Here is a 72,089-nt window from a genome sequence, read left to right as displayed (position 1 = left end):
TACCGAGTTGCAGTTCGTTGGTCTCCTTCAGATGCTACAAAATGCAAAAATTAGTAAAATTCCAGACCATTATGAATTTAATGCAGTTTCTGATATCAAAAAATTATCAAAGTTTATTAAAAAGGAAAAAAATAATGATAATTCCAAATTCAGCAGAACTGATTGAATTATGTTATTTTAATTTCTGTAGGCTGATAGAATAATAATGGATTTTTAATTCATTCATACTTTAAAAACTCATCCGTTAAATATATTCCATATTTACGTTATTTCATGTACCAAACTAATCGCGACGAAATCTAATACTTGAAAAATTCCCTAGAATAATATCTAATGCAATACATATTAGGGAAAACAAACAATGTTCTGAACGATGTTTGGAACTTGCTATGTAGAGGTAAGGTATTATACACATTTCTATGTTGCTACAGGATATCAATTTATAGAAATAACACTATTTTTTTTCAAAAGTGTAGCATTGCTGAATAAAGTTATCATGAAAAAGGTAATTATTTTAAAAGCTACACCATTGATATTGAAATCAACGAAGAAATGTTGTTCAGTGTTTTTTTAACTGTAATTCTTTTGACATTGAACTAATTACTTTGAACAAATGCAACTTAATAACCCTTTTCTGAACTATGCGAGCTAGCCTGATTAAAATTCCTTGCAATAGTGACATATTTTTGGCAATTACATTGCTTCTATTGAGTATTATTACTCAAAAGGAATCAATGTAAATGAATTTTACTTTCACAAATGATAACGACAAATGCTGCAAACTATAGTTATTTCCTTAAATATTGATCCTAAACGTCTACGTTTTGCTATAATGTTTGACAAAATAAATTTGAAGTCTTTGGTCAATTGTTTCAACACTGTGTTTGAACAGTTACATGAAACATTTCTCGGCCAATAATTGATGTGATCTAAGACAGTAATTGATGGTATAATTTCAGATGCATTTTAAGTCAATTGGCGCTTGAATAGCTCACCGAATTTTGCAAGTGATGAAGATACAGAATATTTTACATTTAATTTATTAAAGCAAGCAGACCATATAAAATGTTAGATTTTGTGTTTGCAGAATCCAAAACAGCATATAGTTGAGGCTTTCTGGGGGAGTTAATTTCTTCAGGTTATGCTTGGTCTAGTACTGAAATTTTAGTATTTAGTCCTATATCCTAAGGGATATGTAGTGGGGATCACTCAATGTCTGAGACAGCACGTCGAAGTCTTACGAAAGTTTTAAAACTCTTTTTATTTAAACAGAATTTGAAGTATAAGGGCACGACTTTGTACTACATAAATCCATAGCTTGTGGAAATGTAAATTAAAATAAGAACAGTAAGTTCAAATTAAACGTTGATCCGTAGTCCAACACTAGACAGTTATATACTAAGCTAGCTCAATAAATTTAACGGCACATTAGTTTAAAGCGCGGCGAGAGAATGCAAAATGAGATAGTTACATTTGCTAGAGCCAGCAGAAACTAACCGAGCAGCACTCATGTCAGAAACACGCTGCCTCAGAATACAGATGCGGATACGGATTAGGAAGTTGCTTATGTGGCCCCAAACGGAACCTTAATAAGCTAGATAAGAAAATTAAGCCTCTGAGGGCACATGACTTTGACAAGCTAGCCGGTGAAACTCCAAGAGCTGTCAAGAAAGTGTGATAAAAGTGGAGAGACCATTATCGCCCTCCTATACTGCATGTGCGCCAGACCGATCAAAAGCGACAACGGACTAAATTCGCGCAGCCCAAGAAAACAAGTAGACTCAACTCTCAAAGCTAGACTAAGAAGTTGTTGTCTCTAAGTATGTAAGAAATTTGGTCTCATCAAATTATTTTTTGGATTGATTTGGTGACTAAGAACTGAAAAATTTGCAGCATCACAGCTCAGTTTTGAAGAAACTCTTATTAAGTTTTGTAATGTGGCCCACTACAGAGTCGATTTTAAGGTTATCATTTATTAGTTTGTTTCTAATCGGAAAATGAGCATTTACAATTCTTTGCAGAATCTTGTTCTGTACTACATGAAATTTGTGGAAGTCTGCCTTTGAGGCTGACGCCCAGGTTGCAGATGCGTAGCATAGAATTGGTCTTTATAATGCATTGGCTATATCTTTCTGCTTTTGTTAAGCGAAAGTCCAGACTAATTTCCTAGTAGTATAGAAAGTTTGTTGGCAATACCACAGGCCAAAAACCTCAGTTTAAATGCACAAGCACAAACAACTAATTCGTATTCTGGGGATGAATACGGAAAGAAGTTAAAAGTAAAGATTCAAATCATAATAACTGGTTAGTTTAAACTAAGAAACTCACAAGGCATTAGTAGATTTTGCTATGAAATTTTGAATAAAAACTATTATTTTTCAAGTAAATATGTTCATAATGACCTTTTAATGATAAATATTTGCAATTCAGCTTTCATTTTCTCACTTGATTAATGAAATAAGAAAAAACTGGGAATTTTTCTTTTTCTCTTGCCTTGCCTAGAGTTAGTACGAATATTTCTTGAATTTACTCTGCTATGATATATCACTTTCCAAACGGAGATTTGGATCCAAATTTAATATTATTAATTTCTTAATTTATAATATTAATCTCTTAGTTATTCCTAATTTCGGTAAAATAACCGGTTTTATGTTTTTGTTATAATGTAAAATAAGTATTTGCTTTCTTTTGAAATCTTCTGAATATTCTTTTTATCACATTTAGAATCTGACCTACAACCTGCTTATAGTACTTGGTAGCTTGCATTTGAAATTGGAAGTAGTATTTATATAGTAGGAGTTTGAAAAAATTGCAAATTTTACAATTTGTTCAGATCCTAAGAAAACATCTTTATTTCTCTAATGTTTATATTAATTTATTGGAATATGCAACTAAATAACTATACAAATAAGCAAAATTTAACTTTTATAAAATATGCAAATCTTATCTGACAGCCAAATTTGTTTCATGCTAATCCGATTAAAATGTCTAGCAGCTACATGTTTGCACTAAACCTTGTGTTTTGCTTCATTGGTTTACTTCTGCAATAGAACAAAGCGCTGTCATATTAAAACTTACGTATCATAACGACGTTTTCAAAACTAAATATCAAAACGTTGCAATTTATACGTATTTATTTCAAATTTTCATTCAAGTATTATTTGAAACTCATAGTTAGAAATAGTCACTTTTTAGATAAAGAAAAGCTTAAAGAAATACTATGCTTTAATATGATTTAATTTCATTAAAAGTTAATAAAAATGCAACTCCTGTATATGAACATACTAGTTGTTGAAATTCTCATTTTTTCGATTTCTATAAATGTACTTCAAATATATACCAAATTACAGTATTTGAACTTTCAAAAATTGTATTACTTAAGAAATTATTTAAAAAAATATTATTTACATGCATAGATGTTATTAATATCGAATTGAATTCACTTTTTGTTAATTTTATTGTTCTTTTCTTTTTGGTGTTCATTCTACCTTTCTTTAGCTACTCTTTGTTTTGCATCTCGTGAATAAAATGGCTTTTAAATATGAAACTAATGAGTAATTTGAAATGATTATTTTAGATAACTATGCACTCTACTTTTGAGGAACTGTTTTATGAACTACAGGACTGATCTTTAAATTGTTTTACTTTTTGAATTTAAAAAGCATGTTTCTCGCCTAAAGAAAACTAAAATTCTAATGAAAAAAATTGCATTTTACTAATTTTATATTTGCCTAAACTGATCTTTCTGACGATATTGAAATTTTCGATTTCCCGATATATTTTTATTTCCTTAATAAGAAAAGCCTAAATTTTGTTTGTACAACTTTCATTTTTCTTTACGTATTTTGAATAAATTTTTTAATGGCACTTATTTATTACATTAAATTATGTTTTCAGAAAAACACTTGTATTTTTGAGGAATGCACACCATTTATATAATAACCTTATCAGGACTTTTTTCATACTTTACCTAAATAGCATTTGTCATTTTATAGAATGCCTAAGTATTATATACAATGCCTAACATGAATTCCTCTGGAATATTCTTATATGTAACATGAATTCTTATATATAACATGAATTCCTCTGGAATATTCTTATATGTAACATGAATTCTTATATATAACATGAATTCCTCTGGAAATTTCCAGAAAATATGATTTTTAAGAAAAAATAAGCAATTTTTATTAAAATTCTCTTGTGTACCTTTTTTACTGGAAGAAAGGAAGTCACAGCAATCAAATGAAGCATGTTTCCGGCACATTTATCAGATGAAGTAATGATAAAGCATAAAACCGGAATAGTTAGCATGCAGAAGCAATAGTAGCTTCAAAGCGTCTCTAAATTCAAGAATTTTAAGATTTCTAGCATCAAAATATACTCAAAATCACATATCAAGGCATAATTTTTGAAATTTTAATTTAAATACAGGCTATAGTGTACCAGGTTTCCTCATTTGCTTAGAAATATTCTATAAAATAGGTGTTAAAAAGATTCATTGCACAAGTGTGATTTTCTATATGTATTATAACGGAACTACTTTTTAAATGAGCTAATATAGAGTTCTACATCGCTATACTGAAGTTCGTCGGGCAGAGTTTATGAGATATCAGTAAAAGTACAATTACGGTGTAGGTAAAATTTTGGCCAACTAGGTGTTAAGACCAATTTATAGCCTTTTGTTTTTATGGCACAGAAAATAGGAACTGTGAAGGCAATCTTCAGAAAATTGTATTTAAAAAATAAACACAGATTGTTTGAGAAGAAATTCGTTATTAAATAGAAAACAGCCTGAAGTTTCTACGCTACCGTCTTTTCGTTTGGCGTGGATTCTGCCCCTTTCGAGTAGCACTAGCGTAAAGTATTCTTTTCTTATATCCAGTGACAATATTCCTTAAGCAAAGCCCATTTTGCTGTGAAAACCGATACTTATTGCTATGATTTTGAACTATAAGTTCCAGTTTTATTTATTTCATTGTTTTATAAGCATTTTCGAAGACAGAAAAACATCGACAAAAATTAAAGGCACAGATAACTATCTATGTTCTTTAACTCTAAGACTTAAAAGGCATTACAGATGAATAAATTGAAAATTAATTTTCAAAGTTTATATTTTCACCAAGTTCTACTGGTAGTGCTAGGATACAAGTTGTGACTACGACAAGGTGAATGAAACGCTTGCCTCCGTCAAAAAAATGAAATATGACACAAGAGTCAATTGGAAAAGTTAAATTTCAAAATCAGATTCAAAATATATTTTAGAAATCCAGTTTTAAGATTTCTCTTTGAAGATAAAATCTGTCACTTCGGATCTTAAGATGGTTAAAGAATGAACTTATGCACACACTTAAATATCCGCAATCAATAATTAATATCGTGTGAAGTTAGTTGTGGGCCACAGAAGGAAATCTCAAGGGATATGAGTAATAAGTGACTCTGCAGTTCGCTATCAGTTAACGAATTCCTCTTGAAATTTCTTTTCATCTCATACAGTATGCTGTTTCTAGCTATGAAATCGCGAAGATATTTTAAAATAATTACTACAGAAGAGCAAAAAGAAAGTGAAAATTTATTGCAATTGATAAGAATAGACAGAAAAAGTTACAGATGTAAATAACTCAAAGAGAGCATAGAGATCTGGCAAATGCTCTTGAAAACGCAAGAATTATCGCAGATTGTACATATAACTCACAGCGTAAATTTTAAATCACAATTAAAGATCTACTGAGCTAATGTTTTGAACTGAGTTCTGGAATAACTCACATCTAAACTCACGTTTGGCTGATGGAAACATATTTAAATAGTATTGCTTAATTCGGTAAATTCTCTTTTAAGGTTTTGGAATTACGGTTTCCAGGAATTTCCAAACCAGAAAGACGGTATGGTTACACTTTTGCAGAAAAGCGTTATCTTCATCTTGAGCCTGAGTTTTATCTTCAAATGTATCAGATCCTAGCGGTATCTGAAATAAAGATCTTAGGAGTGATGTTCTAAGGAAAACTGTACTTTCTCAGTTTCTCTACCTGAGGAAGAAGTGCTTTAAAACATTGAATCTTTTAAAACTTCTTTCGAACACCTCCTGGAGTGCAGATTTTTTCTCCTTGCCACATCTATAGAGCACTTATTCGCTGTAAGTATTACGACTCAGTTGTTTATGGTTCAGTGCGATTTTGAGTTTTATTTAAACAAGATCCTTTTCATCATGAGGGTCTGGGGATATGCTTCGCAATGTTTAAAGAGATGGTTCTGCTGACTGCTATGAACCATCTCTTTAAATAACACGTGAGCAGTTGTCTCTTTAGAATTATTTCAATATACTGTCACTTCTTGATAATTCTTAAGCAGTTATTTGATGGCAGGTGCGAGCTTTAGTTTGAAGTTTGTTTGACTATCCTGCATACCTTAGTTTTCTCCCAGGGTTCGCTCATCGATTAAAGAATATCACATGAGCTATATGAATGCCCACGCAGTAAAGTATTTGAAAATTACTCCTTCGAAATCGGCTTCTTTAATGTTTTCCAGAATCTTAAATCGTAAGAGATGTTAACAAGCTTGTTTTTAAGCAGCTCTTTTTCAACCACCAGGAATAAATACAGTAGTTTTATTCCTGTGTTTACAGATGGATCTAATGCAGCCGAATATTTTGCTATATCATGTATTATTGAGAACCACATGAAGTATTCAAGACTGCATGATGCTTTTTCGGTCTTCATCCTGGAATTAACTCTTATGAACTATGCTTTTGAATTCATATCTAAGCTTTGTAGTATCAGGTTCAATGTTCCGTCTTACTTTCTTCGGGAACATGCAAGGACCTGACTCGGAACAGAGAGCTTACTAAAGCTATGTTCAATAACTGTGGGAAGTAGACAGGATACACAAGAAGGGTATACAAAACCCTTTATTTTTCTCTATTTACAATAACTTCCGTACTTCGGAATACAAAGACCCACTACTTGTGGTCTAAACGTAAAAATATAAAAATAAAACTAAACTCTTAACTTTGAAATAATAAACGTGGAAGATTGGCCTTATATTAACAGGAATCCCTATGTAGTACAGAGAACTGTGAACCACTACAATACGTTTAAAGTTATCAAGAGGATTAAACCTCTGGCCTGGAAGGCAACCAGCAACTGAGTAAAACTTCTAAGGTAAGCGGCCTGCTTCGACTAACTGCTTCCTCTCTCTCGCTTGGCAAAACGCCACAACTTAAATACTTGGCGTTCGCCAGACAAATTTTGCATAAATCAGTTAACGCTTTTAATTCTGGCCGGAAGTAGAAAATAAGAAGTGATAGTAAAGATTTAAAATAAAATAAACGTTAGTAAAACTTAAGATCCTTACATACTTCCCGCCAGAGTTAATTAGTTTGAAACTGAGGTCTAAAACGACCTTGTTGAAAACTTTTAGCTCTAGAATCTAACGCAAGGCCAATCTTTTACAAACATTTTTCGCTAGAAACTAGAAATTTAAAAGAAAGAAATTTGTTTTTACAATAGCAGCTCCCAGGACACGCAATTTTTTCATCTGTACTGCATCTAAACAGGAGCTTTTATTCAAATCTGGTTCCTTCCAGAGATCTGGAAGGAAAACTAGTTTAATGAAATGTTACACAATGAAAACTTAACATTCTTATTTCATTCATGACTATTTTAATTATCTCTCCCCGTGCTCTCTGACATGTGTTGTAGAAGAACACCAAACACGAATGTGTTTATGTATACGTGTTCAACACTTCCTCCTACAATCAAAACACTAACGTGTTAAAATTCAACATACCAAGACCTCGTAACACACCCTAACTTCAACTCTAAACCCTGAGGACTAATTTATCTAACGGCGTTATAATCTTTCTGCCTAAAAATAACTCAGCAGGAGTTTTGCCCGTTGTATCATGTTTTGCGGTCCTAAGGGCGAAAGCAAATTCATTGACATAGTTATCCCAGCTTTTATGAAAATTTTTAACATAACTACGGATAATTTTCACTATATTTCTATTGACCCGTTCCGCTATATTTGATTGCAGTCGATACGGGACCATTTTTAAATGACGTATGCCCAGTTTTTGGCACATGTCTTCAAATACATTACTTACAAATTGAGGACCATTATCCGATATAACTTTTAGGGGTGCCCCGTATTTTAAAATATATTTATTTAAAATAGAATCAGTAACTAATTTCGCGGAGGCTCGTTTTAAGGGAACAATTTCGGTTCACTTACTAAAACGATCAACCATAACAAGGAGATAGCGACTTTTATTTAACTGACTTTTTGGGAAAGGGCCCAATAAATCGATGCCAATTATTTCATTTGGAAATTCGGATTTAATACTATTTAGAAACCCGGCCGGGCGGAAATTAATATAATTAACTGCTTGACATGTTGGGAAGGACTGGACATACGCCCTTGTTAACTTTTGCAGTTCAGGAAAACAGACTGCCTCGCGTACGCGTTGGATAGTTTTTCGAATACCAGCATGAGAAGCTAAAGGGCTGTCATGGAGCTCCTGCAGGATATTTAATCTAAGACTAGCTGGGATAACAGGTCGAAATTCGTTGTTGGAATTCGTAGTTTTTGTATAAAATAATAGACCATCTATTAGTTCGTAATGGGCCGCCCTATTTCTTATCGCCACAATATCTTGGTGGCTAAAATTTTCAGGATCCTTTAAATACTCATAAATGCTTCCAAACTCAGGATCCTTACCCAGTTCGGTTATTACAGTTTCTCGGGAATTTATTGTACATGCTGTGAGCATTGCCACCTTTACAGTATTACCTTCTTCATCTATTTTAATTCTGGATAGGGCATCTGCTACGATATTTTCCTTTCCGGGGGTATGCTTGATTACCAGATTATATTCTTAATAGACTCGGAACTTTTGCACTGCTAACAGAACTGCAAGTGCCTCTCTCTCGGTCGCGGAATAGTTTCTTTGTGTTTGATTTAAAGTTCGGCTAAAAAATGCCACGGGCTGCTGATTTTGCGAAAGTACCGCTCCTACCGCATAATCCGAAGCATCCGCTGAAATTTCTAAATTCTCATCCTTTTCAGGAAATTTCAACACAGGGGCTTGCGTTAATGCTTGTTTTAATTTTTCGAAAGCACTATTGGCTTCGGCCGTCCACGAGAATCTTGCCTTTTTCCTTTTTAATTTTAACAATGGTTCAGCAATAGCTGCAAAATCTTTTATAAAGGACCTATAATATGAACAAAGTCCTAGAAAAGAAGAGAGCTTCTTCGCCGTGTTTGGAGTCGGATACTTTTGTACAGCGATTATTTTTGATTCGTCTGTCTCGATTCCTTTCAGAGATATTTTGTAACCTAAATATTTTAATTCAGGTGCTGCAAATTTGCACTTTTCGACATTAACTTTTAGACCGGCCTCATTTAATAAAGAAAACACCTGTCTTAAATCCTGTACATGTTGGTCGAGATTATCACTAGTAATAATGATATCGTCTAAATAGATAAATGTGGACTTTCCAAGAACAGGCCTTAACACAATGTCCATACATCGCTGAAATGTTGCCGGTGCCCCTGAAAGGCCAAACGGCATACGCAGGAATGCATAAGTGCCAGACTTGGTTACAAAAGCAGTCTTAGGCACGTCCTCAGGCCTAACCCCTATTTGAAAATAACCAGTCGTTAAGTCTAAAGTCGTCATATATTTGGTGGATGTTATGTTCCTTAGAATTTCTTCAATAATAGGTAACGGATATACCGGATATTTAGTGATGGAGTTTAATTTACTGTAGTCAATTGCGAATCTCCACCTTTTTGGATGTGTCAAAGGATAGTCATTATTTTTCTTACATAAAACCACCGGGCTAGCATAACTACTTGAGATGGGCGTTATGATCTTCTTAGGTAGCATATCGGTGATATGCCATTCTAGAATTTTTTCCTTATTCTTATCATACCGGTATGCTTTGTGGCGAACTGGAATTGAATCTCCGGTGTCAATACTATGGTTAGTAACCTGAGTAAATCCTGGAATATCACTAAATAACGAAGCAAATTCACTTATCACTTGTCGGATTCTTCGTTGGTCTTCATTAGGCAGGTGGTCAAGATTTAACATCGGCGGTTCAGCCTTTTCTTCACGAATTGGTTTCATTGTCAGCTTAAGGGACGCTTCATTAAAATCTAGCGTTGCTTGTGCCTCTGAAAGAAAATCTATTCCTAAAATAATATGTGCTTGCAGATTCTTTACTATGAAAAACATAACCTTTACTTGTTCGTCCTTGATACGGACATACAGCGGTAATTTACCTATACACTTACATTTTTCTCCTTGCGCCGCTAACACTGTCGTATTATCCGAATTATATATGCGGTATTTCCGAAAATACTTCCTAAAAAAATCTTCTGCCACACAGGAACAATGCGCGCCTGTATCCAGGAGTGCGGTGGCTGGAATATTATTCACCAACACTTCAATCTTCGGAAGAGTCAAATTTTTCACCATTACTGTATTTAACTTGAAGGAAGAGGGGTTTTCGTGGCCTTCGGATTTCCGCACCCTCCCGTCAGCAGAAATCCGTTTTAGTTTAAATTATTTTTCATTTCCGTGCTTTCCTTCTTTTTCCACTGGTCTTGAGACTTTTTTCCTGGATTGCTAACGTTCGCCGGCTGTTTTTGAATGCTCGAGTTTCCTTGCCCACTAATTCGCTTTGCTTCCGTAGCCGTGTGCTTGAGTTTGCTGTAGTCTTGGCGCACCAAATTGGTTTCGCTGTTGATATTGGCATCTTCTTTCAATGTCCGCCGTTCTTCTACTTTCAAACTGGATTGCTAGCTCAAATAACTTTTCCAGTGTAGTCGGATTTCTTAATTCAATAAAGTCTTGCACTTGGGGCAGTAACCTCGGCAAAATCACTTGAATTATCTCAGGATCCGGACGGTTTCCATACAAGAGTTTGAAGACGTGAATTTTTCTTAAAATAAAGCTTGAGAGATTTTCGATTCTTTGCTGATATATACTGAAAAGTTCCGTTTCTAATTTCGCACGATCCCTTACGACAGGGAAGGCTTTTACTAGGGCAGTCTTGAAATTCTCGTAAGTATAGGTGGGACTTCCTGCTTGACCCAAGAGACTTCTGCCTATACACTTGAACCAGTTAAGCGCTTGGCCCCTCAAAGCGCTGGTAGCTAAGGTAACTTTTTGAAATTTGTGCACGGGGTAGAGCATGAAGTGGTTATCCAATTTTTCCAAAAAACTGGTTACCGGTGAGTTTCCATTAAATGTTGCTTCTGGTTTCATCGAAGCGCGCATGGTCTGGACGATGTAACCAAATCCTTCCAGGGCGGCAGCTGGCATTTCTGGATTCTGAGCCGCTTCTGCAGGCAGCACAGGTTCTTCTTGAAACTCGGCCATGGTTATTCTTCTTCGTCGGGCGCCACTATCAGGTTAAATGTTCCGTCTTACTTTCTTCGGGAACATGAAAGGACCTGACTCGGAACAGAGAGCTTACTAAAGCTATGTTCAATAACTGTGGGAAGTAGACAGGATACACAAGAAGGGTATACAAAACCCTTTATTTTTCTCTATTTACAATAACTTCCGTACTTCGGAATACAAAGACCCACTGCTTGTGGTCTAAACGTAAAAATATAAAAATAAAACTAAACTCTTAACTTTGAAATAATAAACGTGGAAGATTGGCCTTATATTAACAGGAATCCCTATGTAGTACAGAGAACTGTGAACCACTACAATACGTTTAAAGTTATCAAGAGGATTAAACCTCTGGCCTGGAAGGCAACCAGCAACTGAGTAAAACTTCTAAGGTAAGCGGCCTGCTTCGACTAACTGCTTCCTCTCTCTCGCTTGGCAAAAAGCCACAACTTAAATACTTGGCGTTCGCCAGACAAATTTTGCATAAATCAGTTAACGCTTTTAATTCTGGCCGGAAGTAGAAAATAAGAAGTGATAGTAAAGATTTAAAATAAAATAAACGTTAGTAAAACTTAAGATCCTTACAGTAGGAGAAAATTTATCATACTGACTAATTTAGTGCTTTAAAAGCTGTGTAAAAATTTTCTGATATGTAAAATTCTTGCGATAGATGGTATCATAAGTCTATATCTAATGTTTCTAAGGCCGAAACGGTTCTCACTTTATTATGGAAGCACCTAGTTGGTGAACCACCGCTGCCTTTCATAAAGGAACAGACAATTTACATCCATGCCTTCTCCGGGATTCGAATCGGGGCCCTTTAGAAACATGAAACCCGGATGCATGAAACCCGGAGTGGAATATTAAAAGAGTACTGGAAGCTGAAGAATGGAAATCTTAACCCTGTGTTAGTATTACTCACCCCTGAGTTTCTCCAAACTGCCTTTTAAAAGCTAAGAGTGTACCTATTGGCCCATCTTTAATGTTGCTAAAATCACAATCAATTCTTTACTTTTTCATTAAGTGTTCTAATCTTAACAGACTTCGACTACGGCATTTTAGAGACTATGACTCCCTCTTGACCAAATAATAGGGAACGAAGCTCATGCCAATTTAGTTCAGTAAATAAATCTTTACTATTTAGTTTGATCTAATGTTGTGAATTGTTCCATGGTATTTTAATACTATGCATTTTAATGTATCTCATTTTTTATTTTACTTTTGTTGCACACCTAAAATCATCTGAGTTTTACACATCTTTTCATCTCAACATTTTTTGTTGTGAAACTGATTAGCTGTATCTAACAAATATTAAAAACAAATCTCTTCATTTTGATGTACAAGACACAGATGGCGTTGGCTGTCATTGAAGTAGGAAGAAAAAAAGGGTTTTCCCCTTTCGACCTCGTGACGTGAACTGATTAAGATGTGTAATAACTTTCGGGGCCAGGAAAATTTCCCGACAATTGTTAAAAAATGTATATATTTTGTAGTATAGAGAGAATATAATTAGATAAATCAACTTCTTAGAGTTTTTATTACAGATTCAACATCACACTACCCAGGTAAGTGAGCAAGTTTTGTCTTTAGTTTTTCTGGATTGCTCGGTATCTGGGATGAGTGAAGGAAGTATTTTTATTTTAATGATATTTAATGATAAGACTATGTTTTAGTAATAACAAAAAGTGGCGTCCCGTGACAGGACTCTAAGAAATATACATTTAAAAAAATTATTTTAATGGTTATAGATAGTTTTTGATGTATTAAAGTATAATTAAGTTTAAATTCGAAAATATTTTTTGTAAAGCAGTTTGCTTCATTTTGAAAGTTAACTATGGAAGCTTTAAAGGCTCTGAAACTTAAACGGGCAGATTTACGCACTTCTTTTGCAAAAACTGCTAATATTTTAAAAACGGAGTTAGTAAAAGAAGATTTTTCTGTAGATTTAGTACGAGATAAACTTACTAAACTACAAAATATATATTCAGATATAAAAAATGTAGATGATAAAATTCTTGATTTGTTAGCTGAAGACGGGAAAACTTTAGAGGATGATGTTACTAAAGAAATCGAAAGTCGCGAGGTGTATTCTGATGATTTCATAACCCTAACTCGGCAAATTAATGAAAAATTGCAATTTTCAGATGAAATCAATTTAGAAACAAGACCAAATGATGGTGCTAGTATTTGTTGTAGTAAGATTAAACAGTATATACTTCCGAAAATCGAACTTAAGAAGTTTGATGGGGAATTGATAAATTGGCTACCGTTTTGGTCGCAGTTTGAGAAAATTCACACTGACCCTGATTTATATGAAAGTGACAAATTTTCCTATTTGATTCAGTGTGTGAAGCCCGGATCACGTGCTAAAGAATTTATTGAAAGCTATCCGGTGACTTCTGAAAATTATGATAAAGCTGTTTTAGCTTTGAAAGAACGTTTTGGGAAACCTGAATTATTAGTAGAAGTGTATGTTAGGGAACTAATTAAATTAATTGTTTCTAATGTGAAGGCAGATCACAAGGATAAATTACCTCTTGATAAATTGTATGATAAAATTGGAGCTCAGTTGAGAGCCTTAGAGACTTTAGGTCTTAAATCGAGCGAAAACACATGGTGGTTATTTCCGATGGTGGAATCGTGTCTCATAGAGGATGTTTTAAAGGCGTGGCAAAGGAGTTCGCTCTTTAACCAGCCTGAAGGAACTGATCTTTCTCGCCTTACCAACTTAATGAAATTTTTAAAGTCTGAAGTGGAGGGTGAGGAGAGATTAAAATTGGCGCGTAATGGACTCGATGGTGTTAGTCGTAAAGAAGGATATCATGATAAAGCAAAGAAGGAAACAAAAGGTAAATTTAAATTTAAGAAACAGGGAAATGTTCCCACTGCCACAGGTTTTCTTACAACCAGAGAACATGCATGTATTTTTTGTGGTAAAATGCATGATAGTAAAAATTGTTACGATGCGCGTTCATTAACTCTTAATGAAAGGATTTCTAAAGTTAAGGAGAAAAAATGCTGTTTAAAATGCTTGGAACCAAATCATATGGCAAAGTTCTGTAAACAGTTTGTTAGGTGTTTTGCTTGTGGTAAATCACACTCAGTTATTTTGTGTCCGGACATTAATAATGAAACTGAACTTCCTACAGAAAAATCAGAAATAGACAACATACATACGGCTACAGCCAGGCAAACATGTACCGCTGACGTAGCTTTAATGACTTTACGCGTAAGAGTAGCTGGTGTCAAAAAGCATAAAGATGTTAGAGTACTCTTAGATTGTGGCTCCCAGAAATCGTATATTTTGAAATCATTAGCCACTGAATTGGGGTTACCAATTATTTCCAAAGAAAATGTTGCTCTTACTTTATTTGGAGGTGCCAGAACAGAGGCAAAGATGCATAACAAATATTTGGTAAAATTATGTTCAGCCAGTCCGCGTAAGTATTCAGATCTAGAATTTGAATTTTTAGATCAAGACATAATATGTGGGGATATACCTCGGGTACCCAAGGGTCCGATATTAAACGAATTAAAACGAAACAACATTTGGTTGTCTGATCTGGGAGCAAATTGTCCAAAAATAGAAATGCTCATCGGTAGTGATATTTATGGAAAAATTCTCACGGGATCAGTAAAACAATTAAAAGGAGGACTAACAGCAGTTTGTACAAAACTTGGTTGGACAGTTTGTGGTGTATCCGAGGAATTTGTTAATCACAAAGATAAAGATGCTTCCATTTTGTGTGCAAGTTTAGAGGGTCACGACTTTAAAATCTCCGATCTTTGGAGTTTAGAAACGATCGGAATATTAGATGCTCACCAGAATTCAACTAACGCTGCTGAGGAAGAAATTGCTCACGAACAATTTTTAAACACTCTTTCCAGAAACGAAGATGGTCGTTATTGTGTCGGATTACCTTGGTTAGTATATAACGCAGAATTGCCATCAAATCGTCATGTAGCAGAAAAAGATTGTTCAGTGTCACCCGAAAACTCAAGTCTTTACATAAATATGAAGAATATGATAGAATTTTTAATGAATGGATGGAGGAGGGTGTAATTGAAATAGTACCAGACAATGAACTGAATTATAAAGGGCACTACTTACCGCATCACCCAGTATTTAAACCAGACAGTGTCTCAACTAAGATAAGACCTGTTTTTGACGCATCATGTAAAGTTAATAGATCGCCCTCCCTTAATGATTATTTAGTAAAAGGATCAAATTTAATAGAAGAAATCCCTTCAATTTTGTTAAGATTTAGAGAAAAATGCATTGGCGTAACCTCTGATATCCGGCGTGCATTTTTACAAATTGAATTACGGAAAGAAGATAGGGACTTTTTAAGATTTTTATGGTGGGAGAAAGATAATGTACTGAAGGTTTTCCGCCATACGAGGGTAGTTTTTGGAGTAAAGTCTAGCCCTTTTCTATTAGGAGCGGTTATTTCAGTTCATTTGGCACAAGTACCAAAGGAACAAAGTTCTATTGCTCAGAAATTAAATAAATCCTTTTATATTGATAATTGTGTGACTTCTGTTGATGACGAAAAGGAGCCTGTGAATTTTGTGAAATCTTCTACTGAAATATTAGCTGAAGCAAAAATGGACTTACGTATGTGGACCTATGGCCCAGTAGAAAAAGATGTGGAACTAACCCAAAGTACTTTGTGCACTGAGTCCACAATGGAGAATTCTGTACCAGTTTTAGGAATTATGTGGGACAGAATAGAAGATAACCTTTATATTGAAATTAAGACTGTATTGGTTTCGGATAATTTGTCTAAAAGAGAGGTTTTGTCAGTAACGCAGACAATGTTTGATCCTTTGGGTTTCTTGACACCTGTTTTATTGCCTGCAAAGTTACTGCTACAGGAAATTTGGGCGATAAAAGCAGACTGGGACACTCCATTACCAGATAGTATCAAAAGTAAATTTTCGAGGTGGTATAATAAATTACAAATTTTGAATAAGTTGAGAATACCGCGACGTATAGGTTTTGTAGATAGAAGTTCCTGGACACTTCATATATTTTGTGATGCTAGCCAGCATGCTTATGCCACGGTAATATTTTTGAGATGCGAAACTAAAGAAGAAACATTAGTCAGTTTTGTAATGGCTAAGTCAAGAGTCGCACCCTTAAAAGAACTTACTATTCCCCGTCTAGAACTTATGGCCTGTCTTTTGGGCGTGCGTCTTTCCAAATATGTGACAGAAGCTCTTACATTGGATGACATCCCGAAATATTTTTGGACCGATTCCACCACGGCCATATCTTGGATTCAAAGAAATAATGCGTGGGGGACTTTTGTGGGCAATCGCGTGAAGGAAATTTGCGCTTTCACTAAAGCAAATCAGTGGTCATATGTACAGGGTCATTCTAACCCAGCTGATTTACCTTCTCGTGGTTGTTCCCCTCTTCAGTTTTTCGAATTAAATTGGTGGAGAGGGCCTGTTTGGCTCAAAGACCCTAGAGATAGCTGGCCAAAATTAGAGGTTAACCCAAATGAAACTTTAGTTTTTTCAGAGCGCAGGAAAGGCATAAATTTAAATGTAAATCTTAGTATAAGTACAAAAGCGGATAAAGTTAAGTGGTGTGAGAAGTTCTCTAAATTTTCAAAAATATTAAGAGTTTTAAGTTGGATAAAGAGATTTATCAAAAATTGTCAAAAGAAAATTGTAAATAAAGAGCCTTTTCTGTCTGCTTCCGAGATAAAGGAATCTAAAATTATACTTCTTTCACTTGTTCAGGGGGAGAGTTTTCCAGAGACTGGAGACTCCATCAATGGTCTTTTGACCGTACGAGATCAGAGTGGCTTAAGAAGAGTAAAAACGAAAATCACCGAACGAGATGATTCTTATGCATTCCGGTACCCGATTTTATTACCTTCTAAGCATTATATTGTTGACTGTTTAATTAGAGATTACCATTTAAAGCATTCTCATGCCGGCGTACAAGCATTAACTGTTATAATAAGAGAAGAATTCTGGATCATTGGGGCAAGACGCCGAATTAGATCGGTGGTGAAACAGTGCGTCCGTTGTAAACGATTTTCAGCAAAACCTCCAACTACTGCACCCATTCAATTACCATTAGACAGAGTTCGAGATGCTTTCGCATTTGAAGTTACCGGCATAGATTTATGTGGCCCTCTGATTCTCAAAAATAAAAACAAAACCTGGGTAGTACTGTTTACGTGTGCTGTATATAGATGTGTACATTTGGAACTAGTGACATCCGTAAGTACCGAATGCTTCATTCAAGCGTTTCATCGGTTCATAGCCAGAAGAGGTCGGCCATCTACAGTTTATTCAGACAACGGCACAAATTTCGTCGGTACATCTGCATTGCTGAAAAAGGTTGACTGGGTAAAGGTAATTGCTCAGGAAACTTTGCATCCCATCACTTGGAAGTTCATTCCGCCCACTGCTGCTTGGTGGGGCGGATGGTGGGAGCGTCTAATCCGCACAGCCAAGAATTTGATTGTGAGAGTCTTAGGACAAGCTGCAGTCAATTACGAAGAGTTACTCACCGTCATCTGTGATGTGGAAGCCGTAATAAACTGTCGACCACTTACTTATGTGTCAAATGACTCTGAGGATCTTCTACCATTAACGCCTTCCATGTTCTTACAGGACATTAAGGTTTCAGGTACAGCAGATTTGATGCTTTAGATCGAAATAAACTCTTGGCTCGTCAGCGTTTCTGCCAGGAACTTCGAGAACAATTTCGTAGCCGTTTCCGCAAGGGGTACCTTGGACAGTTAGTACAAAAGCATGGACAGACGGACTGTGAATTAAAAGTTGGAGACATCGTGCTAATAGGTTGTGAGAACCTTAAAAGAGTGAACTGGCCAATTGCTCGTGTCCAAGAACTTTGTACAAGCAGAGATGGACGTGTAAGAGTTGTAAAAGTGAAAACTAGAAATGGCATACTGATTCGTCCTGTACGTAAACTGTACCCTCTAGAAGTGTGTTCCTGTACTAAAGATACCATTATTTGATTTTTGATTTTCCTTCTGAAAATCAAAAAGGTGGGAGTGTTGTGAAACTGATTAGCTGTATCTAACAAATATTAAAAACAAATCTCTTCATTTTGATGTACGAGACACAGATGGCGTTGGCTGTCATTGAAGTAGGAAGAAAAAAAGGGATTTCCCCTTTCGACCTCGTGACGTGAACTGATTAAGATGTGTAATAACTTTCGGGGCCAGGAAAATTTCCCGACAATTGTTAAAAAATGTATATATTTTGTAGTATAGAGAGAATATAATTAGATAAATCAACTTCTTAGAGTTTTTATTACAGATTCAACATCACACTACCCAGGTAAGTGAGCAAGTTTTGTCTTTAGTTTTTCTGGATTGCTCGGTATCTGGGATGAGTGAAGGAAGTATTTTTATTTTAATGATATTTAATGATAAGACTATGTTTTAGTAATAACATTTTTCATTTTATTACCTCATTTGATTTTATAAATTTAGCCTGGTCTTAATTTTTTAACCCTGTGTCTTAATTTTTTTTGTGTGTGTGCCTGTGTGTTTGGAAATATCTAACATGCGTCTGGCGCATAAAACCTATCATATTATACATCAGGAAATCCACTACCACCTCCATTACCTGTGCCCCATAGATCAATTACCACCCTTTCTGAAGGTCGGTATACGAGTATTGCTATAGAAGTCAAGCGGAATAGACGAACGACCTCCACAGCTGTACTTTCATGTCTGAAGTGTCATTTGATGAGACAGTATCTACCAATAGTGTCGTCCACATCTCAACTAGACTGCCTCAGATTGGCGCAATATCCAGTTCAGGGACGAGTAAAAATTTGCCCCGAATTCAAGTGATAAGTATATAAGTGTCTAATGAGAAAAAAAGCATGTGAAATTAGGCCCAGAGCATCATCAAACAGAACGCGTTTAGATATTTCATGTCTTTGTGGATAAGAGTCTAGATTTCTTGCTATTTTTGTTTATATATACACCATGTTTCAAAAAGAATATACGTATTACAAAGTGTTATTTTGTCCAAATTATCGATCAATTAGCCTCCGCTATTGGCGAAACGAATACATAGTCTAGTTTATATTAATAGCCGCCAGACATCAGTTATCTTCTGTGTTGCGTGGAAACCGTCACATGTTTAAAATGGCTACTCCGCAGGAGAAATCATTTTGTGTTTTCGAGTTTGTGAAGTGCAAAGACGTTTTAAGTTGAGGTACCAAAATGATCCTCCGAATGGGTGGAACATTCGCAGATGGTATCGACAGTTTGTAAATACAGGATGTGTATGTAAAGGAAAGAGTCATGGCCTCCCTCTTGTTCCCGACGAAAATGTTGCACGAATTCAAACTGCTTTCCAACGTAGTCCTTCAAAATCAACTCGTCGTGCCAGTTGGGAGTTACAACTGCCTACAACAACAATTGTGTTTTGAGACGTCGGTTGGTTATGAAGCCGTACAAGTTATATTTTTTACAGGCTCTGCGTCCTGATGACAAACGCAAACGTGTGGCATTTTGTGACGAGATTAGTGATGCTGTTGACAATGATAACACTTTCACTCAACGCATCGTCTTCAGTGATGAAGCGACTTTTCATGTTAGTGGTCATGTAAACAAATACATGTTCGAATTTGGGGCTTACAGAACCCACGTGCAGCCATTGAACATGTGCGAGGAATGTATTTTGTGCGATATCCCGATCATCCGTTTACGGCCCATTCTTCTTTGATGGAAACACGGTTAACGGTCAGCAGTATCTCGCTATGTTACAAAACTGATTGTTTCCGAGGCTGGACGAAGACAACTTCATTTTTCAACACGACAGGGCACCCTCTCACTGGTGTCGCCAAGTGCGTGATTATCTGAATGAAACTCTACCGAACCGTTGGATTGGTCGTCAAGGAGCTGGCGACTTAGCATGTCTCAGCTGGCCTCCACGGTCACTGGATTTGACACCCTGTGACTTCTTCCTGTGTGGTTTCATTAAAGACAACGTTTATGTACCACCACTCCCACAGAACCCGGAAGAGGTGAAGAACCGGATACGTACTGTCATAACTTCAGTGATGACGGACATGTTTGCCCGAGTATGGGAGGAATTTGAGTATTGATGTGATATTGTTCGTGTCGCTGATGGAGGACATATTGAACATCTGTAAAATCAGTAATCTGAACTTGAGAGGTTCGTAAATATGTATGTAAAGTTTCATATTCGTATGTCATACAGTTTAATAAATATATGCATTCGAAATACGGATATTCTTTTTGAAACACACTGTATATAATGAAAGCAAAATCTAGAAGTGATGATGTAGGAACACTGAGACGTATAAGCGTAGCAATGTTGTTTGGCGTAAATACTTTTAACACTTCAATATTACAAATAACTTCACGAGATATTTAAATTTTCTGTTTAAGATGACAGTTTAGAAATGACTGCGAGAAAGGAACATGAATAGTAACTACATAACAAAAACGATAGGTGCATAAGAAAAAAGCGCATGATTCTGTTTTATTTAATTCAGAAAAGATTTTAAATATATTAATAACATTTAAACTGATATATAAATCTTTCATTTCATGTAAAAGGCTGCGTGAAGTTACTATGTTCATTTAATAATAATAAAAAAAATTTCTTGAGAAAAATTTATAAGTGAAAAAAAATCTCCGTTCTTTTGCGATTCTGTAATTTTAAATGCGTTATAAGATATTTTCTACCTCCTTTCTGCAGGTCTTCGTATCATAAGAGTAGTACACTCGGCGCGTAATCGAGAGGTCCGTGGTTCGAGTCCCGGGGAGGGCATTAGGCTTTAGGTCAGAACCAACTTGTGCGTTCTCTGTCTGTGCTGTTGTCTGTGTAGCTGTGTTAGGTTAACTTAGATTTTACTTTTAGATTTTACTTAGTTAAGATAAATTCGCTGCTTTTGATTTAAGCCATAAATGGCAGCTTTTCTGTAAGCACGAGCTGTTGCTCCTGTTAAACTTTCATTTCAGTTAAATAAAGTGGCTTTTACACCTTTTCCCAGCCTCTGTGGTACTTTACAAGATATTGTGATAATTTCCTTAAGCCTTATAGCTCTTTGTTATGCAAGCAAAGAAGAACAGACTCCACACTGTAATTGCTGAAATTTTTATTCATTGGAACAAGAATTTTTCAGTTGCAAGAATTGTAGACTGTAATCAATGTAATATCACATCAGTGTAATGTCAGCCATTAAAATAAGTGCTATAAACACTATATGCCTACTTAGGTTAGAAGATAGTTCTCCCCATCATACCTTTGTAGTGTACTGGCCAGCACAATCGGCGCGTATTCGAGAGGTCCGTGGTTCGAGTCCCGGCGAGGGCATTGCTCATTTCTCACGTCTCCTGTATCAAAAATACCTAATGACTCTATAGTGGCGCTCAAAATAGAAGGGTGGTGGATGATGATTCTCGACCACCAGGATTTGGCGATTGGGTCCCCTAATCCAAATTTTCCTTTCAAAGGGGAAGTATATAAGGTATTTCTCCCGCCTTCTGAGCATGCCTTCGTAGTGTGGTGGTCAGCACACTCGGCGCGTATTCGAGAGGTCCATGGTTCGAGTTCCGGCGAGGGCACTGCTCATTTTTCAAGTCTCCTGCTTCAAAATAACCTAGTTACCTCTCTACAAGGTAACTAGAGATCTATTTACATAACACAATTAGTCGATTTTAATATTTAATGGTACTGATTAGAATGTAGATAAGATATTGATTAGTCACTAGATGAGAAGGAAATTTTAAACCACCAATAGTGGAAAATAAATTATGCATACAATTTATTGATTAAACGCAATATATTATACATGAAATTAGACTAATACTCCAAAATATTCTGAGTTTTCATTAATCCTTTTGCTTATCAGGTACTAAACATTATACCTTAAAAGCGATATCCAATTTCCATATGCATTAGTAAATCATTTAACACTGCAGATATATTTAAAAGCATATACTACTAGGCAAATTGGAATGGAAAATAGGTTTTTTTATGATGCGTCGAAGTTAGTCGAAAGAGGAGAAAGAATCATCAAACAACATGGAAGCAAACAGAAACGGCAATTTTAGCAACTGGTAAAGCAATGGATAATTAAGCTTAACAAATTATTGCATAAGGTATATGGCCACTAAATGGCGTGTACCTAGAAGATAAAACTGAATCTAATCTAGAACATATCAAAATGATAATCACTGCGAACGACAGGTTAGGAAACATTACTTCAGCTGCTACAAAATAATTAAATATATTTTATGAGTCATTATTAATATTATCCCCGTCTTGAATAGCATATTTTATTGCATAATAATATTTGCTGCAGAGTCTAATACAAATAAACTTAAGAGAGAAATCACTGTATGGTAACTAAATTAATACTATGCTATTTCTGGGGCAGCCGGTTATGATATCGAAGGTCATTGACGAAATGCATTATTGTCCTTTAAAATGTTAGCTATTTGATCCCGTTAGAAAAGTTACGAGATTAAAGTGGCATACTGAAGGCAGTGAACTGTAAAAAAATTTATTTTCTGAGACTGGTATCAATGCATTTTTTTCCCTCGCGGTTTTTAGCTCTCTATATATATCGCTCATTCGGTAAGTATATTCATTACAAGCTTATTCAAACTTAGTACATATCATGATTTCGCAGGTAAAAATTTAAAATTCTCAGTATTCTGTTTGAATATTTTGAAAGTTTTTTTTAGTGTGTTCAAGTTTAACTTGCAGATATATAAGAATAGATTACTTAATATAATTCGCATGAATAATATTTAAAGTATATTTCTAACCTCTATTTCACTTACAAACAACTGCTGAAAATGACTTTTTCTGTACATATATCGTTAAAGAAACGTAAAAGAGCTTTAAAAACATTTATTATTGTTAACAATTTAATGAAAAAATTAAGTAGATACTACCTGCATGTGAATATATGTAAGCTGTTGAAATATATGTTTCTTGCTGACTGTGAATTCATTTTTAAAGAAATGAAAAAAAAAAATAATAAGATTTAAATTTACTGAAATTGGAATAAAATGTGAAATTATTTAAGATCTTTGATTCATGATAATTCATTATATCTAGGCACTTTCATAATTTCTAATCTTTTCCTTTTAGGTCTTAATTTTAGCCTTTGTGGCCACTCTTTCCTTAGCCCATTTACCATTGGTGAGTATATTAAAATATTTTCCCTACGTAAAATATATTGCCGATTCGATATTAAGTCTTCTTTCCTATAATTATGAACGTTAAAAATTGCAGCTACAATTATCAGAAAAAATGCTTTGAAGTTAAGAAAGAAATTTCAAATCTAAAATATAACTGCAGCATTTTAATGTTACCGTATTTGCAATTATGGACTAGAAGTTTTTATTTGTTATTTATTGTAATATTGACAGAATGCTATGTTTTAATGTGAACATTTTACTATTGGCAGATGTAAATAACTTCTCCAACACTTGTGATTTAAAACACAAAATAGACAAGCTGTGACTTTAATTCAAGTTGTGTACGAAAATTTATACCTTAGAAAAATTGTTTGTGTTTAAAATTTTACTTTAAAACTAGTGTCGAAATGTGATTACAAAGAAACTGGCTAGAAATTTCTTCTGACTAAAGTGAAAAAGAAGCATAAGATTTACTCGAAAGGTTGGATGACATGCATTAAAAATACATTATACGTCTTACGATATGAAGATACTATATGTATAATTTAAGTTGACTATATTATAGCCTAAGTTTAAGTTTTCAGAGCAACAACAAACTAATGTTTTTAAACAAAGCTGAAATTAAATTGATTACGCTTGGCAGCAAAGCAGAAAACAATTATTGATGAATTAATTCAATAGTTTAGTAATACGAATAGGCCAATTAATCTCTATTATTAAAGAATGAAGAGTCTGGATGTGTGTTTGTTTGTATGTTCCTCGAGTTGTGAAAAAGCGGAGACACTCAAAGCCACCAAATTTTGAGAACAAGTAGTTCTCCAACCAACCATGTGCGCCTCGAAGCCTGAATTTCAAATTTTGATTTATTTCGCATTCTATGCGAAATTCATAAACTTTCGATTAAAAACTCAGCGACTTAAAGATTGCCACTCTGCAAAGCATAAGATATTTATCTTTTACATTTAATAAGAAAATGCAGCTGTATGTAGGTATGCTGCTACTAGGCAAAGGCAATATATTTGTCTTTCGAATTTAATTGCACTGTGAAAAAACGGTGGTATCTACAGTCACCCAGTTTTGAGCACACTCAATCTTTCATGCTAATATGTGCCTCGAAGACCGAATTTCGAATTTTTTTATTTATTTCATATTTCGATTGAATTTAAAGAACTTTTAATTAAAAACTCAGTGATTTAATAGCTTTGTTTTTCTCTGGTAGCATATTTATATTTCAAATTTAATCTGAGCGTTTAGTGATATAAGAATGCGATATTTAGTAATAAAAGAAGTATTCTGCCACCAAAAAACGCAATCTATTTGTATTTTGAATTTAATCAATAAACTCGGCGATTTAAAAGAAATGAATTATCGATGTCCGAATTCAAATATTTTTATATTCTAGTATAGTTGTTGTTCAGCAAACTGTAAAATATCTAATGTTTTATTCGAACTTTTGTTGTTCATTAACAAGCTAAGCAATCTAAAAGCAATAACCGCATATTCATTGCAGTTATTGCTTTTTAAATATCAGCTGGAGTCTAGAAATTACATTAGCTGGAATCATTAAATTTTATATAAATATATATCTTTTTTTTCTGTAATAGCTATTTTATATAGTTGGCGACGAAAGCGGCTAGTTAAAATAAACAACATCCAAATTTAAATTTGAGACACCTTTCGTAGAAGTCTTTGAAAAAGAAGAATGTATTTTCTTTCAAAAAACAACAATTACAAGGAGACTTACCAATCGTTCATTGGAAATCAAATTTCAGGTAGAAAAATAAACCAGCAGATATATAATAAATAGTCTCTCATTAAAAAATGTTTTATGGATTTTGCTCTAACAAAATACCGCAAATCAAAAGTTACCAAAAATCCTGTAAAAGTAAATTAAAAATTACATCGAGATCTCGTTTGAAAATTAAAATTTTTCTTTATAGTAAGTAGTGTTATAATGTTCCTTTACAATAATTACCGTCTTTTTCTGAAAATAAGACATCCTCCGAAAATAAGCCCTACCGTGATTTTCGGAACTTTTTGTAAAATAAGACATCCTCAGAAAATAAGCCCTATCGTGATTTTCGGAACTTTTTGTAAAATAAGACATCCTCCGAAAATAAGCCCTATCGTGATTTTCGGAACTTTTTGTAAAATAAGACATCCTCCGAAAATAAGCCCTATCGTGATTTTCGGAACTTTTTGTAAAATAAGACATCCCCCGAAAATAATCCCTAGTTAAAATAATGTGACAAAACGAATTCGTCAAAATCAGAATATAATTCAGAATTTTATTTATGACGATGTTCCAGAAGAATATGACATGACTGTAATTGAATAAATTTAAGTTTCTGTATTCTGTGTAAAATAAATATTAAATAAAAATATATAAATATACTTTTAATTTTGCCCTCCCCCGAAAATAAGCCCTAGCGCGTATTTTGGACCAAAAATGAAAGTAAGACAGTGTCTTATTTTCGGAAAAAGACGGTATAATAATATTATACTATTATTACTTAACAATAAAAACGGAGAACTATGTCAAGTAAGAAAAACATGTTATTAAAACTTCCATTTTTTAAAGACATTTAATGAATTTACTACAGATACAGTCTTAGCTGCAGAGCAGAACCTATGTATTTACTAATAATTTTAACAGAATGCGGATAGCTTTCGAATGTTTTCTTATTACTGTTAATACTATTGACTTTTCTGATAGGCTTCACAAATTGTTTTCTGGACAAGAGTTCTAATCAAAGTAACTAGACTATTGATTATTATTATTTGCAGCCCGTTCATCATGCACCTCAACCCTACAAATTTGGATACAGCGTGAAGGATCATCACGGAGAACAACACAGAGAAGAAGTCGGAGATGGAGCTAGTGGTGTAAAGGGCAGTTACGGATTCACTGATGCCAGGGGTATCCACAGACAAGTCAACTACGTGGCAGACCACGCCGGATTCCGTGCCCAAGTCAAGACCAACGAACCAGGCACTGCCAACCAAAATCCAGCAGCTGTTCAAATAATTTCTGCAGCTCCTTACGCTGGAGTCGGATACGGTGTTTCCGAAGGATATGGCTTGGCTGGTAGTGGTGCAGGTTATGGATATGGAAGTGCAGGGCTTGGCTTAGGATATGGAAGTGCAGGGCTTGGCTTAGGATATGGAAGTGCAGGGCTTGGCTTAGGATATGGAAGTGCAGAGCTTGGATATGGATATAGAGGAGGTCTTGAGTATGGATATGGAAACAGCGGTCTTGGATATGCAGGACTTGGATACCGGCTTGGCAGCGGACTTCTTGGTGGCCTGGGATACGCTCGTTATGGATATTAAACGGATATTGTAATATGGATTATTGGGGCTAGATATAATTTATATTGTATATGGTTACGATGTTATAAAATTTGAATAAATTATATAGAAGTTCAGTTTGGGAACCATTTGATATAACATCTTATTAAATATAAACAATTTAAATTATATATTACAATTACAGATTTAAAAATGTACCACTCTCATGAAAATTGTGAAGTAAAGAAAAAAATATAAAACACGCATAATATAATTAGGAATGAGAAATATAATTATAAATTTACTTTATAAGCTACATTTCAGGTGTTATTTACATTCATGGATATTTTTACTTATCAATGCGCATTAATATAAGGGTTTTCTATAATATTATTGCGATAAAAATATAATTGATTAGGTTAATTATTTCAAGTTTTCATCGATATTAATTCTATCTATTTTTCTGAAAGGGAGTTATTACCTTTATTCTTCTTAAGGGATAATTAATTGGAGCATATTTCAAGTATATCAGTGAGTATAAAAGATTAAATGTAAGCTATTGCAATAGCTGGAAAAGACTTTGTTATTAGTTTTAATTAATTACATAAGTTCTGTAGTCCGTCTTAAAAGCAAAGAAAGTTAACTTAATTAGCTTGAAATTTTAAAAGAATTCAAATATATCTCTTAAACTGCAGAAAGTTAAAAAGTAGTGAGGTGGTAGAAACGTACTTTGCAAGATTTCAGCAAGAATATTCTAGATTTATCACATGAATTGAGGCAATATAACGGCCTGTAACTAAAGAAAAAATGCATCTAATGAATAATCTGATAGATCTATGACCCGCAGTTACTCATTCACCCAATGAAATTATGAAAATATCTGTGATTTTAATAAGAAATACCATATATTTATATATTTATGTACACTAACTTCTATATAAAGAAGGAATCCAATTAATACCGATTGTAAGCAAGTTGTCCGCATGTACTCAAAATGTATAGCATGTAACTTTAAGCTAATATTTAACGGAAAAAAAAAAAAAAAAAAAAAAAAAAAAAGACAAAAGACACCTAGGTCATCTAAAGTAGATACTCGCAATATTGTTAACACTTCAGGGAATATGTAAGTATCAAGTAACAAACCGTGAAAAGTTGTTTAACTACTTTGCGGTCATATTAGTTTATACATAGGATTCATGCTGGTCAGAATTAATTTTCGTTGAACGATCAGTAATAAATAATAAGAAAGATTATGAAGATTGTAGACTTAATAAATATAAAATCAGTATGCTTTTTACTTCCTTGCACGAAGTAAAAAGGAAGTATTGTAATCGCGAAAAATTTCAGGCAGCATATTTCAACGAAAATATCCAATTTGACTGCTATCGAAAGCAATTTAACGATGTTTTTGCGTGATATCTGTACGTAAGGACAGAATAAAAGACTCGTTTCCTTCAAAAAAAATTTAAAACTGCTTTAAAATTAATTCTGAAGAGAATTTTTCGTGGCGTCTGTACGAACGTATGTACGTACGTGCGTACGTACGTATCTCGCATAACTCAAAAACGAGTAGCTTCAGAACGTTGAAATTTTCTATATAGGACTGCTATAACATGTAGATGTGCACCTCGTATTTTGGTTGCAATCGGCCGCACCAAACGTATATAAATATATTTATATATATATCCACTCTGTTACCCGGCTCAGTGATCTCAGTTTCTTTACTCTTTTATATGTTTGTAAATTGTACATTTTTTGCTTTAAAACTGATTGAATTATGTTGTTCTTATCTTCCGGTTAAGGTTTTTATGCCTTTAGTAAATCTGTATGCAATATTTTTAGAATTATCAACAATTTAAGTGTTTGATAATTCTATTCTTTAAATGGTATAAATTTTGTGCATTATGAGTTATAATAGGAACGAAATATAATACTGTTAAATGAATCTAGTGTCGCTATGGTAAACAAATACTAGAGTGAATTTTAAAGAATGCATTTATTCTATTGTGGTTTATGCGCTGTCGGCGAATTAGATTTAATTCAATCCAATAAGTTTAAATGAAATGCAAGAAAAAATGCGTATAATTTAATATTCCGTACAAGGAAGTCATGTGGTGTACACATCAGATATTTTTTTTCTGTAGTGGCTAACAGCAGACATACGACTGGAACGGTGAAAAAGCTTTGGCTAAGAATAGACATACGAACGTAAAGGAGTAAAGGGAATTTGTCTTTGGACACCTAAGTCAAACTGATATTTCTTAGCTGTTCTGCTGAGAGTTAAAATTTAGTCAATATTTTTATCTTCTTGGTCTCCTGTGAGTTTCTACAATGTATCTGAATCTTTCTGGAATTTGTGAAATAAAAGAGACTGGATATTTTACGCTTATTCTTGTTACTGCAAAAGAACAAAAACGGATATTATATTATCAGCCATCAGAATATACCAACAAAACAGATAAGTACATTACATTTTAGTTATATGAGTGAACTAATCTTAATTGAATTCCATCAACCTCAAGAAAAGAAGAAAACAAATTAGAAATATACTCAATCAGAAGGCAAATAAATTCCGGATGTGAAAGAAATGTCATTGCCAGCAGAACCGAGCTTTTGTCAAACAGAAATAAGTTCATTCTTAAGGTACAATTGCTAAAGTTAAATTTTGAACTACACATATTTCTTTAAAATAACCTCCACTTTGGAGCTTGTTAGATGTGAAGTAGGATTATTTTCAGGCAAACAAAGTTCAAAAAATAAATCTTCAAAAGTTAATGAGAATATTCAAAGAATATTAAGTTTCACCATAAGATCATATGTTGAAAACGGTTCAGAGCAACAAAAATACCTTAAATTAACCTTAGAATACCTTAGAATATAATTAAAGAAATAAAAATATCGATAAAAGATAAATGGATAGTAAACTTTAAATTATTATTGTGAATTCAATTTAATAAAGGCCTCAGAATGAAAATACAGTATTAAAGCAATACAAATACGTTCTTTGCGATTTAGCGACCAACCATTTTCTTCTTACTATTGAACACTTATAGGCATTTAATGGCAAGAGATTTGTATTCGAATAAATTTTAAAAAGATCATTAATTATTTTCAATTAAATTTTCTGGTGTCCAAAAGAGAAGCATCACTTAGTACCCTTTAAAGCCTAAAAAAACAGCTAACCCTTCCCAAATTAAATTGTATACTGCACGTGACACTGATAGCATAGATTCTCGGTTAAGCAGCTCCTCTTGTGTTATCCTTTACCTTTAAGTATGTTATAAATAATATAAACGAAAGGAATTTCAAATATTTTGCAAGAAGCTTTTAATTTTTAACTTTAATCTTGTAAGATATGGTAGACCTGAAAATAATTTACTGCTTTCGAGATAGAAACGAAGATTTATTCTAATTAAAAAAAACTTGAATGACTATTTAAAAAAGTTCAGAAGTTAATATGTACTATGTACGCTATTTGAGATACTAGATGTTTGTGTTGCGAATAGGCTAAAATAATTATTACCAAAAAAAAAAAAAAAAACATATATGTAATGATTTTATTGAATCCAACTCATGTTATTTCGCGAATCCTACCACTAATTAACAATAATTGAAATGAATTTGCATTTATTACTTTTAAATCTCATAGTTCGTTTTTAATAAAAAAAAATTCTAATTAAAAGTTAAGGATAATCGTACGATTTGCTGAATGACAACACACTTCTGCGTGGCAGATAAAAATATTTGAACTTTGACTGTGGCTACACATCGCTTTTAAACTGCTGAACTTATTATTAAATTCGAAAGACAAATATATTGTGTTTTGTTGAATCACAACACTCGTCTTATCATATAACTGAGCTTTCTGATTAAATTTGAAATATAAGTATTTTATACTCAGCCGAGTGGCAAATAAAGCTTTTACATCGTTGAGTTTTTTTTTTTTTTTTTTTTTTTTTTTTTTTTTTTTTTTTTTTGGCCCACCAGCGGCCGAGCGGTAAAGGCGCTGAACACTGGTAGTTCGGTCTGAGGTTCGAATCCCGCGAACGGGCTGGCTGCATGGGCGTTTTCGTGGTTTTCCCCATGTGTAACGTGTATACGAGCCAGTTTCCCTTAGAAAGTCCTCCACGAAAGGCATCCCTCCCTTTAGGCAGATAGCCCTCGTGTGCTTTGCCATAATTAAATACACACACCGTTGAGTTTTTCTTATTCAAATGTTACTTAAATTCACACAACATCCGAAATATTTTTTTTTAAATTGAAATTCTATATTAATGCTTCCAAGCCCACGTGATCGAGTGGACAAGCGTGTTTACAATTCGGTGATTCTAGGTGTTGACGCTTTTCCACAATGAGAGAAACATACATACATACATACATACAGGATATCATTTAATAGTCCAGTAGGCCAAAGAAATGAATTTGGAACTATTTAAAAAAGTCCAACTATTTAAAAAAGGTGAGGGGGGAAGCCTCAGCATAGCTAATTTCAAAATGAAATTACAATATTTGCTGGGTAAGAAGATGTACTAATCAGTAGTTGGAAAAACTTTTGCCATTTCCTAAGTAATGATTTGTACTGTTTGAATGCTATTAAAAGCAAGTGCGAAAAAGGGCATAAACCACAATATAGCACAGCGCATAAACCATATGCACTCTTTAAAATTCACTAAATTTGTTTAACATAGCAACACTCTGCCGTTAGGTTCACTTAACAGCATTACATTTCGTTCATAATGTAACTATCTATCTATCTAGTATCTTATTTCCTGGCATCAATTTCAAAGAGTTTTTTCCATTACAGGCCCACGACCAGCGGCCGAGTGGTAAAGTCGTTGAACACTGGTAGTTCGGTCCGAGGTTCGAATCCCGCGAACGGGCTGGCTGCATGGGTGTTTTCGTGGTTTTCCCCATGTGTAACGTGTATACGAGCCAGTTTTCCTTAGAAAGTCCTCCACGAAGGCATCCCTCCCCTTAGGCAGATAGCCCTCGTGTGGTTTGCCATAATTAAATACACCACACCATTTTCCAGTACGTTAAAATTTGTGCTCGTAACATTTCCTTAGTTTAAAAAAAAAGATACATGAGAGTAATATTGTAACTCTAAATGCACAAAATTTACATCATTTGAAGAATAATATAATCGTTGCCACATGTTTTATTCAAATACTATCCATCTAATACCTTAATTCCTGGCATCAACTTCAAAGAGTTTTTTCCAGTACGTTAAAATTTGCACTCGAAACATTTGCTTCATTTAAAAAAATGATGCATGAGAGTAATATTGTAACTCTAAATGCACAAAATTTACATCATTTGAAGAATAATCTAATCATTGCCACATGTTCTATTCAAATACTATAATAAATCTAAAACGATATATAAAAGAATTTAAGCTAACAAAAAAAGGAAACCATTTTTCACAGACGGTTCAGTATTGCTCATTCAATTCATTTTCTCGCTTCGCGACAAGGCAAAAATACATAAAAACTCAAAATATACATATTAAAAATTACGAAGTAAATCTTAAACAATAGAAAAAACATTCTGGAATTTATTCGAGAAGTAAATCCTCGAATAAATTCCAGAATGGATTAAGCATGATTTAATTCGCAATAATAAAAGAAGGCGTTATCTTTGTTGTCGCGAAGCTTAGTTTTTTAGGCAACAAATCCGCTATTCTGCCAAGTTTCAAATGTAAACAAAGATGTCCGCCGTCGCAAAAATAATTAGGCTTAGCCAAACTTAAATAACTTTGAAATTGTTGATAACTCTATAAATATTGCATGCAGATTTACTAAAGGCATAAAAACCTTAACCGGAAGATAAGGACAATATAATTCAATCATTTTTTAAAGCAAAAAAAATGAACAATTTACAAACATATAAGAGTAAAGAAACTGAGATCAGTAAGCCGGGTAACAGAGTGGATATATATATATATATATATATATATAATTGAAAAGAAATTGTAAAGCTAACAAGTAATTAGACGTAAGACCTATTTGGTCTTAAAAATTTTTTGCGCATAATGCTGCAAAAAAATATGAAATAATAGTAGTAGGTAGAAACATTGCAGCGATCTTGCTGAAAATTTACCAGGAGCTGTAGCTCCACGAAATATTTCAACGCTGTATTACTAAAATATCAACTAAGAAGAAAATAATTGTCTGGAAAAACTGGAAAAAACTGTAAACACGCGAAAAAAACCGCCTAAAATTAACGTTGGAAGACATGCTAATGCACGAAAAAATTAATCTGATCTTTGTAATATGTGAAAAGATAACACACATAGAAAATAGATTGACGGTAAAAAATATATAAATATATATAAAAAATGCCAATACATAAAATGCAAAATGACAATGAAAACATAAATTGCAAAAATACAAAAATACAATAATTACATAGTGGAAAATGTTAAATTAACCCACTCGTACCCTCAACAGGCTTTTCAAGGGAAAAATAACTGAGTGTCGAACTAGGCTAAATACCATTACGCGTTTCGCTGAAACAGACCTTTGGAGCTCTTGTTTAATGCGAAAAATGTTTTTATAAAAAACATGAATATTCCGGAATAAATCTTTTTTGGAGCTTCACTGCTCTGTTCCTTTTTCCCGACGAGTCCGATGAAAAACACATTAGGGTGTTAAAAAGTAATTGCAACTCCGAGCAATGTAAAATTAAAATCAAAATAAAATAAATAGCGGTCTGCTATTAGTCGAAAAATTACAACAACGTACGGGCTGGTCCTGTATAGCTTAAAGAAGATAGAACTTTTATAAAGAGAATGGTGCTGTAATTAAATTAATATGCAATTAAATTTGCAAGAAAATAAACGTCGTAGGGTCTTATTAGGACCAAAAAAACACAGACAAAGAAACGAAAAAACTGACCTGGGAGGTGCCGTCTTTTGCGTCCGAAAAAATTTTAGAAAAGGGTGCAAAACTCCTCCGTGTTCAACCAACCTTCCTTCTCGTCGCGTGACGTAGGTGGGCGAAACAATAAAATCTGCATAGGCCAATGGGCTGAGATTGTAATTTTGGCGGGAATTCCTTTTCCCAACCTTTTTTTTTATAGAGGGTGTGACAGACGTGAAAAGACACGGAAAGTACTCAAAATTGCGTCAGTCAAGTTATTAGGAGAACAAAACTGCTACAAATAAGTGAAAATGGCTAATTCAGCTAAAATTACTTATTTTTGGCCACAAAAGAAAGAGTAAATTGGAAAAAAGTCATTTGTTAATAAAAGTCGTCATTCTTCAAGCTAGAGGGCGGTCAAGCTACTATGAAAAATGAAAAAGGCCCGATTTGTTAATAATAGTATAATTTGGCCTTCTAAGTAATTTAAAACTATTAAATAATAGTATTAAAGTATAGTGCCAAAATCTTTGGAGGAAAGAAAATGTTTTTAGGAGAATAATCTGTACATTTATACAATTTTTACATTAGATTATCTGAATCAACCATCCAATTTATACCGTACCATTGGGCTTTAAGCATAAAATTTCATTATCCAAAACAAATTATCTAAAAATTGGTAAGGCTAATGCCAGCTTTTTTTAAGATATTTTTAATTATTTTATGAGGAATTTGGTTATTTTTCAAAAGTGTGACCAAGTAAAGTATTTCTTCTTGTAAGTGTTCTGTAGTATTACATATTCTTTTTATTCTAAACTACTTTAGTGTACAAAAAGTGAATTCTCTCCTCTTATCATAGACTTTAATAAAATTGTAATCAATAATATTTAGGTCAAGGTATACTACATTATTTTGCTCCGTATTTGTATTATTTATTTTTAAGCAAGTCGGGTAGATATTAGCAGCTTCTATTTTGTTATGGTTGTTAAAGGCTATGATATCATCAATGTAACGATATATGTGTTGGTAAAATTTATGCTCTTCTTTGTTTAGTGGACGGACAAAGGTCAATTCTTTTGTGAAAAGGAATAATTCACACACAGCGCTCGAAAAATCCCCCCCATTGGGATCCCTTGAATTTGTTTGAAGATGCTATTGTTAAAGAGAATAAAATTATTGAAAAGCACGCTCGAAAGATAAAGTTGCCATTTTTCGTTATCAATTATTGTCGAAATCTGTGGAATTATATCTGGTAGAGCAAATAAGCTGGTATAAATTTCTTCAAGTGGTAAGGTAGTATAAAGGTTCTCGAAATTGTAGCATTGTATATGGTCTATTTGAAGTGAATTAATTGTCTTAATCACGAGCTCGTTACTTGAAATCATCCAGTTGCAATGCAGATCGTTAAAATTCCTTAAAATCATAGTTATTAATCAAGTCATATATATATATACATATATACATATATTTATATACTTTTGGTGCGACCGATTGCAACGAGGTGCACATTTATATGTTATAGCAGTCCTATATACAAAATTTCAACGTTCTGAGCCTACTCGTTTTTGAGTTATGCGAGATACGTGCATACTTAGGCACAGACATCACGAAAATTCTCTTCAGAATTAATTTTAAATCAGTTTTATAATTTTTTTGGGGGAAAAGAGTCTTTTATTCTGTCCTTAAAGCATCGTTAAATTGCATTCTATAGCGGTCAAAATAGATATTTTCGTTGAAATATGATGGCTGAAACTTTTCGCGATTACAATACTTCCTTTTATTTCGTACAAGGAAGTAAAAAACGTAGAAGGGCTAATTTAGGTAAAAAAATTGTAGTTAATTTTATTAAATGAATGAAATCGTAAAAGAGTGATCCTGTCAGAAGATTGGCATATAAGACGAAAGATAATATTCGCCGAGTGAACATGAACGAAACAAACAATGTTACATCTGTTGACACTATGCTTTTCAGTTGGTAGAATGTTTTAATGACAAGGCATTTTATTATTGCTGTTGTTATTACTGTGACTTATTCCCCCCCACCCCGATCGACAATAACATCAGACCAGGTCTCTGATATCAGAGCAAGCCCACGAAATTCATCGTGGCAAGGGGCAAGATTTGGGTTGTCGTTGGCAAGAGCCTTGAGCACCATATAGGTGACAGTACGACTTTGTCAATTCCACCCTTAGTTTTGATGGAGAGCACCCGAAGATTCGAGAGTCTCCCGCCCATCTTACCCTACCAGCGACTCTCGAGAGGACTTTCGGCTCGCCGCATGTTTGGAGCGCCCCGATGCCAAACGGACACTGTACGTCTATAATCTATTTAAAACTACGTCTTCTCCGGGATTCGAGCTTGGGCACTTCGGCACTTCGGTAGTCAGCGTCGCTAACCACTATCCCCATTGGGCGGCCTATTTTTATTATTTTAAATATAAAGAAAGATATCGGACTGAGCATTCATAATTTGTGCTTATGAGTTTACCAACGTACACTTACGATCATTATTCTTATTAAAATTCTTAAATGACGCAATGAAATCAAAATGCTTTACAGGCCTTATTATTTTTCGAAATAAATTTGCGGAAACTGTGACTAGGGTGGATATTAACCAGTTTTTAAAATTATTCATTTCTATGCATTACGAGAGAATATTACATTATCAAAGAAAAAGAATGGGGTCCATTTGACGATATTTATTAACTTCAGAAATTTTGTTTGTCCTTTATTTTAGGACTTTATGATAATAATAAATTGGAGTTCTTGAAAGTTTGGTATACCAACTACAAAGGCTAGATGATTTAGATCATTTTTTAGATGATTTAGGTCATTTTTTAGATGATTTTCATTGCAATTACAGAATATTTTACGTAAAATTTTTATCTTTCAAATGATCTGTTTGATAAGCTTTATTCTTCACTATTTTTGTACACCATAATTTCCAAGACAATGAAGCCTTTTGTAGTATCAGAAGAGATATTTTATCCCATTCTCTCGAAAAGATTTCCAAAGTCCAAGGAGATTGTAGGTCGACGTTTGTATTATAAGGTATTTCTCCCGCCTTCTTGGCATGCTTTCGTGGTCTGCATGCTGGGCTCGTATTCCAGGCGAAGAGGTTGCATATTTTTCATCTTTCCTGCTTTCAAAAAATACCTGATATCTCTCTACAGTATAACTTGCTTAAAAGTCGAAAAGCGCAGAAATACATTGGTGATAGATCAGATTTCTTGGTGAGATAGCGAAGTGTATGGCCTTGATACCAATTTTCTTGTTCCATGTTTTCCAGGAAATTAACAATAGATTTGAGGTGTCGCTGCTTGCTTTTCCCTAATGCAGTTTTACTGATTGATCACAGTGGTATTTTATATTTGAAAATTGGACTGGTTATAAAATACGAATATATTTGAAAATTGGATTGGTTATAAAAACCATTTAGCGAATTGGTTATAAAATGCGTTTTTCATAATATGTGGAATTCATCTTAACATTTTTCTCCACTCTCTTTATTTTTAATTTGCCGTTATATGAAAAACCAGCAACAAACATAAATCCCTTAGAAAAGCTTTCTTTAGATTCCTTGAACCATGTTTTAAGATTTTTGTTCTCCTTTTTGATGATAGTAAATGGACCTTTTTTTTTTATTCCATTTATTTAAGCACACCCAAGATTCGTCTATTGTGAAAAAAGTTTTCCATTTTTGACCGAAAAAATGTTTCTTATAAAGAATTCTGAAGCATGTTCTGCGTTCGGTGAAATGGCCTTGAGAAAGACGATGCACATTATGTTTTTTCGCCTTTTAAGATTTCAGTCAGCATTAGTCACTTTGTTTACAGCTGACACTGAGTATTTTAATAATTTTAGAACTGTCCTTTGATTTAGCGGTTTTTTTTTGACATTAAAGATTTTACTTTTGCAACATTCGAAACATTCCTTGGATACGTATTTGGAATAATTTTCCCACTGGAAGCTAGATTTTTGAAGTTTTTCCCTTTGTTGCTGGCCATTACGTTTCGTAGCTTTAGATATCGAAATATCATGGCTTTCACAACGATTTTTAATAATCAGATATAAATAATTTTCTTCGGGAAGAACACACACATAGCCTTCCATCCACTGCTTCTTTAAAAGGGACATTTTGCATGAAAACAAAACTGTCAAGTAGCAGACCATAATCTATACTTTCAAAAGTACAGCTGCAGTTAAAAACAAAATTCCAAGCAGAAGAAATGTTTTTTTTTTTTTTTTTGGGGGGGGGGGTCATCAAATCAAAATCGTCTGAAAAATGTGCGAACAGCCTCTGTATATGAATATCAGCTGTTTGTAATGTATTTTCGGAGATATTATAATTTTAATAAAATATTATAAAGTTCATTCTGATAATCATTTAATTTTATGTTTCAATACACGCATGTATTTTCAAGTGACTAAAAATCCCCTTATTTTAAAGAAAAAGACGCAATTTCGCACTAAATGCATTTTCAGTTTAAATATTTCTGCTTCTGAAGTAACTCAGTGAAAATTCGAACTGATCTCTCAACGAAATTCTCACACTCATTCATGAGCATGACCTGATACACTTGATAGAATACAAAATTTCCTAGTAATTATTACAAATGTATTAATATTTTATCTGTGTATAGTGTACAGTAATTATATAGCCATTCATCTGTGCTATTTTAAATTGCGAATTGCTGTAATGTGTGGTAATAATAAATGATTTATTAAGCAATTACAATCCATTTTAGCACATAATCTATTTGAAATCAAGGAAATAAGTAATAATAAAAATGAAAATAATGAGTGTTTTTTAAATAGTGAGATTGCTGAATTTGATATGAGCATGTAACGTAAAACTTAAAATATAAGACATTAAAAAGTCTTATATTTCATTTGAAGATTCGTTTTTACTTCCTTCTACGAAGTAAAAAGGAAGCTTTGTAATTGCGAAAAGTTTCAGGCAGCATATTTCAACGAAAATATCATTTTGACTGCTATCGAATGCAATTTAACGATATTTTTGCGTGACATCTTTACGTAAGGACAGAATAAAAGACTATTTTCCTACAAAAAAATTATAAAACTGCTTAAAAATGAATTCTGAAGATAATTTTTCTTGGTGTACATACGTACGTACAGACACAAAGAAAATTATAACTCAGAAACTCATAACTCAGAAACGAGTAGCCTCAGAACGTTGAAATTTTGTATATAGGACTGCTATAACATGTAGATGTGCTCGTATTTTGGTTACAATCAGCCACACCAAACGTATATAAATATATTTATATGTATATCCACTCTGTTACCCGGCTTAGTGATCTCAGTTTCTTTACTCTTATATGTTTGTAAATTGTGCATTTTTTGCTTTAAAAATTATGTTGTTCTTATCTTCCGGTTAAGGTTTTTATGCCTTTAGGAAATCTGCAAGTAATATTTATAGAATTATCAACAATTTAAAAGCTGTTTAAGTGCGGTTAAGCCTAATTTTTAAACATGGCGGATATGTTTCTTTACATTTCAACAGCAGAATAGTAGATTTGTTGCCAATCTAGAGAGACTAAGCTTCGCAACAACAAAGATAACGTATTCACTTATTATTGCGAATTAAATCATGCTTAATCCATTCCGGAATGTTTTCGAGGAAATAAGTGTTTGAGATTTACTTCGTAACTTTTAATATAGATATTTTGAGTTTTTATGTATTTTTGCCTTGTCGCGAAGTGAGAACTGAATTCATTGAATGAGAGATACTGAATCGTCTGTGAAAAACTGTTTCTTTTTTGTTTTGTTTGCTTAATTCCTTTTAGACATCGTTCTAGATTTGTTATAGCATTTGAATAGAACATGTGGCAACGATTAGATAATTCTTCAAATGATATAAATTTTGTGCATTCTGAGTTATAACATGAACGAAATATAACGCTATTAAATGAACCTAGCGCCAGAGTGTCGCTATGGTAAACAAATATAGTGACTTTTAAAGAGTGCATTTATTCTATTGTCGTTTATGCGCTATCGACGAAGTAGATTTAATTCAATCCAATAAGTTTAAATAAAAAGGCAAGAAAGAAATGTAATGTAATATTCCGCACAAGGAAGTCATGTGATGTACACATCATATTTTTTTTCAATAGTGCATCTTTTGTAACTTGCACTATAACAATAAGGCTGTTTTTTTCTTTTTTTAAATTTTAACGAATGGTCTTTAATTAAGGACCTCGTTGAAAAACTTAGAAAAAGTTTAAACTTAGAATAAGCAACTTTTTCTAGTGTTCCTGTTTGAAGAATATTTATTATATAAGTTTAATTTTAATAATAATTTATTATTAAAAGTTCTTTTAATAATAAATGTTTTGATACCAAGACAGGAAAAACTCCCATCTTCCGTATTAAGATTTCATCATCAGTGACTAAAGCTTCACTATTCTACCTTCCTGCTTAAACTACTTTTTCTGCTTTAGTCTAACCATATTTAAATGAAGAAGATGTATATAATTTGAACTGCCTGTTAGGTTTATCAGTACTATAGCAAAACTGGATTACAGTCTTTCAGTTTTTTAAAACAACAAATTTGCGATTGCCTAGTAAACGCTGTTACAGATATCCTGCAAACAAAACAAAATGATATAATGAAACTTCGAATGCAAATATTTTTCGGCAAAACAGCAGTTTTGGCGTAGATTTTGAACAAAATGAGATTGCTGCTTTGCCTAGTTTTAAATTTTACTTTGATATGCTTTCTTCCAATCTGATCTCTTGAAATTTTTAAATCTAGATGTATTCCTCCACTTCAGCTAGAGAGATTGGAGTACTCTTATAAGTCTGACTTTATAAAATGTAAAAATAAGACTGATATTTAATTTCTTCCGCAGAAAATGATTTATATGTATTTTGGATTTTAAAGAGCTATGTTTTAATTTTTTATGAAATGCCCGCTGTAAAAGTTTTTCTTGTTGACGGAATTTCAAAGAATCTCCTTTTCATTTTTTGAAATGACATATGAAGTATGAGTTAAACTTCAAAAGTTATTTTTTAAAATAAAAAAAATAGTTAAATTTAATTAGATTTTATCCTTTAAATATTACCATGTTGGTTAACATACAGTTTCATACGCTGTAAAACAAAGCTGTATTGTTAATAAACTTTTCTACATTTTTTTCTACAAGAGTAAATTTACAATTTACAATATTACATTACAACTTTATAAGTATTTAGAAAACGAAATTGTAAAAATTTTCCAAAGAGAATGCTTATAAATAAAAAGAATGGCCATTATTAACTTGTAATATTCTAGTTGAAATACAGTCCTGTAATTGCTAGAATTTAGTAAATTAGTATATAGAACTGAGAAGCGACTATTAGCTAAGTTCTTGTAGCGTAAATAACAGCTCCGAAGAGGAGTTAAAATACTCCTATATTCGAACTCAAGGTATTTACAGACGGCCTACTTGGGCGTACAGAAAGACACTTTCGGCTTGAACTTGAAATAGAAAATGTAAAATTAAACTAAAGTTAAATAGAATGAACAGCCTAAGCTTCACAGAGTTGTTACCACGTAATTGGCTCTTATTTAAAACTCACAGGGGTAGACTTATAAGGTATTTTCTTCCTCCTTTCTGCATGCCTTCGTGGTGTAACGGTAGCACACTTGGCGCGTATATGAGAGGTCCAGTTTCGAGTCCCGGCAAGGGTATTGCACAGTTTTAACTCCTCCTGCATAAAAAAAGTGTCATTACTCTAAAGTGGCGCCCGAACTAAAAAAGGGTGGTGGATGATGATTCTTTACCAACTGGATTTGGTGATTGGGTCCCCTAATTCCCAGTCACCCTTTAAAATGGGGAGTATATAATATATTTTCTTCCCCCTTTATGCCTGACTTCGTGATGTAACGGTAGCATACTCGGCGCGCATTCGAGAGGTGCAGGTTCGGTCTCGGCGATGGCATTACACAGTATTCACTTCTCCTACATAAAAAAAGGCCTATTGACTCACAGGCACGTAACCCAACGGAGTGAAAAGGTACACTTTCTCTCTAACTCTCGAGCTCCCTAATTGAAGTACCTCAGACCTGAGCTTAAATAGTAGATGCTACCCTATTCTGCATACCGCGTGAAACTGAAAACTCATTCTGGTAGGAAAGCATAGGTAGGAAAAATAAAAATAACTATTAATAAAACAAAATAAAGCCTACAAACTTATTATTTGAAAAAGCATTTTGTTTTGCACATTCTTAAATATGCTCCTATACGACGATGTAAAAAATCTTTGTTTTTTCCCTTACTCTATTCATGAAACTAACAGGTTGAGTAAAATTAATGTTTAAATTCTTACTTAGCTATTACAATAAAAGTTTATAAAAAAAGAAGAAAAAGGTTAAAGTAATGGAAGAGATGATTCTTATCAAACCTTAAGCTGAAGTCTTTGAACGTTTTAATTAATTTCTTTCATCGAGGAAGTCATCAAATATCAAAATTCTAATCCGATGAAAATGTAAAGAAAATCATTAAAATAAAACTGGTTGGGATATAAATGAATTCTCCTGTTTCGAGATGTAGTCATTATAGGAGAATATATTTTGATTCAGAGCTGTGCTAAAAACAATCGACTTGAGTTTTATTTTTATTTTATTTATTTTTTCACATAGAAATTACTTTTATTTGACGAAATGAACTTAAATAACATATAACACGAATTGAAGTATTAAATTTATAATGGCTTTATGCAGGCATACCCAATTAAATCCAATGTTTGTACTAAAAATTTAGAAAATTCTATTTCAGCTTACTTTGCATCTTCTTAATGCAGTTTTGTCATTTCACAAAATTCAGTTTGGTACTTGCGAATTAACGCAACCGCCTGTGTAAATGTAGGCAAATTTTCAGAATGTGTCAAACTCCGGCAACCATGCACATAAACATTCTTCTGGCAATCATATGTATAACAAACCGTCCTTTAGTCAAGTAACCCCTGCATTTTCGTATGCTTTCCCTTTTGCTGTACTCCAAGTCCGAACAGATGTTATTAACGAATTTTTCTATCATTGCGTTCATGAAACTGTTAAGTGAAGAGAATTAATGCTTAGTGTCTTACGTGGTCATTACAATGAACTAAAACAAAATAGATCAAAGTAATGGAAGAGAGGGTTCTTATCGAAGTTTAAGCGGAATGAAATAAAAAATGCAGGTTCTAGAACTTTAAATGAAATGTTTTTATTGCGGAAGTCATAAATGTTCAAAATTGTAATCTAATGAAAATATAATGGAAAGTCACCACAATATTATTATTTGGGATGTAAATGAACCATCCTGTTCCAAAATGTAGTCATTAAGGAAGAACATATTTTTATTTAGAGCTTTGCTTAAAAAACAGTTGACTTGAGTTCTGTTGAGTTCGTATTTTTTTTAAACATGGAAATTATTTTTATTTGACGGAATGAATGCAAATAATATAGAATACAAATTTAAGTATTAAAATTATCATAACTTTATTTAAGCATGACAAACTATACTCAAATATTTATTCTAAAAACCGGGAAAATTCTACTTCTGTTTATTTTTGGTATCTTCTTAATGCTGTTTTAAAATTTCGCAAAATTCAATCTTAGATGCTCTCTGGTTTTAATAAAAAGGTTTATTTATTTATTTTCTTATCAAGATACAATCTGATGCAGAATTCTCATCTTCAACACGCAGATTCTGCCTCTTAAATAAGATTCATTTGTTCCAAACCGCCTTTTTAAATGCTTTAAGAATTTTAAATATAAAAGCAACTGAAGTAAATTCATCTAATCTGGAAAATTTCACATTTTTCTTACTGCTATTGGTTTACTCATTTTAAGATACAAAGCACTGAAGCCTTATTTTCGGAAGCAAGTAAGTCTTGCTCAATTTAAACTACAAACTTCAAAGTTTACTTACGATGCCTACCCATGTTATTACACATATTTTCAGATTTAGAATGTGCAGATTCAAATCTCATTCGAAATAGGGTATTAATACCAAAAGTTGGATAAAGCACCTATCCATATTTAATTAGGTTTGGTTATTTGAACGTGGGAAAGTACACGAGGGTTATCTGCTTGAAGAAAGCTCTTGTACAGGATTTTTCCGGAGAAACTGGATGACATTTATATGGAGAAAACCACAGAAATGCCCATGCAGCTAATACCCTCCACCGTTCGTTAGGATTTGAACCTTTGTTGAACAACCTGTGATTGGCGGTATTAACCACTTGGTTGTTATTTGAGGTTCCCGATTAAGGAGATATCGCACTCAAGAGTTACGAAAGGGTAGATAAAGGCGTTGTCTTTTGTTTACCCTTTCGTAATGTAATAAATAATAATAAATTTCGTTCGACGTTTTCGTAATAAAATTCTTTAACCAAAATCTTTCGGCTTCAGACGGCAATCATGTAAATACGGCGCTGTTATCATAATAATCTACATTGTTATTTTCTAATGAGATGGGAAATTAATCGCGGAAAAAATTTTGAGAAATTGAATTTTAAAATTCATGTAAAAACATACGTGGGATTTGTCATCAAGCTTTCTCTCATTTAAATTGCTTCTTTAGCATGAATTTAGAGAAAACAGGAGGATAATTCCTTATGCTCAAGAAATAACTACGAGTGGCATGAACTGGTAAATGGAAAATGTGGGCAAAGTACGTTTTGTCTGAAACAAAAGGAAAAAACGTAAAACTGAGACAGAGTGTGACAAAGATTTCGAAAACTTTATTAAAGGAACAATAAAGATTACAGGAATAGAAAATTTTAACAGAATTTAGAAGGGTTAAAAAATGGTTTACTACATAGCTTTTCAATAAAAATTGAACCAGAATTAATTCCTTTTTAATCGTTCTGAAAAGCGGTATAGCAAAAGATGGCATAATGTAAAATTTCTTACAGGCTAGGAAAGAAAGATTTTTATTCAAAACGTCAATTATTCTTTATTATTTCTCAATCTAAACATGTGGAACATTTGAAATATTGCTTTCCAATGTTTTACAGTGCATGTAAAACGGCCTCGTTTTGAAAATTACATAAAAATACTTTATTCACATTTTATAAATATAAGAATATTTTTTTAAGTATAGGTATAATACTTTTATATGCTATGAAGCAATTTTTTGTATGAGAAATAAATCATACACAGTAACCACATTTTACGACATTTCGCTAACCGGCTTTACCTTATAAAAATATCTGACATTATGATATTCAGAGAATTGTTATGAATTATTCATAAAACTTACAACATAACTAATGGGGAAACATTTTCATGGACACTCTCTCAACATATTTGTGGCCATTTAACCTTGTTTAATGGAACCCGAGACTTGCTTGGAATGCTAAACCATTCATCCGGAGAAATTAATCTCCTTACCTAATGAAAATGCGAGATATTTTCAAACTATATAAACCGGCGAAATTTTATCAAATATCAGTTGGAAATCGGAAAGCAACAAACAGTCAACATGATCTCTCAGGTAAAGGCTTGATAGTATTTATTTCATTTCTATTTTGTTATTATTTTTCATATCAAAAGTTTTGAGTTAAAATATTGCATACAAATTTTCCAAACTTAATAAGGAGAAAAAGACAGCTGTCTGACAAAAACTTTTTTAATTAATGTTATTTTAAATTTTATCAAATAGTCTTATTTATAATAGTTTATTAAAATAGTTTATAATACTTTTTTTAAATAGTCTAATTTGTATAGATAACGAATTAAAAAAATTTAAAAGATTCCTTTCGCAAAATTTAAATTAAAAAAATCTGATGGGTCATCATGACTTCCTTGTACGGAATATTAAATTATACGCATTTTTTCTTGCATTTTATTTAAACTTATTAGATTGAATTAAACCTACTTCGCCGACAGCGCATAAACCGCAATAGAATAAACGCATTTTTTAAAATTCCCTTTGTTTACCATAGCGACACTCTGGCGCTAGGTTTACTTAACAGTATTATATTTCATTCATATTATAACTCAGAATGCACAAAATGTATATCATTTAAAGAATTATCTAATCGTTGCCACATGTTCTATTCAAAAACTATAATAAAGCTAGAACTATGTATAAAAGAAATTAATCAAACAAAACAAAAAAGAAACAGTTTCTCACAGACGATAGAGTATTGCTCATTTAATTAATTCAGTTCTCACTTCGCGAGAAGGCAAAAATACATAAAAACTCAAAATGTCTATATTAAAAATTACGACCTAAATCTCAAACGCTTATTTCCTCGAAAAAATTCCAGAAAGAATTAAGCATGATTTAATTGGCAGTAAAAAATTAATGCGTTATCTTTGTTGTTGCGAAGCTAAGTTACTCTAGATTAGAAACAAATCCACTAGTCTCCTGTTTCAAATGTAAACATCAATGGCCGCCGTTAAAAACAGGCTTAGCGGCAATTAAACAACTTTAAAATTGCTGATAACTCTAAAAATATTGCACACAGATTTACTAAAGGCATAAAATCCTTAACCGGAAGATAAAAATAACATAATTCAATCATTTTTAAAGCAAAAAATGTACAATTTACAAACATATAAGAGTAAAGAAACTGAAATCACTGAGCCGAGTGGATATATAATATACTTATATAAATATATTTATATACGTTTGGTGCGGCCGATTGCAACCAAAATACGAGGTGCACATCTACATGTTATGGCAGTCCTATATACAAAATTTCAACGTTCTGAGGCTACTCGTTTTTGAGTTATGCGAGATACATACGTACGTACGCACGTACGTACATACGTTCGTACAGACGCCACGAAAAATTCTCTTCAGAATTAATTTTAAAGCAGTTTTATAATTTTTTTTGAAGGAAAAGAGTATTTTATTCTGTCCTTACGTACAGATATCACGCAAAAACATTGTTAAATTGCATTCGATAGCGGTCAAAATGGATATTTTCATTGAAATATGCTGCCTGAAACTTTTCGCGATTACAATACTTCCTTTTTACTTCGTACAAGGAAGTAAAAAGAAATAGTTTGTGTTAATATTAAAGCGTTTAGAATTACGAAGCGTATTAGATTTAAATTCAGCATTCTGGATTACAAATCGCATTAAAAAGATTGAAAATGTTATGCTTGAAAAAAAAAAGCTGTCTAATTGTCGTTTAATTAGAAATTCTTACCAGTGAATTCTATTATCGACGCTTCGGTTTGATATGGTTTGCAAACACTGCATTTAATCAAACAATGTATATAATAAAAGAGGATGTTTATAAATTAGGAATTTACTGACTGCGGGGACGTATTTATAGGTAGAAATACATTACTCACTGCGTTATGAAGAAGTATAATTTAAACAACTTTTAGAGTATGTTACACAACATTTAAAAGATTATACGATAAGATTTTAGGAAAAAAAATTTCATTTATGCGAAAGCACTATTTTACTTTCTGCTTAATTTCTCACTTTAAAAATTAAAATAAGTAATTCGGGTGAAGGGAAAGAGATTTTACTTAAATTTAAATTTACTCAAACAAATTCAAAATGAAAAGCAAAAATCAACGGGAGGATTCAGTATCGGCATACAGTCAACTCGTAACATTAAAAGTGAAGAATATTTCATGTTTAATGGTCATTTTGTATGATTTTACAGCAAATCAAAAGAAAAATCTGAAAGCTTTCAGATTTTATATTACGCCCTAAGGCACGTTTTTTTAACGTTTTGTGGGTTACCTTTATTTATTAAATATCATGTTCTTCGCACTTAAACCATAAAATTTAATTCAACAGCAATATCTCAAAATATTTAAAAGAACACATTTTAGAATTTCCCTACACAGTCTCGCGCGCTCGAGATGAAGATATTTTTTTTTCCGTACAGTATTGCTATTGCCCGCTTTGAAATCGTTGTGTTTCTTAATCAAAAACTTATAATTACTTTCCAAAATATGAAATAGATCACAAAACAAATTCCAGATGCCCATATTCGAGTGGAGACATATGTTATTCAAAATTTGATGGCTCTAGGTACCGTTGTTTTATCACAATGCGAGAAACATACATACATTTATGCAGGTTCTTCATTATTTAATTACTTTAAATATAATACATGGCTCTAATATTTGGTGGCAACAATTTAAAAGGTGATTCGCCGTTTGTAGTGAATCAACGTAAAATACTAAAACGAAATTAACAGCCTTTCTGCGCAAATTGCCCCTTTAGGCTAAGAATTGTATATGAAAAGGTTTTTTTCATAAATAAGGCAGAGAAGAAAACAATAAGAATGTTGACTGATGTAAATAGTTCGAAACTGATCTAATTACATTAGCACTCTTCGTTCCTGTATGTAACAATTATTTGTTCTTTTTACAGGTGTTCATCATCGCTATTGTAGCTACTGCTGCATTCGCATGGGTTGTCGTAAGTAAAAAATTCATTTAATCGCCATAAATATTTTTATGTATCAATTGAATTTTCTCCAATAAATACCATGCTCTATTTTAAGCATTGTCTATCGATTCAAGAACTATCTAAAACTATCGATTTCAAGGGCTATTAAACATAGCTCCCTCAGGAGTAAGAAGTCGTCATCGAAACTGATGGAATTGCATAGATAATCTGCCCAAAACTGAGTCGAAATCAACTAGTTTGAGTTTTATTGAAAGTCTTCAAATGAAGTTGCTTTTTTGCTTAATATTGGACAGTTTCTCTTCCAATTAAAATAATAAGTTTGAATTTTATATATTGGACTAAAACCATATATTTGTAACATTTAAACGAAATAATATGCTCCTAAAAATTACATGAACAGAAGTAGGAAAATAAGCTTTCACTAATCGTTTATAGTTAACATTAATAAAATTGCTTACACAACACTTATATTTTTATTATTTCTTATTTCCTCTATTGTTATGAAAGAAGAAGATTTAATGATGAAAGAAATGCCTGTGACAAAAATTACTTAAGGATACTAATTCTTTTATACTATAATAGAAAAGACAGCTAAAAATGTAGACCAAAGAAAAATATTCCAATACTTTTAATTAAAAATAAATTATTGAAATTGTACAATGCTCAATTTTAATATTATTCACATAGCAATTTTATTGTTAATAACAGATATCAGTATCTGTAAAGTTTCATATTTTCATAGTTATTCTGAATCTAACCTACGCTCAAACTGGAATATTGGTAAACGTACGTTAGCTCGACAAATTTCTCACAAATTATGAGTTAAATATTTAGTAAAATATTTGAAATCTTTCAATAAAACAATTTATTTATTACAAATTAAGGAATCACTATAAACTCAGACTAGAAATTAAAATTATTGCATGATAAAAAAGTAATAAAAAATCTCTTTTGAGTAAAATATATAAAAAAAATTACCGTTTTGTTTATTACCTAACGCTAAACGAACATAACACACTTTATATATATATAACTAAAAATGTATTCTGAATTTGTGTAAGATTTTTTCCTGGTACTCTAAATGAAATCTTCTGTTTATAGCCTGTTCATCATGCTCCCCAACCATACAAATTTGGATATAACATAAAAGACCACCATAGTCAGCAGCATAGGGAAGAAGTCGGAGACGGCGTCAGCGGAGTGAAAGGAAGTTACGGATTCACCGATGCTCGAGGAATTCACAGACAGGTGAACTATGTTGCCGACCACGCTGGCTTTAGGGCTCAGGTGAAGACCAATGAACCAGGAACCGCCAACCAGAACCCAGCTGCTGTTCAAGTAATCTCTGCCGCTCCTCATGCTGGAATCGGATTGGGATATGGCAGTTTGGGTGGATCTCATGGATTAAACGGTGTTGGAATTGTTTACGGAGGTCTGGGCTCCTTAAATGGTGGACTTAGTTATGGATCTAATCTTGGAAATGGCCTGCAATATGGAATCCATGGAAATGGAGGTCTCGGATATGGAGATCTTGGATATGGAGGTCTTGGCTACGAAATTCTAGGAAGTCGTGGACTTGGTTTGGGTGGCTATGGTCTATCCAGCGGTCTTCTCGGAGGCCTGGGATACGCTCGTTATGGATTTTAATCCTGTTAAATACTTTATAAACTAAAGGATGTGATAAATAAATGATGTGATAATTAAACTTTCTTATATTGCGGATTAATTATTTGACATGATCTTCAGCATTTAGAGTTTAAGCTGAAACTGTACTACGCAAATGATATCAGGTAATTCTTGAATAACATGGTGATAAATAAATAAATAAAGCGTATTATACTGCAAATTTGTTTAACATAAATACTGTAAGGTAATGTAATTAAGGAACAATAAGAGTTTTCAATGAAATTAATTTTTGACAAGAAGAGATTTAACAAACGCGAATAAAATATGGAAATGTCACACATAAATAATGAAAGAACCGAAGGCTTTCGATTTCAAGTTCCTGCTTTCTTAAAAGGATTTTTTGTTTTGTCGTACTGCTTTACAAACCAAGTACTTTAAAGAAAAAATACGTTTGCAATATATTCAGGTTACAATGAATTAGAAACACAGTGAATGATAATTAGTGATATGAAACTCAGTGAAATCTAAATTGCATGAAATTAGGAGCTCAAACACGGGGCACTTTTCTTTGAGAAATTGTAAAGTAAACTAAACAAAGTATTCTAAAGTAAACTAAAAAAAATTTCAAAATTAAATTTTATTTGAGCTCTTATAACACTTTTATTAAAATTAATTGTTCTTAGCACATATTTGTTATTATTTATGAACTAGTTGCAGCATTATGTAGCAGTTTAAACAAATTAAATTTTGATATTACTGTAGAGTTTAAAATTTTACCGAAACAATGTTTACTTTTCTCAACAGAATACATCAGTAAATGTTATTTAAGATGGGATGACCACATTACAAAATGCAAAATGTGATTAAATTTAGTTTTTAAGATTTTAGTGTGAAAATAATTTGAAAAATATATTTTATTAAACTTTAAAACAAAACTTAATTTGAATAATCTTTCCGAAAATATGATCATCTATAATAATAAAAGCAAGTGTAATGTGTCTGTCTGTCTGTCTGACCGAGCTCTCCAGCCAAATCTATCGCACGCAGGGACCTGGAATTTTTTATACGGAAGCACAAAGGGGCTGGCCACCAGACCTCGAAGCCCGATTTTCGATTTTTGAATTAGAAAAATTTTTAAAAAATTATTTATAATTAATTAATCACGGTTTTTTTGACTCACTGATATTATTATTTGTTTTCAAATAACGTTCGATTGTAACAATTGATTTCTTTATTCTAGCGTTAGTTTGCTGTTTTGACGATACATTAAATCGATTAATTACAATTCATTTCTTTTTTGTAGCTTGTGGGGGGGGGAAGAGAGAGAGACAGTCTACATGTCCTACACTACTATTCCTGCATTTTCACACTTATCTGCATTTTCTAAATGCACGGGAAACGCCGGGCGGGTACAGCTAGTTTAAAATAAAGGTAGTAGCTTCAGATGAAATATGAAGCTATATCCGAGCTAAGATTATATTCGAAGTCCTAACTATTACTTTAGAGACTTGTAAATTCTAATCAGAAAACTTCAAAACGAAATCTGATAATTGTGTTTAACACCAAATTTTATTTACCTTCGTTTCTGAAACCCAAAGCATCGTGGCATTAATTTTAAACTAAATATTTATTTTTAACTCAGTAATCATAATTTTTTGCTGATTGTTTGCAGTACTTGTAATTTAATATTAATCATTGATAATTTTCAAAACAAAATTCAGAACACGAGAAGAAAATTTAAAACTTCACAAATGAAAGCGCGTTCATCAGGAAAAAGTAATGACTCAAATGCTTAAAAGCTTGGCGAAAATAGCAGTAATTCTTCGTACCATAAAATAGTAACATAAAACAGAAAATATAGTAGGAGCATACATAATGAAATATTGAATATAATAAAACATATTCTTATGAATTTATATGCATGTGACCTGCTGAATAAATGCCTGCACGGTAAATCACAAATTGTTAAGGAATGCTTCAATGCCACTTAAGAAATATTTGGATGAAAAGTGACAAAGCCATAAAATACATGCAATAAAATAAAAGAATAAACCTTAAATAAGAACAAGCGGTTCCTGTCTTATGAAAGAAGATAAAAGCTATTAAATGAAATGTGCCAGAGATCTGTAACATAATAAGGCATAAGCAATGGTCCACTTATAGAAACATTAGTTTTACCGAAGCAAGAGACTGACAAAATGTAGTCATGCTCCTCCCCGGGACTTGAAATCAGGACAGCCGTACATGCTATCCAGTTACACAGCGAAGGCACACGGGAAAGAGGGAGGAAATACCTTCATAAACTTAAGGACATTCAATCAATTATTACCGAAATTTTAGGGAATTATAAAATAAAATATATTTCTAAATTTATGTTTAAGATTTTATTTATGCTAATTATCACATTCACTCTCAAAGAAAATGCTGAGATTTGCATGAAACAATGAAATCTAACTTATTTCTGTTTGAGCAGTAGTTGTGTTAAATTTCTGACGTATTAATAATAAGCCTTACAAACATGTTAGATGAGAAAATGCCAAAGTATCATTTTGCTCAGATTGGGAAATAAAACGCAGTGATTATGTACGAAATGGCATTTAATTAAGATATGATGAACTTCACCGCTCTGAAACTATAATTCTCTGTTTCAGTCAAGTTTGGTCTTCTGAGGTCATAGTTGTCTTAGAGAGTACGATTGTAACGATTATGATATCGGAGATGTACACTCATTTGATTATACTCTGAGAAATAGTCCATTTAAGCGGTGACCATTTTAGGAATGTCTTTCATTGTACTACTTTTTGAATGATTCAGGATATGCGCAGTCACAGAAAGAAATTTTTTTCTTTTCGATTTATGTCAAATGTTTCTACACATAAACATGCCCACGTTAAATTTAACAAATATTTCATCTGAACTATTAACCAAATGTAGTTAAAATTCACTACATTTGGTTAATTAGAGAAACAGTAAATAAATCTGTATTGCTTACAGAATAAACAAGAGAGAATAATGCAAACCGGATCCATTATTTGAAGGGTTAACACTGATGCAGTTTAGATATGCTATAGAAAAAGTGGAGCAACAGATGTCGAATACCAGCATACCTTATAGTTTACCAAAATTTTAATTCCATAGTTAGGGTACATTCATTACAGCAGAGAAGAAGAAGAAGTAAAATTTTCTGATGAACTGCTAGAGTTCAGCGTTGAAACTTACTGATCATTAATCTTTAAATCAAGTAAGAAGCAATTAAAGTCTGTAAAGATGGCTCATTCTGTCACGCACGGACGGTATGCTATTTTGACAAATAATATTATAATCCAGAAAAAATATATATTCTAAATCATGAGCCCAGTCTTTTAATTTAAAGCTAGATATGGAAAAGTGGCAGTTTCACGCATTTACTAATTATGCTAATTTCTTGAACGTCTGTTCGCAGAATCATATTTAAAAAGGTAATGAAGCAAGGTAAGGTTTCATATTAGGAAAAGTTTAGTCATGCAAATCAATTAAATAAAAAAAATCTATATACCATAGAAATAAATTCTTGTTTTTGTCTCATATGTCTGTGAGTAACATCAGATATGAATTTTACCGTTGTTAAAAAGTAAGGGTTGCGCCTGTCGCTCGCTTAGGCCTTGGGCATTTTCTAAATAAGGGTACGAATTTTGCACAGCTCCTACTCAGTTTTGAAGAAGAATTCTCCCGAAGGTCTCCCGCATTCTCTTCCTTTTCACAAACCTCTCTTGGAAGGACTTTCGCCTCGAGTATTTTAAGTGCACAAATATCGCATAGCCATGTAGTGTAATATAGTCCTACAAATAAAATATCAGCAATGAAAAACACTCTCAAACCATTCAGATTAAAAATAATCCATCCTCATATGATTAAAAGCAATCCAAATCTCATTAATCAAAACTGTTGGACACAGTAAACAAATATTGCTAAGTGCTTCTAGCTTATAAATAGTCTTTCGAACGCAAATTTCCCAAAGATAAACTTTTATGTGAAACCAACATGAATATTTAAGATTGGGATTAAAGTTCCTACGTGCAGAAATGATAAAGTTCGAAAAGCTTTATCGAAAGATTTATATCTTCCCTTTTTGTAAAATCTAAGCTTTCGCCACTGATTATTTTTTAAGAAAGCATTTATAGGATACTGCATATGTTAGCGGCCAGTACTGCGTATTTCAAAAATATATATGTATATATACCCCTTTTTGATATATATATATATATATACCGTTTTTTGATATATAGATATAGTTTTTATATGTATATACAAGCGCGTAGCCAGAGGGGTGCTCTGGGCGCCCGCGCATCCTCCCGCTTCACCACTACCTGCGCTTAAAAAAGTGCTAATTAATTTTCAATAGATAAGCCTTAAGTTTTTAAAATATTGCTTTCCAGCTTTCCCAAAAAATTCATGTGATTAACAAAGATTGAACGGAAAGTCTACAGTTTTCCATTTAAAAGTAAGATTATGAAAAATCATCCTTTCCCGCAAACAAGCGGCGGGAAAATACTTGAAGACTACGTGACATTTTCAAGTCGTAAAGCTTTTGTTCTTTTACATCTTTGAATACTCCTGCGTATCCGATCCCAATTTCCTTCTAGCTATCAAGCTTAATATCACTAAAGAAGAAAAAGGCTCTTTGATTTCGGACGAAGCATCTAAAGGCATAATGGTTAAAAATCTGCTGTGTGCACCACATGACTTGTAAGGAATATCAAATTATACCCGTTTTTTCTTGCATTTCATTTAAATTTATTGGATTGAATTAAATCTACTTCGTCGATAGCGCATAAACCACAACAGGATAAATGCACTCTTTAAAATTAATTATATTTGTTTACCATAGCGACACTCTGGCGCTAGGTTCACTTAACAGCGTTATATTTCGTCCATATTATAACTCAGAATGCACAAAATTGACCTCATTTGAAGAATTATCGAATCGTTGATACATGTTCTATTCAAATATTATAATAAATCTAAACCGATTAACAAAAGAAATTAAGCAAACAAAACAAAAAAGAAATAGCTTTTCACAGACAATTCAGTATTTCTCATTCAATTATTTCAGTTCTCCCTTCGCGACAAAGCAGAAATACATTAAAACTCAAGATGTCTGTATTGAAAATTATGAAGTAAATCTTAAACACTTATTTCCTCGAATAAATTCCAGAATGGATTAAGCATGATTTAATTCGCAATAATAAAAGAAGGCGTTATCTTTATTATTGCGAAGCTTACTTTTTCTAGATTGGTAACAAATCTACTATTCTGCTGTTTCAAACGTAAACAAGCAATGGCCGCCATGGAAAAAATTATTAGGCTTAGCGGCACTTAAACAACTTTTAAATTGTTGATAATTCTAAAAATATTGCAGACAGATTTACTAAAGGCATAAAAACCTTAATCGGAAGATAAGAACAACATAATTCAATCATTTTTAAAGCAAAAATGCACAATTTGCAAACATATAAGAATAAAGAAACTGAGATCACTGAGCCGAGTAAAAGAGTGGATATATACAGTGGCGTAGCTAGGGTGGGGAAAATGGAGACATCTATCCCCGGGCACAGCATCCAAGGGGCGCCAAATTGATGCTACGAAATCTTTTAATGAAATGTTTTTCATTCTTGGCACACAGAAAGGGGCTTCAGTTGCCCCCGAGCGCTGGAAACTCTAGCTACGCCCCTGGATATATATATATACATATATTAAATACTTTTTGGTGCGGTCGATTGCAACCAAAATACGAGGTGCACATCTACATGTTATAGCAGTCCTATATATAAACTTTAACATTCTGAGGCTACTCGTTTTTGAATTATGCGTGATACGTACGTACGTACAGACGCCACCAAAAATTATCTTCGGAATTCATTTTAAATTAGTTTTACAATTTTTTTTTGGGGGGGAAAGAGTCCTTTATCCTGTCCTTACGTACAGATGTCACACAAAAACATCGTTAAATTGCATTCGATGGCGGTGAAAATGGATATTTGCGTTGAAATTTGCTGCGTGGAACTTTTAGCGATTACAATACTTCCTTTTTACTTCGTACAAGGAAGTAAAAAGGATTAGGATTAGGATTATTCAGTTATGGCAAAGCACATGAGGGCTATCTGCTTATAGGGAGAGATGCCTTCGGAGAGGACTTTCTAAGGAAAACTGGGTCGTATACATGTTACACATGAGGAAAACTACCAGGAAGCAAAAAGAAAGGAAAAGGAAAAAAATCATATTGGAGTATTTAATTTCAAGATTTGCTAGTTATTATCTAAATATTGCACAAAAAAGGAAAGAAACATGTTAAAATAATTTTGAGTGACTGTTTTTTACATTAATTTCGAATTTCAGATAAGTCAATAAATATAGCAAAAATTTTGAAATTTTTTGACATACTATAGGGAACATGTCAACTTCGATTCTTTCAATGCAATGAATTTTATTTTCTTAGTCATCTAGTAATTTAAATTCTTGTTCTTGAAAATGATTTAATAGTTTATTATTTTATTACAATTATTAAAATCTAATGACAGATAGTTCATTCATTGGGAAGCATTTTATTTTATTATTTTTATTTGGTTCGCGTCTGTGTTTGGAACAAATAATCAGGTATTACCGATTAAAAGGAATTAAATAACAAGATAATTTAATAGAATGAAAGAAGTACATAGCCCATTAGTGGGCAAAATCTATAGGATTGCTAAACAGTGCTAGTGCTGTTTCGACATAGGTTAGAATATCACCGAACACGCTGAACGAGCTATTATAATCTTCTTTATGTATAAGCTAAATATAAACCAGTTTCCCTTAGAAAGTCCTCCACAAATGGGTTGGTATTCCTTCCCTGGGCATGTGTATGGGAAAGCATAACCTTCTCATAGACCGATAACTTTTGCATGCTTTGCAGTACTGAATTAAAAAAACAGTAGCAAGTATATATGAAAGGTGTCTTCCTTTTCCGCGATTCCCGCGGTTGTCAAAAACGTCCCTGTTTCCGCGAAATCATCTATTTTCATTACTCCCCTTCTCAAAGAGGTTTCATAGTGGGGGGGGGGGCGAGTGGACCTTTGCCTCTCCCGAAATGCAGGAAGGAAAAAAATTTTTAGATTTAAAAAGAATTTTCAAAAGAAATAATCGAAAAATATTTACGATCTCAGGAGAGAGAGAGATGTTCAAATTCTGCGATGATTTTTGGCAATGAACTAAAAGATTATTTCTTAAAGTAAAAAACAATTTGTTTCCTAAAGTAAAAAACAATATTCTTGAAAAATTCTGCATAAAGGTGAATTATAATAAAATCTTTCAGAATAAATATTTGTTCTAAAACTACGTTCTTTCTTCTAAAACGACGACCTCTTCGGTCTTAATTGCGCTTTTGCAGCTTTTAATTCTTTCATATCTGCAAATCCAATAAACTACATTTTCCTTATTTTTATTCTGAATTCGATTCTGATAACCTTTATAAAGCGCAAGAGTTTTTTTCCCCCTTTTAGTTTCCATAATGTCTAAAACACCCATATTGATTAACATAAGATGTGAAAATAACAGCTAATATTGTAGCAGGATTACAAATGGAATGAAACTAAAGATTTCGAGAGGAGCCTAAACTAATACGCGTCTTCAATCTAACGAAGACTAATTTATTCACAAAGAAACTGCCCAGCTCTTCTTAATGACTCATCGTGACATCTCCTGAGAAGCTGTCATGGAGGTAAGAAAGGACTTACTTCCTACCTCCATGGGAGCTGTGGGAGGGGGCTGTACTCTCCGATTTCGCGGGAATAGGAAGAATTTTGAAAAACGCGAAAAGAGAACTAATTCATATGAAATACAAACTATAATGATAAAAATTTAATGTAATTCTAAGATCATATACATCATCGGCATCAAACCGAGACCACGAATTAACAACAATTTTGTATTGGCATAAACTTTATTTTGCAAAAATCGATGTTCTACACTACATTTCTAATTTGCTTACCAAAAACTTCAATTAATTTTACTTTTTGATCACAATGCAAAGTAGAAAAATAACAGAAAAAGAATTCAATATTAAGGGGATTCAAGAACTCAGTATTATATAATTAAAGGGTATCAATGCGAAAATATTGCTCATTTTTTTCTGGTTCATTTACATCATATAATAGTTTATATCAGGGGTTCTCAACCTTTTGACTAACGCGCACCATCTAAACAAAAAATGAAAACCACTATAAAGTAATGAAAGTAATACCACTACAAAGTACTACTACTGTTGCAACTCTCAGGTCTACAACATGCAGGTTACAAATTAAATAATCACAGCAGGAATTATTAATATAAAGATTTTAATATGGATATCTCACACAAGCGGAAAACGTTTCATTACTCTATCAAGTGCATACATATACTGAGTGAAAAGGGAATTTCCCCACTTAGTTCGCACTTAAAGAAAAAATAAGAATAATAAAAAATAGTGCAATCAAATGCGGGGCTCCTTCTGTCGACTTCACCCAGACGTTACGTAATCGTCTGTCTGAAGCAGCCGTCTCCTACATTCTCCCCCTCTTTTAGTCGATTTCAGGTTGGCTCAAAGACATACAGTACCTGGTCGAAGAGATCTAATCTCTGAGGCACCTTGATCACAGGTCCAAATCTTGACACTTTAGCACCTTGCAGGATGTTACTAGAGTCATTTGAAGAGTCATTAGAATCTGAATGCTCATCACTAGAAATAAAAAAAATAGGATTAGTAAAGGAGTTATCGTGTATGGGATCAGTGGGTGTGTCCGTTAACTGCACTTCCAATGGAAAGACTCGCTGAATGGGACGAAGCAGCGTACCAACTTGAGTCTTTAGTTCTACAGTTCTCACCTTGCCATTTTTCCCAGAAATTAGTCGAATGACCTTAGCTAAAGGCCAATGCATCCGTTTTTTTGATGCCATCTCCTATTAGGACAATTTCACCCAGCCGTAGCTCTGACGATGGACCCTTCTTATTTTGGACCAAAAGGCCTAAATATTCTTTCCTAAATCTATGCCTTAAATGATTAAGTAGTTTTTGACGATGTCTAGCCCTTTTTCGAAGACCTTTTGAATAGCAGAAATCAACATCTGTAACACCTAAGCTACGATTCTCGATGAGAAACATGGCTGGGGAAAGTGGGATTAAATCATCCGGATTTTCGGAGAGATAGGTAAAGGCCCATTTACTCTAGCGGAGCTTTGAGCCTAAGAAACGCAGGAGAACTCGAAGACTCATTTGATAGCATTTTAACAGCATTTGTTTCATATTGTCAGGAAATATTTAACTCTTAAAATCTTGAATAATGTTATCAGTGAGGTTGTTTATTTAAATGTGTAGTCAGCTTTAATTTTTTTTTTTAAACTAAAATTTTCGCACTTTAGTGAAGCTAGCAATTTTGCCTGCGTTTCTTAGGCTCAAAATTCCGCTAGTGTAAATGGGCCTTAAGAGGTCTAGAGTTAATTATTGACTCGCAGTCGCACAATACTATGTACAACTCCTCGGTTGTAAGAACCGCGTTACCGAGTGTCCTTCTCAATAGTTCCTTTACCACACGAACTAACCTCTCCCCATCAAGCGGCTGTGGGAGGATTAATCTTCCATAGTATGCGTTGTATAGTTTCCCAAAATTCCCCTTAAAATTTTTTTCCAAACGATGTTTCTAAGTTCTCTTTGCGATCGTCTCAACGACAACAAGAATGCGTCGGTAGACAATGAGGAAGTCAATTCCAAATGAACGGCTCTATATATTGCACATGTGGACAACACAATCCAAACTTTTTAACCTCCCTTCACATACAAGGTGTAACAGCTTTAAATAGTATTAAAATCTTGTAGTTTAAATAATTTAAATAGATGAACATTAAGGTATTTGTGAATGGCAATATTTGAAACCAGACTCGAGTGCCACGTGCGACTCTCGCACGAAGAATGTAATTTATTTTTAAATGTTAGAATATTTTTTTTTGCTTGTATGTCGCCATTTTTTTAATGTTAAATAAACGTTATTTCTGTGTTCCATCATTGGAGTTGCTTCATTTCGCCAAATAAGTATTACAAAGGGTCCCGCCAAATCAACTCCTACCACTTCGAACACCGCTGCGTCATTAACACGATCGCCTGGTAGAGACACTTGGCCTTGTATCGATTGCATTTTAAACAATTTTTTACGACTTTCCTGACCGCTCTTCTGCCTCTCACTATCCAAAATTGTTCCCTTAATATTCCAAGTAATATTTGGGTTCCAGCGTGACAATTTTGTAAATGATAATATTCTATCAAACGCTGGGTGAAAATACACCGGTCTAATAAAACAATTGAACAAATACTAAATTCAGGGTCGTCTGATCGCTCTGTAATGCGCGTTTTCACCCTTTTTATACCCTCTCTGCCTGAAATGACACTCATACTGGGAATAGATTCCGCGGAGGAAAAAATATTTATTTTGTACAATATTTATAAGAGTGTTTTCGGCATATTCCATCACATGAACAGTTAAATCTCCAGTTTCTCGAAATGCACGTTTACTTTTTGCGTTTTTCACAAACCGCAATATCCATGGGATTAATTGAATGATGGATTGAAATTCGAAAACCTGATTGCATACCAAGGTGAAAACCTAATTGAACCTAACTGCATACCTCAGGTGAAGAAACGCTTTCTCAATGCCCGATGATAAACCAACGGAATACAATCTAAACCTGTCATTATATCAGGTATGAGTTCAATTAAGTTCGGCCCTCTATTTAAACAATCATTTAGGGATGAAGCGTCTCGGGCTCGTGAATCTCTCGGGCTGAAGCGTCGAAAACCGGCCTTACTTTCATTGTCTTGCTAGTATGCTTTATAACAGGTCTATGGGGCAAATAATAACTCAAATCATCAATTTCAGTTTCAGGAACCTTTTATATTACTTTGAGGTCTTCCCATTGCTTAAAAACTACCTGATAGTCCTCTCTAACTGATTTTCTCATTAATTCGTTGACACATTCTTTGATGCCTTTTAAAAGTTATGGACTTATTGTTAGGTAACAGAATTTCAGATTTAAAGGGTAGTGGCAATTCATATCGGCCATCAGGAAGAATATTTAAATTCTCTTTAAATTGCTTAACGGTTTCAGAGTGAGCAAGTTTACGTTTAACATCTTCAGTTGGGTCTGTTCTGCCAATGGCATCCAAATTCCAGAGTTCGGTTACGCTAAGATTGGCCCAATGCAACGAAACTAAATTATTGCACAAATTATTTTCTAGTAATGCTGGAATAGTAGTAGCTGAAGTAGGTTCTTTAGATAAACTGTTTACTTTACCAATCACAGTGTATCTGAATTTAGTCTCAACTACAGTTACACCTGAGTTCAGTTTCAGAGAGCTGCCAGTAATAATGTACCCGATGGCACCTGCTTCTAAAAGCAATTCATTGTCATATTCTTTAGCTTGCAACTAAGACAAGGTGATATATCTTTCTTTTAATTCTTTTAGAGTATTGGGATCAACTACTTTTGGAACATATCCACATATTTTGTTTTGAGAAAGTACTTCATAATTATGTTCATAAGTGCCCTCAAAATTTCTTAAATTAACATCAAACACTAAATGGGAATGAGAACTTGTCTCTCTCTCCCCAAACAAACCGTGTATAATGGTTTGTTTCGATTTAGGACACAGTTTCAAAAACGCGATGACTCTTTCTGAAAGATAAGATTTCTGAGAACCACTGTGCAAAATCGTACGAACTGTAAGTTGTCTACCTTCGAATACTATTTTTAAAACAAGTGTTTGCAAATACACATTTTCATTAACAGTTGACTGATTAGACAATGCGCTACTTGAAATAACAGTAGTGTCAGTTTCATTTGGCTTTACAGGTTCGCCATTTGATCACATAACAGTATAGTGAAATTTATCACAAGTTAAACATTTAACTTTATTTTTACATGCCCGTGAACTATGTCCAACTCGTAGGCAGCGAAAACAGGCGCGCTTTTGCACCAAAAGCTTTCGTTTATTTTCTAAAGACATTTTTCGAGCAGAAAAACATTCGGCAGAATTGTGGGATTTCTCACAAAAAATACAACGTAAATTTCGCCTACTTGCATTGTCTTGAACATTTACCAAGGCAGTAGCTGTAGAGCAACCCGGATCATCAGCATGTGGATGCAAATGTGCAGAACGTGAGGCTCTCAACCCGGTACGAGCGAGCTTAATCATTTCCTCACTTTTGCACTTCCTTTCGAAGAAAGCACAAAGGTTTATCCAAAGAACGCGCACTATCTTGCTGTGACGCAGTATTTTCCATCGAGCGGCTTCTTTCCCACCCACGAAGAACAGTCTCTGGTAAACAGAACTCAACAAGTGGCTCTAAAAATTCAGCAAATTTTTCGTTAGTTCAGCTAAATCTCCTTTGATCCGACCAGCAGCATTTTTCATTACTATGGAAAGTAGATCCCGTACATAAATCTGAACCAAAAGTTCATCTCTCCCGAAGGGTTCTTTAAATTGTGCAAATATCTTTGAATAGTTTTCTTTAGTTGTTGGAAAACTTGTTACCAGTCTTGACGCTTTAGAACCTGCTACCACACATTGTAACAGATATTGAAATTTGTCTTCATCCACAATAGAATCATCTTTGGTAATTTTCTCAAAATGGGACCAAAAGGCAAGGAAGTCTTTCAGTTCTCCACTAAATTTTCTCAATTAAAGTTTCGGAAGCTTGAATTTCCTTTTTTTGCTCGGTTGTTGTTCCTTCCGTAACCGAATTTCCCTTCTTTGCATTTTCTAACAGCGAACAAATCAAGCAGAACTTGTCTCGGTATTCTTCTGCTTTCAAAAAATCTTAGGAATATTCGTCTTGAAGGGTATAATCACTTTGCAACAAATTTGAAACTTCTTCTTGAGTTGTTTCCAAACGTGTGAATTTGTCTTGAATCTGCCTAAACAACGTACTGACTTCGTCACTTCCTAAACTTTTGTTTTCGATCTTCTGAACTATACCGTTGCAGCATACCGTAAATGCTGTTCTCGGCGACTTTCGTTCTGCTTTCAAAACTTTTATATCCATATTTCATCAAAAATATAAAGTAGCGGATGCCAGATTTACTACGTATGTTGCAACTCTCAGGGCTACAACGTGCAGGTTACAAATTAAATAATCACAGTAGGGATTATCAATATAAAAATTTTAACATGGATATCTTACACAAGCGGAAAAAGTTTCATTGCTCTATCAAGTGCATATATATACTGAGTGAAAAGGGAATTTTCCCGCTTAGTTCGCAGTTAAAGATAAAATAAGAATAATAAAAAATAGTGCAATCAAATGCGGGGCTCCTTCTGTCGACTTCGCCCAGCCGTTACGTAATCGTCTGTCTGAAGCAGCCCGTCTCCTACAACTACCACAACCACCACGAATAGAACCCATGCATTTTACTAAATCACGGGAATCACTATAGAAAGTCCAATCAGCCTTTAGAGATAAACTATGAGGGATCCAACCAATGGCCAATTTCATCCTGAGAAAGTGAAAAGTAATAGATTAGACTTAACGTCTTCGAAAATTATGGTGTTTCCCTACAAATTTTGCTGTTAATTGTGTTACTAGAAATAATGCTTTAATTTGTGTTGAGTTAATATAAATCGCTTAATATGGGACGCCCTAAAGAAAAGAAAGCATATATTGGAAATAAATGCAAAAAGCGTAAAAAAATTTAGTTTCTTTTCTCCAAAAATTTGTACATTTTCTAACGAAATGAACTCAAGCTGAAGTATTTCTGTTTTGGAAAAAAGTAATTAATCGTCTTCACTCATTTGAAAATTCTGGCTATTGTATAGCTATTTTGATAATAGATACAATTATAATAAATAAAATAACTTTTTATGCTATTCAAAATTCATGCAGTATGTGCAGTTGTGTATTTAAATGTATTTACCTAAATTTAAAATTTCTGTAAGTTGTAAATTTGTTTAATTATTAATTACCTGCGGTTATGAATTATACTCGAAACATTATCTTCATTTGCAATAATCTTAAATTTATTTAACTATACTATTCAGAGATATTACCATACAGATAGTTTAATGCTTGTAAGTTGCGCAGTTAGAGGAAATAATTTTCTTTACAAGATTATTCCTTCAGTGTATGATATTAAAGAGGAGACAGTTATTTTAATTCATACATAAAGTTTTTCTTCGAAGAAAAACACAAAGGAATTACCAAGTGAGCAAGTTTAGGTTTAACATTAAAATTTAAACCAAATTAAAATTTGCTAATAATGTCTCAATTTCACCAATTTTATAGAGCTGTAAAAGGAAAATATCTTATACTTATTTCATACGCTGTGACATATTCATTGCTCCTGTATACACGAATTGAATTGTTTGGTCACTTATGCTCTTTAAAATATTCTAAGAAATGTGAGAATCATTGAGTTCAAAGTTAAAAAGTAATTTATATTTAAATGATAATCTCAACGACATAAAAGTAAACTAATAAAAAATAATAGAAAGCAATCATTTTCTTTGTAAGATATCATGATTGTTTACAGCAATATATCCACATATTCGAATACTATTTATCAAGGGGGAAATATGTGTTCTATTTTCTGTTTTTTTAAAAAAAATTAAATACACGGAATCCTCTTATGGCGACCATCTTCCTTAGAAAACCATGTATAAAAGTGAAGGATATTTCTAAGAACGGCAACTATTTGCTTAAAAGATCAAAATTGTTTGCAATAAAAGATTGTCGTTTTAAAAAAGACTCATACTATTTAATGCATTCAAATTTCACAAATATAAAATAGGTGAATAATGCAGATAAAATAATTCAATTTTATATTGAACTTAATGAATTCCAATAAATCGTTTAAATGAAGAGAGAAAAACTATAAACCAAACAAGTCTATTTTGTTTGGTTTAAGTTTGGTTCCTAGGGACCAATGCTATATTTAATGTGTGTTAAGAAATTACAGATGAAATATTAAATTGATAAACACAACTTATTTGTACATACAAAATAAACAACTAAGATTTTTAACTTCAGGTTATATTTTGTGATTATGCATATGATACATGGGCCAAAAATACTTTAAAATATAGTATTAAAAACTTAAAATTTGCAGAGTTTAAAAATTAATAAAAAAATACATATTCATATTATGCAACATAATCTGATGTTTTGGGCAAAATATATTAATGCCAATGCCAATGATTATAAGTTACGGAGTGCCTATGGCTCAAAACCATGTACCTCCACATCATAAAAATATCTGAGTAGTGAGCAGAAATAGGAAAATTGCATAATTGGTTATCATGATGCACATTAGAGGGAGCTACATTAGCTCGAGAAAGTTTAACGATAGGAAAAATCAAGTTTTGATATTTTTTGGAAGTTTTATGATTTTAAACTTTTTTGTATTTTTTAATTTTATATATTTTTTGGTATATATATATATATTAATTTTATAACATATAAATACGGCACTAAAGCAAAAAGCGGAAAGGAAAGATTTTACAGATTAATAGGCTCATTGGCATATGGCACTAATCATAGCGAAGTAAAGAATAAATTTTCACGACGAAATATCAAGGGCAGCTGGCATGGGTGTGATTAAATAGTGAACAGATTGTTAAGAATGCAGAGGTGGCCACTTTTCAGTAGGAGTAGGAGAATGGTAGAGCAATTACATGGCTAAGTACGTCCTTCATGGTCCGGGCGCTGGAACTGAAAACAGAAAGGCGTGTCTACGCCTTTTAGCTGGAGGATAGATGCCGTATTCGCGTCCCATGATGGAGCGAGGTCATTTCTGCGAGCTATCGTAGACCGGTAACTGTTGAAGTGCATGGTTATCAGTCTGTTCAATTCTGAGGAATAAATTTTGACTAAGTTTTTTAATAACAATGTCTATGGGTTTAATGCTAAGATCCGAATGAATCACATCAGTACGGACATAAAAGGCTGCATTAAGGACTAAACGCAGGGTCTTACTTTGGAAGCCTTGAAGTTATTTTATGTGTGTTTTTGCACCTGTACCCCAGATGGTGCAAGCATACAAAAATATTGGTCGAATGATGGAAGTATAGAGAAGAGCTTTGTTTTTGATTGACAGAGGGCTCTTTCGGCCTAGAAGGGAGTAAAGTTGAGTTCTGACGGTCTTCGCTTTATTGAGTGTATAATCAATATGAAGACGCCAGATTAATTTGGAATCAAGTATCACTCCTAGATACTTATATGAATTTGACCAGGGAACATAGTCATCGAAGAACTTTATATTAATGGTAGGGTACGGGATTCGGGAGCGTGTGAATATCATGGCAGCACATTTGGCGACGTTAATTCTGATTTTCCAAGTAATGAGCCAGTGCTCAAGGCTTTGGAGATAACTCTGAATATTATGAACCAGAACGTTCAAATGTTTGTGTTTTGTTAGGATGGTCGTGTCATCTGCTTAGAGTGCTAGAGTAACACTGGGTGATTTTGGAATGTCGTTGATAAAGATGTTGAATATAGTCGGTCCAAGTAGACTACCTTGAGCTACGCCACTTAGGATTGGACGGGGAGCCGAAATGATAGAATTAACTCGTAGTGAGAAAGAACGATTAGTGAGATACGAGTTAATTATGTGAATAAGTTGAGCCGGAATACCAAGTCGCATGAGCTTGATAATAATATCCGTATGCCAAGTCCTATCAAATGCTTTAGCTATGTCAAGAAAAAGGGCGCCAATAAGCATTTTGCTACGAAAGCCTTCGCGAATGAACTTCACTGTCTCAGAAGCTGGTGCGTTGTGCAGTGTTTTGCTCAGAAACCAAATTGCTCGTCAATAAGGACTTTTTGGCTCCGGAGAAAATCATCCAGGCGTTTAAGTAGCACAAATTCGTAAATCTTTGATAACGAAGATAGGAGGCTGATAGGTCGATAATTTTGAGGAATTGAACGGCACTGGCCAGGTTTCGGAATAGGCACAACAAGTACTCTCTTCCAGCCTTTGAGGAAAATAGCAATGCAGTAACATATAATTTATGAGCATCACTAAGAAGAATAGATAGCTAGTGGGTAGGTATTTAATCATGCGGTTAGAAATAGAGTCCAATCCAGGTGCTTTCTTAGGATTTAATTTAGCAATATATTCGATAACTTCGTGCATGGTTGTATATTGTATGTCTCTCCGACATGAAGAGTTTAGAAATCTTTCAACATCTAGTTGGAAGGAATTTGCGGTATTAACAAAAATCCCTTCATTATGTGGTGTGAATTGTGTTTGGAGACTGACAGCAATTAATCCAGCTTTCTCCGTGTCTGTATGAGCCACCACTGCGTCCTTAGTTAAGGACGGAATGTGAGATTTGTGTTTGCGAAGTCTGGCAGATGCACGCCAAAGACTGTTATCTGTGGTCGTTAGGGACTGAATGTGATTAGAGTATCGTGATTAATTGAACTGGTCACATGAAGCATCGATCCGATCCGAGCATTTTATGCCGAGATATTGCGCGGCAGCGCAACGTGTCCGGCTCAATAACAGAAATTTTGTCTTTATGGCACATAACGTGAATGCTACATGACCGTGGTATCCCAAGGGAGGACTAAGGGGATAGAAAGGTGTGTGGCCGACAGTAACGAGGCCAGTGAAGCAAATGGAGTCGTAAAATGGAGAAGCAAAATAGTGCGAGGTATGAACCTAATACTGCATTAAGAATAACATGTGAAAGTAGAGAGAATACACAAAATATAATGCCGAGTAAATGAAACAAAATAAAATAAAATGCTAGTAATGAAATTGAAGCTATGTACACTATAGTACTCGAATAAACCGCATCGTACGACAGATGGGAGTAACGAACAGATGCGAGTAACGAAATGAATTTGTGAGTACCGAATCAGTACTTTGAGTCAACCGATGTACCCGTTACTTGGTAAGAATACATGCGGTTTGCTCCAGCTCTAGCGGAGAGGGGTACATATGGAACGACGATGGAGGCAGGATCTTAGAAGAGCTCCTAAATTTTCAAAGGTGTTTTTCAGAAAATGTTCATTTACTTAAGAAAAATTTTCTCGAGTATCCTCTACATTTAAATTCATTTATTTATTATATTCATTATTAGTATGCTCATTTTATTATATTCTGGCATTAAATACTTAGTAATTGCTTTAAATCATTTTTTTTTTTTTTTTTTTTTGTTACCATTTTGTAGGGACGCTCTCCTTATCAGTAGACCTTATCAGTAGTGTCGTCTGTTTTGAGAATTTTAATAAGGAGCAAAATTTCGCGTTGTAGCTCTATCAAACCTATGCAGATATTTTTAATTCGTTGTATTTGATTTATTATTGTATTGTTAATTACTTTTTGCATATGTTGGAATTCCAATTTATTAATTTGTTAGTATTGAAATTGAAGTTTCTTGTTTTATCAAAAAGTTTTTTTTTTTTTTTTTTTTTTTTTTTTGTAGTTAATGATTTGAAGATCTAGATAGTCTATGCTATTTTGTGAATTATTAGTTATATTAAGTGTAAGACAATTTGGATAAATCTCGGAGTGTTCAATTTTATTAAAATTATTAATTGTAACAAGGTCATCAATATATCTGTAAGTGTGTTTATATGTATTTTGATCTTATGTGTCTTTTGTTACTGTGTCTCAAGGTAGAGGCTAACATATTGTTTCCCATGTTAAAAAATAAAATTTTAATTTAAAAATTTTTAAATTTCTGTTTCCCTGTTATAGCAAAAGTTAGCTTCTAAACTAGACTTATACTGTTATGTGACTGGACCCCCAATATTTATATTTTTATTATTAATTTTCCCCCATCTTCACATCTATTCAGCTTTACAAAACACACTCATTACACACGCCTGAAAGATTCTATTTAATGTAAATGATAACAACTTCCTTCCCTTTCTGACTACACTCATGGACACAATCGTTTTTTTTAAAAGAAAATTCTCTTACTTCCTTTCCTCTTCTATCTATAGATCTATAACAAATATAAACAGTACGCCTTTATGGATCTTCAGTTGGTACAATGTAATACAATGCAAATAAATTCTTACTATAAAATAAAAAGATTACCATATCAACATCAAATATGATTTTTTATTCACCAGCTCCATAGTCAAAAATCTCATCTTCATATTTTAATAAACAAATTGAATTCTAAAGATAAAAACTGTTGCCAAAAACGATAATACAATAATATGCAAAGTAAACATTTATAATTATTAAAGTATTATGAGTATTAAAATATTGCGAGTTACTTTCAAACTAATTATTTATATTTTATGCCGTTACATTCACTCCCCTTCCAGTAAGAACGTTACGTTAGAAAGATTGGAAGAAGTAATAGTGCATCATCAAAATAATGACAAAATTCATGTATAAATAAAATATCAGTTTTTGAATCGCAATGGTGTCTTAAGAATTCTACCAGTTCGAGATTGTCTTAAAGCTGATTTGATTTTATGTTGAGCCACAGTTAATTTGGTTTGAATTTCAATCGGCGTAGGTGCATTGTTTATACAATTTGGAGTTGTAGGTTTCTTTTGTTCAGGGGTTTGTTGTGGTAGAATATATGCTGGCTTCGATCTTTCTATCGACACATTTACTTCTTTATTCTTTATCCTGAGAGTAAAATATTTGGGTGCACGATTGATAACCAAATAAATAGAACCTGCATACGTCAGTGGATTCTGACAACTTCGATCAACAGTAGTTGATTAATTCCGTAATAGTATATTTCTCGAAATCTTTCTGATGGCTTTTGATATTCGCTGATTATTGATTTCGTATGCAGGAATATTTTAGATTTTTGACATGGAATACAAGATTTCGCCCAATGCTGAACATCGTTTTTGATATTTAACCAAATAAATTTTGAAGAGATTAATTTTACTGTTGATTTGATTCCAGGATGGGATAATCCGTGAAACTGATGAAATATTTTCATACGATAACTCTTGGATATATAAGGTTTAACATGCTGTGTTGAAATATCACACCATAATCTTTTTCCAGATGGAAGGGAAAACGGTTTAAAAGTCAAATTTGTAGATTTCCGCAATGCTTTAAATTCGTCATCTCGCTCTTGTTCTTCGGCAATTTCGTCATAATTTATTAAGGCGATTTCTTCTATTCTGGATAATGTATCTGCTACTACGTTATTCTCTCCTGTAATGTACCTAATGTCTGCTGTAGATTCTGAAATGGAGTTGCCTAATTTGTCTTGGAGATGCTTTATCTGGTTTTTGTGAAAATGTATATATTAAGGGTTTGTGGTCAGTATACACTATGAATTTTCGTCCTTCTAGTTTCTTGGAAAAAAATCCGATTGGTTTCCAACTACCATTTTCAAATTGTTGTAAAACTGAACCCACTGCCGAATCCGAAGTATCTGTGCACAACAAAAAAGGTAAGTATGGATCGGGGTGACAGAGAAGAGCAACATTTGCTAGAGCTTGTTTACATTCTTCAAATTTCTCAATTGCCTGAACAGTGTCAGGCAATTTAACATTCAGAATAGCTTTTACTTTGTCAGGAAGAGGTTGGTTTTGATCCCTCAGGTGTAATTAGAAAGCCTAAAATTCTAATTCATTGACTCCAAAAACAGATTTAGAAATATTAAGTCTCAATCCATATTTTTGTAATCTATCAAAAACCAATTTTAAATGCTTTTTGTGTTCCTGTTTATTATTTGACGCAATTAAAACCTCATCCAAATATGGAAAAACAAAATTTAGTCCTCTAAATACTTCATTAATAAATCTCTGAAAGGTAGAAGGGGTGTTACGTAACCCAAAACTCATGACGTTAAATTCATATAGTCCGAAAGAAGTTATAATGACAGTTTTTGGCTTATCATTTTCATGAATAAGAATTTGAAAATATGCTTTATGCAAATCAATTTTAGAAAATATTCGAGTATTTTTTAAGATGTGGTTGAAATCTTCTAATCGGGGTATAGGATAACGATCTGGTATTGTTTGTGCATTCAAACGTCGATAATCCCCGTAAGGTCGAAAGGAACCATCGTTTTTTGGAACCATATGAAGAGGACTGGCCCATTGTGATTTAGAGGGAATAATATCATTTTCTAACATATATTGGAATTTCTGTTTTGCTATTTGTAATGGTTTGGGATCCAGTTGTCTAGCTCTGGTATAAACAGGTTGTCCTCGTCCTCTAGTTGTAATATAATGCTCAACACCATACTTAAATGTTGATACTGATAAATTCGGTTTTGTTAAATCTGGATATTGTTGTAACAAATTAGCGTACTTAGAATTTTTATCTAGAGTACTAATAGCATGATCAGAAAACACTGTTGTTACATTACTTCGAACAGATAGGTTAGTTATTCCATCAATTAACTTCTTATTGTGGATGTCAACTAAAAGTTTAAATTTATTTAGAAAATCAGCTCCTATAATAGCTTTATCAACTTTAGCTAATATAAACGGAAATTGAAATTCTCTTCTAAGTCCTAAATTTAAAGTTAAAATTTTAATTCCATAAGTAGGAATTTCCGTTCCATTAGCTGCGTATAATTTTAAATCATCTACTTTTGTAGTACATTTAGTCGTAGGAATGAGACTAACATCAGCACCTGAATCTACTAAGAACCGCAGTCCTGTGTTTTTGTCTTTTACAAATAAACGAAACTTGCGGCTGTCGTTGATACTAGCAACAGTAGTAGCCGCTAATCCTGTTGCCGTATGGGGTTTTCCGACTTCTCTGGCCAAACACATGGCGAATAACATTTCTCAGGTCGACAACGATCACCAAACTTAAAATGAAAAAGGCAATATTTACCTTTCGGATTAAATCTCCTTTTCGAACGGCTACGACTCCGAGATGTATTCCGGTGATGATATCTAAATCTTGGTCTAGAACGATTACTTATTTGCATTGAGTCAATTTATTGTTCTAAGGCAGCTATTCTTGCAAATAGAACATCATTAACGGTTGGCGAAACAGCATAAATTTCTTTTTCAGACTTCATATCATGAATTTTGTCAGCCATCATGGACAATTTCTCTAAATTTTCGTCAGTGACGAGAAGAATATTCGGATAAGGTTCGGAGAACAGCCTTGGTTGCGCCAACTTGGCTTTTTTGGGGATATGGGCGACATTTCATTATGCCAAGGGAAGTAAATATCATGTGGGGAATAGGTGCTAGGGAGAAAAGGAAAATACATGAGGAAAAACGGGATTAAGATATGTTTATACTTGTTTGGTGTATGATTGCTAATTTTGTTCTGTTATATTGCTAAATTAGCATTAAAAGTCGAGTAATGTGCGTCTATTGAGAAAA

The 72,089-nt window shown here is 33.3% G+C and overlaps 2 protein-coding genes across 2 annotated transcripts; both read left to right on the top strand.

The window, feature by feature from the left end:
* Nucleotides 1–23,034: 23,034 nt before the first annotated feature.
* Nucleotides 23,035–27,026, top strand: LOC146998247 (uncharacterized). Its single transcript, XM_085813761.1, has 3 exons — nt 23,035–23,081; nt 23,549–23,599; nt 26,386–27,026. Exons 1-3 carry the CDS (start codon nt 23,070–23,072, stop codon nt 26,929–26,931), a joined length of 609 nt encoding a protein of 202 aa, XP_085669887.1. The 5' UTR covers nt 23,035–23,069; the 3' UTR covers nt 26,932–27,026.
* Nucleotides 27,027–45,130: 18,104 nt separating this feature from the next.
* Nucleotides 45,131–49,844, top strand: LOC118192484 (uncharacterized). The gene is made up of 3 exons (XM_085813760.1): nt 45,131–45,237; nt 48,097–48,144; nt 49,237–49,844. The coding sequence occupies exons 1-3, from the start codon at nt 45,226–45,228 to the stop codon at nt 49,780–49,782; spliced, it is 606 nt and encodes a 201-aa protein (XP_085669886.1). The 5' UTR covers nt 45,131–45,225; the 3' UTR covers nt 49,783–49,844.
* The last annotated feature ends 22,245 nt before the right edge of the window (nt 49,845–72,089 follow it).

Source organism: Stegodyphus dumicola, chromosome 3 (assembly GCF_044657685.1).
Source record: "Stegodyphus dumicola isolate Sdum_Otavi_A_Nest chromosome 3, ASM4465768v1".
Classification (NCBI taxonomy): Eukaryota; Metazoa; Arthropoda; class Arachnida; order Araneae; family Eresidae; genus Stegodyphus; species Stegodyphus dumicola.
This window is presented reverse-complemented; position numbering and strand designations above follow the sequence as displayed.

Coding starts and splice junctions, on each gene's coding strand:
- LOC146998247 (XM_085813761.1), top strand. Junction 23,600..26,385: donor CCTTAGCCCATTTACCATTG/GTGAGTATATTA, acceptor TATTATTTGCAG/CCCGTTCATCATGCACCTCA.
- LOC118192484 (XM_085813760.1), top strand. Junction 48,145..49,236: donor CTGCATTCGCATGGGTTGTC/GTAAGTAAAAAA, acceptor TTCTGTTTATAG/CCTGTTCATCATGCTCCCCA.